Below are 72,089 nucleotides of genomic sequence, written 5' to 3' on the forward strand. Positions count from 1 at the left end.
TCCTCCCTGGGGTAAGGGGAAGTGGAAGATACAAGAAAAGAGAGAAGTGATGGTAAGTGTCCGTGATTTAGCACAGCGAGCCACTATATGCATGTTTTCCAATGCATGGATGTGCATTTTAGATGGACTACATGCAGGAGTAATCGTCTCCACACAAAACAAATATCGCGCAAACACATTTCGCACAATTATGACTTCATACACAAATAGTCGAAGTCTCGCATAAAAAGTTCAGGAGTGCCTTTATGGTGCGTCAGGCATGCTCAAGTCGTTCCTACGGGCCCAAAACATTTTCTTCCGAAAAGGGGAAGAAAGAGCAGTGCGGCGGCGGGGACCAAAAGAGGCTCGTTCTTTCGCAAGTGAAGATACAAAACGTGGCAGTGTGTGAACGAGCAATGCGGATGCGGCTGGTCGGAGATTTGACAGTGGAATAACTATGTATGGCATAGGAGTCATGTTCTCTGGTTGACTTGACAGATTCCTTAAATGGTGTCACGAGAACACACACAGAAAGCCTATATGTAACAAATCAGTCTCACAGAAACTTACTGTACCCCTCCCTGGGCCCCGTCGCAATGCTTGTCACACAGTGAGGGCTGTAAAGTGCCGCAAAGGAAGTTTTCTGTCGCATTATCTCGGAGCGATTTAACAGTGTCAGAGTTCGATACATATCAGATGTTGATTGGAGAAAGTGCGTTTTTTAGAGTGTGATAGCCTTTCACTTGCTTCGTAATATGTTCGTCAACTGGTGTTTCAAATGCTTTAAATGCATGTATTTTTTCTCAATGTATTCTAATGTTGAGAAAAAAATGGATACATAAGGAAGACATTTGGTTTGAACCTTGATTTATAATCAACATTTATAACCTATTGGTCTTGTAACAATTAATAATAATAGTAACTTTATTTGCATCATTGTAGGGCATACATGATACTGGAGTCCCACAGAAATAGCTTTCAGTTCGATATCGGGACATGGCCACGGGACCCCACATCAGCAGATTCAATACGGTTGCGAGTACAATATATACACAATGCAATGAGAAACGCAATCTTCGATAGCTGCGATTAGTTATTTAATGCGGCACGTAAACGTCCATGAAACAACCTCAAGGTACGCACTCAGCGAGCAAAGCGCACCAAAACAATCGAACGGAAAATTAAGAACTTTAAATGCAAGATATGGACTAGGCCGTACTGAAGTGGGCGGGTAATTCTTAAAAGTGATTTTTTTCCGGCTTAATCTTTCTATCATTTAGGAAGTTTATTATAATAATCTTGGTAGCCTGACTTTAAGATCTTTGATCCGTAATATTGCTCTACGTGTTTCTAGCATCGAGGGACTGCATATTTTCCTGTTGTGAGTTACATTATGTCACTTTTAACTTGTCTGATATTGTAAAAAAAAAGATAAGTACCATCCTTCTATTCCTCTTTAAGATACTTGTAACGACAAAAATCAGAAGTTCTGTTTACTGGCATGACTTGGCATTCCAGTGGGAGAACACAAGCCTTCAATTCCTCAGCCCTTACACGTGCCATCCTTCTTTGGAATGATCTTCTCGATAATATTGCATCCATATGCAACCATCAATCATTCCATCATCAGCTGCGCGAATACTTTCAAGTGAAATCGTGACGTTAAACCTTGTCTTGCACATAATATGTCGCGCTTTTTAGCTATTGTGTTCTTGCAAACCCCTGCCTTCTTTTCTTTTTTTTTTCTTTAGTCATGTGTCTGACATTTGTGCTGTATTTATATACATATTCAATTATAACATTGTGCACTTTGTCCTTATGTTTGTTGCTACTTTTTAGTCCTAGCCCTGTGCGATACTTTCCCTTTCGCTTTTTGTCCTGTATATTTTGCATTTTCTTATAATATTCTTGTTCGTCCCCCGTACTCAATGCCCTCTGGGCCCGGTGAGGTATTATAAATAATAAATAAATAAATAAATAAATAAATAAATAAATAAATAAATAAATAAATAAATAAATAAATAAATAAATAAATAAATAAATAAATAAATAAATAAATAAATAAATAAATAAATAAATAAATAAATAATCTTCAGAGTAATGGTGAGAGGGCACATTTCTTATAGCTTCCAAATATCGTTTTTGTAGCATGTGTGTCTCTAAATTAATGTTTTCTTGTATTGTTTAGGCTCAGGCCAACCGATAGTAATTACGTCAAGAATAAAATAAGGCACGATTATAATAAAATCAGAACGTGACGTAGGAGGGCGTGTTTGTTATGATATACGAGACCATGTAGTGGAGACAATTTTGTTATGAGTTGGTCAACGTGCGCATCCCAAGATAGAGAGCCTCGTGGAAAACTACGCCTAGTGTTTTAACTGTGGACATGATTTCAACTGTGCTGAATTGTAATGTTATGGCTATTCTGGTTTGGACCAACACGTCTTTTGGCGCTGGTATTGTGATGGTAAACTGAAGAGCTTAAGAACACCAACTGTTTACCATACGCTTTGTGCAGCAATGTTGCGCTGGTAAGATGACTAGCGTAACCGGCACTGTGGCATGGAAAACCAAGTGGCCGCATTACCAGTATTTTTATCTTTTGTGCAGCTCTTGTCACATTGTGTCCTAATGGCTCCATCATATCGAACCTAACCGGCGTAGTCTATTTTCTGCGATGATCAGGAAAGCAGGTACCCTACAAGCAAGGCGCTGATCGCAATGATATCTGATATGCAACATGCGCCTGAGTCAGTGTAATTCCAACTTTAACGCCTCCGATGCAGCCTATTCAAGTGCACGGAGAAATATCGTCCACATCATGTGAAAAAAAAAAAAGAAAAGAAAAAGAAACGCGTTGTAGATCCCTTTAGCAGTAGGCGGACCAACAAAATTAAACGAACTAACCCACGGCCCAAGGAGAACACAAAAGAGATTCAATTTATCTGGTTGGCAATGTATTGGTAGCCAGAAAACAAAACTTAGAAAGTTCAACGAAAGCGACTATGGCGGAAGAAGAGAGGATTTCTGAACAGGTCTCAGTCGAGAAGACACCCTTGAATGGAACTTCGCAAGACAGCTGTCCCGTTTGCTTTCCGCATCACTGGACACTCAGTCGAAGTCAGCAGAGCGTAAACGCTGCTTGGCAAAGAATATGCGCCGTTCGACTGCGCTTGTTTCTACTGCCGAGAGCCACACGACGGGAGGCAATAGCGAATCGAATGTGAGTTCCCTTCGATATGCGAAGACAAAAAGACACTTAACGTTTAGGAAATCTCTTTTCCTAACGGCGGAAGCAAAACTTCAGGTGCATATATGACACAGCGTGGTTCATAAAAGAAGACAAGATAGTCCAATTTTCTAGATTCTCACGTATTTCAGTGCACTTTTTGGTGTATTTTATACTTATACGTCACCAGCAGAGCGAGAGAGGGTGAAGTCTGAATGCGAGAAAGCTGGTTCACAGTGCAGTGAAGCATTCATATTACAGAGTAGAATTTCCGTCCTCACTGATATTCAAAAGATAGACAATAGGCGGTGGAAAGCACCATTCTCAAAACGAGCACTGAATGAATCTTTGTGTTTGCCTAAGTAGCTATTCCATGAATTGTTGAGGGAAAAGAGGCGAAATATGTATGGAGACGCATGAAGCGAGGGGTCAATAACCACATGCTTGCAAAACAACACGCAGGATGCAAAAAGACAACTCATTCTTGTGCTAGGCTGAGCCTGATACGTGGTGAAGCCGTTATAGCGCAAGTAGAACGAACACAAGAACATTATCCGTTTAGCCATTATGGTGATGCCGAATAGCCACTAAAGAGTTTGCCGTGTCTGGTCTTGTGTCCTTTGTGTTCATTTATTTGCGCTATAATGGCTTCCCTAAGGATGAAGCAGCACTGACGTATCCGCGCAGTGAGTGAGAGAAAAAGAACGGCTGAGAGCTCAGACGGAAATGTTTTCTGGTTTGCTACCCTGTGCGCGAAGGCTGAATTGGGTGAAGATGGGCGAGCCAGAAAACAAAGGCGAGCGCACGAGAACGAACGTCAAGTCGCACCCTGCCGACATCACTAAACGAGGTGGTGGTTGCGTGAAACACGTGTCGTCGAAGCGAGTTTGATCTACGGCTTGAAACATTGCTGCGCTGGGAGTTCGGCGCTGCGACAGGGCACTGACGCCGTGTTGCACGACGGACTTTACTATAGAAACGAGTGCTAGGATTTCAATGTAATGTTGATATTGCTCCGCAAAGCTACTGGTATTGGCTGGAAATTAGATGGGCGGCTTTATTAATCAGTTCAGACTCATCTTTTTCTTACTCCAACACCACGATGGAAGGCAAGGATGTGAGCGCGTAGTAGAGCCGCCTCATCACATTGTGTCCCATGCGCTAATTGCCTAGCGCTATATATCTTAACGCATTCATTCCCTTATGATAACGCAGTGCAGCGCGATAGGACGAGGACAGGGAATAATTCTGACGTACAAGCAGTGCTAACTTTCAACTACAAAGGTGTCTGAGCATGCCTTCAGGGCATTATCGGAAAAGGAGATGTGGTTTCTCGAGTTATCGAGATAGCCGTGCAAAACTGCCGTGCCGTGAAACAGTGCAAGCAAGTTGCGATTAAGCTGTTTGGCCACGTTTCGGTTCCTTGGTCTGTGCCTTTCAATGTTGACATTCTTGTCTTTCTTTTTTTTTTCGATCACCTGTTAACTATATAACCGTGAGCATGCACAAGTAAATATTTGTCACGCTGCACTGTGTCATCGTGAATCCCAACCAACTAGCCCGCCAATGTGCCTTAGCCAATGTCGTTCCCTTAGTTTCATAAATATTCCCTTTTGCAGCTGTGCATTCTCCTCCTTGCAGTATATCTGCAGACCTCTTTCCAGTGCGAATGCCGCAGCTGGCCGAGTTTCTACTGAAATTTGCAAAATGCGTACAAGTATTGCCAACCGACAGCAGTCTGCATGATCGAATTAGAAAAAAGCATTATAGCTGAAAGCGAAAATGAAACAAACTATGCAAATCTCATGAGATTCGCATGTGGGAATTGATGTTGTGCGAAGCATTTTGCAGATAGCTGGCCATCCGGCATCGTTTGGAAGGAAGGAAGGAAAGAGTGGAAGGAAAGGCAGGGAGGTTAACCAGTTCAGCACAACCGGTTTGCTACCCTACACATGGGAGCGGGATGAGGGGGAATGAAAGATGGGGAGGAGAGAGAGAGAGAGCACATAACACAGCACACACATCGTCAGTCACAGTCCGTCACTCTTGTGTGGTACGTGACATCACTGTCATAGCCGCTTGTCCAAGTCCGTTTCCTTTAAAAACCTAAGTAGTCCCTTCGACGCCTTCAGCTGCGATGTCTTCTGTCGACGACACGTGAGAATGGTTTCAATTGACATTGGTCGATTGTCCAGGTGTGCTATAACGGACGCCAGGGACTGTCTCGGAACATTATATTCAGGACAGTCACATAGAATATGTTCTAGCGTCTCCTCGCAAAGACAGGCATTGCAAAAAGCGTTGTCGGCCATTCCAATGAGGAATGAATAAGATTTCGTGAATGCCACCCCTAGCCATAAGCGATAAAGCATAGTGGCCTCTTTTCGGCGGAGTCCATTTGGCATAGATGATGGTTGTCAAGGCAGGTGGATAGCCTAGCGCTTCTAAAAAGCTTATTGCTTAATTAAAGGGATGAGGTGCTTGAAGGCGCATACTTGTTGCAGCGAGGACATTCAATTAGGGTGCGTTGTTTTATTGCACATTTTACTAAAGAACAGAGCCGTTGACCAGCCCATCCATAGCGGTGACGGAGCCCTCTCGTGCAATCGTCACAAGAGGAGGGGGTGGCGGGAGTAGAGAAATGCTATCTTTACGGACCACTCGACCAGATCATCAGAATCTTCAGATGCCCCAAAGGTACGCGACAACACGTGCCAAAAAAGCCCCGCTGTTCGCTTACACGCACAACTCGACGTTACGAAGTGCAACGGTGCAGGGTACGTATACAACGTCCGCATTGTCGCCCATTGCCTATTTTCACTATATCCATGGGGACCATTCCAGCCACGTTCTTAGCCACGCCGGGCCGACTTTCGAACGGTTGGATCTTTCGGATAGGACTGTATATAATAGATTGTATAGGTGCTTATAGGTGCTTTTATTTCATAACATGTGATGTAGTGTCTGTCTAGGGTTGCTTTGTATTAAGGTTCAGTTATTCAGTTAAAAAAGTCGCAGTTTCGCCCGACAGGCGAAGCATCGATTGCGATAGCAAACTAGTGGACAGCTATACGAAGCAAGGATAGTAGTTGTATTGGCCGTATATACTTGTAAACATAGGCATATTAACTAAATTAACAAGCATGGTGTCACACGCGCACAAGCAAACATGAACACATCTCTTTCCATGACCGCGGAAACTCGCTGTCAAAACGATAGAGTGAGGAAGCGCGGCAGCAACAGCGAGCGAATTGATCCTCGTCTCACCGCTCGCATCTACGCGAACTAAACCGCCAATACACAGCGCAGGGAAGAAGTACTCTGCCCCCAGCGCAGATGGCTTTCAAGATACATCGGCCCGGGTGGGCGCGCACGGCGTAGAACCGCCCGGAGTAGAACACGCCCCTCTTCCCTATACCCTCCCCCCGTGCCTTGCCCGCGACGGAAGACGGCGCGCTTCCTCCCAGCTTTCCTCCCTTGCGTGAGCGAGATTGAGTCACGATCGCCGGCTCACCCTCGCGCGCTTTCACTCGCACATGCAGCATACGGCGCACGGCGCCGATTCTGCCGACGGCAGAAATGCGCCTGAGTGTCCGTATAATGGCCATTGAAATAAAAGGTCAGTTTTGTGAGAACGTTGTTAACGAAGGTTTTTTTTTTATTCTGATAATTTCAGTGTTAGCGTTTGACGACGAGCACGCCCGGTACTCGGTTGCGCACGCACCAGGCTTTGCATCGGCGCTTCTGTGTGGGCGATGAAAGACTAAACACAAAACCCCGTGAAAGAGCCAGAGAAAGCTATTTGCTTTAAATGCTGTGGCACAGTTGAATTGGGTCATGGTTCGTTAACTAGGCTTCACACATTAAAGGAATTGCGATAATGGAGTATTCTAGGGCATTGACCTTTGAGTGGCCCAGAACACATGAGAAGGTGACACGGGGGTCCTTCACTTAAATGCAAGCAAAAATTATCAATACTCTTTTTGGCATCTCTAAAACCCCATAAGTGCAAAATCAAAATGAGCTAGAAGCACGATGCGAATTACAACAAACACGCAGGTTCTTCCCTGACGTAAGTGAGACATTATCAGCATATGCGATGGATGTCAGGAGGTATCGGAACAGAGGCAAGGCGGTGCCGAAAGAATGTGCCCTGAAGCTCTTATAAATAACGTGCGGGGCCAACACAACGCGCCCGAAGGTCCACGAATGAAACTACAAGCGCGCCTAATGCAAGACTCTCATTATCAGTAAAGTGCACACCTAAATGCATGGAAGGGAGTGATGAGAAAAGAAGAGCCCTTGGATCGGGAACACTACGAAGTAAGGACATTTGCAATCTACCGTTCATTCACTGTCCTTTGAGAAGCGCAAAATTTAGCATGAGTGAAACTGTACCAACACACAGGACGCACAGTGACTGCCCTCCACTAATCGAGTTTTAATTGCGACACACGTAACAAGCTTCACAAAGTGCACGCCACAGTGCGCTGCCATTGCTCGGCCCGTTCTTGTCGACTGGGTGACCTGATTCCGATCTGATTCCCCGGGGTGTCCTCGCAGCCAACGACACTTCGTTTCGAGCTCGGCCACGCCGGTAATTAGTCGCTGTTGAAGAAAGAGATAAAGCGGAGAAAACCTCTGAGGAGCGAGATTTCCTAGTTTGCGCGATAGATGTGGGTGGAGGTTTACATTAAGGTTTCCGAGAGGACTAACAATTTGTAATACTGGTTGGCGGGAAAAGTCTATGGGAGCCGATAAACGTCTCAGCACAGCCCAAATTACAAAGAATACGAATGATGAGTATTTAGAAAGAATATGTTAATATGAAAGAAGAAAGGCTGGCGTCATTCGCCTAAGTGTTAAGCCCATATCTCTCGTCCATCTTTTGAATTTTCAAAAAACTCGACAGAAGCGTTTTATATTATTATTATTATTATTATTATTATTATTATTATTATTATTATTATTATTATTATTATTATTATTATTATTATTATTATTATTATTATTGCTTATTATATTATTAAGCTACACGATGACATGCTTCATGCTTCCGTGAAAACCCCAAAAGATCAAAGTGGTGTGTAATCTGGACATTTTCTACCAAAACTTTCGTGGACTTCGCACCAAGGCACGTGACTTTTTCGCCATTGTCATTTCGTCGTCTTTTCCTATTTTTGTTATCTCCGAAACTTGGATCTGCAGTGCAATTTCCTCTTCAGATTTTTTTCCACATTACAACCTCTTTCGCAGTGACAGAGGCTTCAATGGAGTTAAACAAAAAGGTGGTGGCCTACTTATTGCTGTTGATAGTTCTCGGAGATGTGTAAGGCGCAACGACATAGTGTTCAGGAATCGATTTGGCTTGAAATCAGCCTAGCGCGCTGTGAAACATTGTTAATCGGAACTTTCTATGTACCACCGAATATTTACCCTGTCTTGTTTCATGATGTCATCTCTTCTATTGAAAATGTCTTATCCACCCATAGCAAGCACAGAGTATTCCTTCTTGGTGATTTTAACACACCAGGAATTGATTGGAACACGCTTACATATTCTCATTATCATTACATAGAGAACCAATGCAGCCTGTTAAACTTTCTGTTCTCTTCAGCAGCACAACTTGATCACCAATTCCTGTGGCAACGTTTTAGACCTTTGCCTCTCGAATGCTCAAGTTATAGATGTCTCCCGTTGTGACATTTCCCTTGTCCGTCCCGATAAGTTTCACTCCTCACTTAACATAACTGTCTCTGTGTCAGCCTTGAGGCAGAGCTCCTTCACTGAAATTAATGAATCTTCTCGCTTTGCTTTCACGCGGGGTGATAATGTTGGCTTGTACGATTTCTTGTCCGCCGCCGATTGGTCACTGGTCACAGATAAAACCAATGTCGGTGACCAAATAGATCAGTTTACTAAGCTTGTTTTCAGCAGTATGCGCAAACACATTCCTTAGTAAAGTACTAAACATTCTAAATATCCCCACTGGTTCTCATCTGAACTTATCACTGCCCTAAAGTATAAAGATCGCGCACACGGTAAATCCGAAAGTCCTGTGCTTAATAAGTATAGAGAAGAATATTTCGAACTCTCTGCAAACGACTCTATAAGCGAGATCATGACTCATATATTGTATTCTTGGAGAAGAGCACCTCCGACCGGCCGGCGGAATTTCGGAAGTATATCCGCAAGCGCTCTAGTAATCGCGGAGATTGTTTTCGTCTGCTCGACTATAGAGGAGTAGAAGTCCAAGCAGTCGCGCATTGTTTTGCTGCCCATTTCTCTTCCTTACATAAACCTTCAGGTTTCAACGCTTGTGTCAGTCAGCAGCTCACAACGGTTCCTACATCTAGTCCTGTGTTGTTTGATGAAAAGCTGATCAGCTAATGCCTTAAGCGCTTGAAGTCTTCCCTATCCTGTGGCCCTGATGGCACCCCCTCCGCAATTGTAAAAGCTAACGGCAGTATATTTGTACCAGTATTGACATCTATATTTAATAGCTCTCTGAATACTTCCAATTTCGCTCGCATGTGGAAAACTGCTCGTGTTTTTCCTGTATTTACGTCTGGCTGTTAAACCAATGTCTCAAATTATCGCCCGATTTCTCTTCTCTGTGCCACGTCTAAGATTTTTGAGCTTGTTCTTCACAACATATTGTATTTTACTGTTCAGAACGCATTGACCCGAAATCAGCATGGGCTCCTCACTGGCCGCTCCACTATCACAAGTCTCACAAGTTTCATGACACCGATCTCGCCGGTATACTCCAAAGGGGGTAAGTTGACACCATTAATTGTGACCTCAGCAAAGTTTTTGATGCGGTCAGCCACTCACTGCTTCTGATCAAGTTTACATACTTTGGTGTTGAATCGTCAATTGTAAATCTTTTGCGCAGTTATCCTATTTATAGATCACGTTATGTATGCCAAACGTCTTCTTCTTACGTGGCAACTAGCGCCATCCCTAAGGGATCAGTATTGGAACCACTCCTTTTGTAGCGAGAGCTACATTGGCCGTATTCTCGCCGTTTCGCTGTGGTAGGTGGCCGCACCGCGAGCTGAGCCGTTGCCTAGCAACCGTCGCAGCTGGCAGCGCCGCTCGCCGCGCCATCTGGCATGGCATCAGAAGAGGAGCCGGCGTTGCATCGTATATATAGAAGTGGCGGCTCGGTTGGATTCCAGATATGGAAAGTGAGTCGGAGAGACCGAAAGCAGCCAGGCTTCGTCGTCGGAACGAATCCAAGAGGACGCAGCGAGCCGAGGAGACGGAGGAAGAACAAGCCGCACGCCTTGAGAAGCGTCGTAAGTACGAAGCGGCCAGGCGAGTGCATTCAGATGAGGATGGTTCGTCGTCTAGTTCGGCATCTCGGGCCAGGGCCACGGATCAACGACGTAATGAAACCAGGAGGAGGCAACGAGCTGCGGGGACAGAAGAATAACGTGCTCGGCGTATCGAACAGAGACGGCAGAGTGATGCAGCTCGGAGAGCGCCGCGCCTAGCCGCCGATACAAAGCAGTTGGACGACGTGAAGGCTCGCCGTGTGACGGACCATGTGATTAGGCTGGCTGAAAGTTCAAGTGTGACGCGCATGTTCCAAACGGACTTTACAGACAATGCGTTTGGATTTGCGTGTGACATTTGCGAAAGACTTTGGCATAAGCGTACCTCTCGCGTACCAGGCATAACTGAGTTAAGTAACATCGTATTTTTTTAACAGCGACGCATTCGATCCCACACCAGAGTCCCAAGGCGAGCGTCGTAACCACTAGGCTATACAGCCACGCTTGCACAACATGCATTTAATTATGCGAACCACATAATTGCGTTCGAGCGTCGTCGTCTTCGTCCACAGCTGGCGCGTTCGTACGCGCTCGCGCCAATGCTCTGCGAGGTGAAGAAGAGGTTTTGCGCGCTATGCTCGGAAGAGAGATATAGAAAATGAGAGCGAGAGAAAGACTCATTCACAAGGCGGGTCTGCTGGAACGCGTTATCGCCATTGCAACGCAGTGGAAAGCGGTGCCGGTGTTGCAAGCTGCGCTATGCAACGCGCAGTCATGGCCGCAAGTCCGAGACGCGCGAAAAGACATTATTATCATCATGCGTAATAAGATGAAAAGTTCGCGCGCATTTCCGGAAAATGCTGGGCTACGATCACCCAGCTTCGCTGTTTCAAGCCTTGCGCGGCCGAGTGCAACGTTAAGCGTGTTTTTTTAATTTTTATTAATGGCGTTCTTTCCACCAGTTAGGCATTCTTCATTCCTTCTATATGCCGATGATATAAACATTTTTAGGGAAATTCACACTGTTGATGACTGTCGCATCTTGCAGTTTGACCTGCTTTCTTTTTCTAAATCGTGCACAGATAATAACATAACCTTGAATGCTGCATGGTGAGACCAAAGTCATGATTTTCACCCGCAAAACAACAAGGATTTGTTTTCTTATTCGGTAGATTCTGTACCATTGTGTAGGGTCCGTGAAATCAATGATCTCGGTGTACTTTTTATACAACCTTACACTTTTCAGCTCACAGTAAACGCATTGCTGTGCGGGGTATGCGCACTCTTGGCTCTGTTTGCAGACTATCGAATGAATTCAATTCTCCTACACCGTTCCGCAAGTTGTACACAACAATGTCTTCCTCAACTCGAATACGCGGTGGTCGTCTGGAGCGGTATCTCTAAATCCAACAGTGACATTATAGATCGGGTCCAGAAAACGTTTCTAAGCGTATATCATCAGCGCTTTGCTAACACGGATGCTATAGCTTGCTCTAGCACTGTCGGGTTATTATTGCGATAGCAATTATATGGACACTTCAACCGGATTTCTGCCGTCGCGTCGCCGTCGCCGTCGCCGTCGCCGTGAGGTTCCCTATAGATAAAATCTTCGCCGCGCGCCGTATGCCCGAGCGGAAGCGTGCGGGGACGCGCGCTATCACGGAGAGCGAACGCACTCAATCTCCCACGCGCAAGCAAGGAAGCGGGAAGCCAGCGCCGGGGGAAGCGGGGGGGGGGGGGGGGGGGGGCGCACTTCTACTTTGCCAACAACCACGCTCGTCGCTCGCCCGCACCGTCTCTTATCTCCACACGGCTCTGACCTTTATGCACCGTGCATTCGCCGCTCAGTTTCCGTTGAAGCGACAGACCACACGTACCTTCGCCGCTGCGGCGTATGCGCTTGCTGCCAGAGTTTTGACAATCGTTGTCTGCAGTCATTCAGTGTGATCTATTCATGTTTGTTTGTGCGCGCTCACACCACGCTTGTTCATTCAGTTAGTAATAGTCGGGCCACATTTTCCAACGCACGCTACACATGCAATGCTGCCCGGATCGGCAGTGCAGCGCTACAGGTGTGTCCCTTCGCACGCGCTGCCCACGGGAAGCGCTTCTCATCAACATCCCCGTTTCACACGCGCCTTCTCGTGGTCATCGAGTCTCTCTTCATGTCGGCCTACTTACGCCGCAGCACACCTGCTTACTTAGTCAACTCATGTTTACTACAATTCATATTGCTACCAAAGCCGCTCACCTTACTTCGTATGACATTGCTGTGTTGCTATCGCATTCATTGCTTCGCCCTTAGGGCGAAACTGTGACATTTTTTCATTGCCCTTAATTCGCTGCCGACGTAATCGTGCTGACCTTCTGTTTCTTTTCAAACTCCTTCGCGGTAGCCTCATGTGCCCCGAGCTCCTTAGTTGCATCATGTATCATGTAGCTCCTTAGTTGTATCATGTATCATCAGAGAACACAGACCTTTCCATGTTGCTGCCTGTCACCACCAACACTCAACCGTCCACAGAATACAGAGTCTTTATAACGGCAATTTTCATGACCTTGATATTTTTCACAATTCGCTCTCATTATTCTTTTCTGAGCTTTGCGTTGTTCTCTTAGTTTCACATATTGTTCAACTTCATTTCTCCTCCTTTTTCTTATTTATTCATTTTGCGCCTTGTGTGTACACTTTTCTTTTCAAGATTGTTATTGTTTATTGAATGTGTGTGTGTGTGTGTGTGTGTGTGTGTGTGTGTGTGTGTGTGTGTGTGTGTGTGTGTGTGTGTGTGTGTGTGTGTGTGTGTGTGTGTGTGTGTGCGTGTGTGTGTGCGTGTGTGTGTGTGTGTGTGTGTGTGTGTGTGTGTGTGTGTGTGTGTGTGTGTGTGTGTGTGTGTGTGTGTGTGTGTGTGTGTGTGTGTGTGTGTGTGTGTGTGTGTGTGTGTGTGTGTGTGTGTGTGTGTGTGTGTGTGTGTGTGTGTGTGTGTGTGTGTGTGTGTGTGTGTGTGTGTGTGTGGTGTGTGTGTGTGTGTGTGTGTGTTTGTTGTTGCTTGTTTGTTTGTTTGCTTGCTTGTATGTACTGATATTCTCCTGCTGTATTTCTTTTTCTATGTATATGTGCGCCAGCACTTAGACCTCATGGCTGTTCCTGGGCACGATAAATACATGATTGATTAGTCGATTATTAACATGTTGCAGCGTAGTTAGTGGCCTGATTTCTTCTTACTTTTAGCTTTCTCCGTATGCCGTACGTGTTGAGGTTGACGAATTACTAAGAACGTCATTAGAGATGAATTGAAATATCTTTGAATTGCCTCTATTTGCAGCGTAAAGCCGATGTTTAACCTAGCGTCCCATCCACAATGCAAGAGTAAAAAGGAGAGCCAGGAAAAAAAATTCAGAGCCCTTCCACTACTGTGAAGGTGGAAGTCAGCGAAGCTGTGACTGGTGGGTCTGCTGTAGTGAATATTGCTATAGCGAATTTATATATTATCATCATTGACTATATTGAGCGTCTTCGGCATGTTAGTCAAAGAGCAAGGACATCGGCGTCTTGTTTTCGCCCGGCGCGATGGCCAAGTAGTGCGCTTGCTGCGCCAAGGCCGCCCGCGATGTGCTCCGCTTCGCGGGCCTGATCTTCTGCCGAGGCGTTGGCGCGACGAGGAATCTCCAGCTCCGGCTCTCGGCGGCTTATACCCACATATCCAACGCGGGTGTGAGCCACACGTGATTTCTTTCTTACCTTCCTGCTTTCTCTCTTTCTTTCTCTGCTTCTCTCCCTCTCTCTTTATTTCCTTCCTTCCTTCCTTTTCCTTCCTTCCTTCCTTCCTTCCGCGCCTTATATATCTAACACTCCTCCGTGTACCCGCGCTCTTGCTCGGGGCGGTGCCGCCGCCTACGAGCAGAAAAGAGAAGTACTGCATTATGACACTAACGCGCACCGACAGTGAACGCTTCGGTGGTCTCAGCACTACGACGCCTCGATGCCAGCATTCGAAGGGACGCTGGCATCAAGAAGCACTACCAACGCTAGGGGGCGTTCACCGTACTCAGCACAGCGGAGCGTGGCCTCCGCAATTAGCTCTGAAAATGTTTCTGAAGTTGATCGCGGAGGCTGCAATTACGACGCGCTGTACGCGCTGATTTGACTCGGTGACGATTCAGTTACGTGCTTTGTCTTGCGCGTTGTATTAGTGTGTCAGTTACGTGCTTCGTCTTTCGCGTTGTGCTAGCGTGTGCAGCGTAGTGCAGCTTCCATATGCACGACGGTTGCTCATGGTCATCGACGTTGGTAGTCGTGATGGAGGAGACGTGCCACCAGGCGTCAGCGTGGGTGCATCAACGCCTTATTCCTTCCTTCCAATTCCTTTCGTTCTTTCTTTTCCCTGGCTCATACCAGCATATCCAATGCGGATATGGGCCACATGTGATTTTATTATCGTTAATCGTGACGTAAGTGACGAGCATGTGATGTTATGGATGTCATGACCTATCAGTGATGTTAGTCATATATATTCGTACCCTTCCGTGCCAATTTTGGTATATACCAAGTGAACAAGACGCCACAAAACAAGACGCCACAAAATTGTTGCCTACTTCCGGTGTACACGGACGCGATCTTCTGGGACCTAGACTATAACAGCTTCGCTTTAAAAAAATTAAAAAAAAGAGTAGCTCACCAAGCACGCCAACAGTTAGCGAAGCCAATTGAATACTCCAAGTCGGTTTTTTGAGAACGGGATAAAGTATATGGCGTGATTTTTGGCAGCGCCAAACACTGATCTGCGGAAAGAAAAGAAAAAGAACGAAGTCTTAGTGAGATAAGGATGACTATGAGCGCTGGTGTGTGTTTCATTTGGATGTTGTTTTAGGTTAGTTTAGCATGAGGAAACACGTGCGGAGCAGCTATGGTAGAAAACTGCGAAACATTAGTCATGAATTCGGCTATAGAGCATAAAAGCGTTCAAAATTAGCGTTCATGTTTCTAGCACTCCCCCCTCCCCCCAAAAAAAGAAAGACAGCAAAAAACAAACAAACAAACAAAAACACGAAGGGCACCACCACCACATCCAACTCCAGGCAGTCCAGAGGGCCCACGACATCGCAACGGGATTTCGCCTCCCGGTGCCATCGTGGGCGGAGCCACCGACTGACCTGAGGGAGCCTTCGGCTCCCCCTGGCCAGTTTCTCAGGACCAATAAAAGTTCTTGTCACTGTCACGAAGGGAACTCACTACGGTGAGGGGGCCTGTCAGAATAGTGTATACACTATTATGATGGGCCCCCTCGCAGTGTGCTTGCTAAAGTGAGGGGGCCCCTTTTTATTCCGTCACCTTCTATGTGCACAGAGTTTCCCTAGTCAGTGGTTGGCCCGCCGCACCGGAGCAAGCAGTAAGTAACAAAGTAAGAACGTGTCATCTTTCATTGGTCTGCGTCCGCTAAAGCGGCATCTACGTAAGGCCTCCACCTCCCTCTCTCTGGGCTACGCTACGAGTTGCATCGCTCCCCTCGGCAGGAGCTCTCCGTGTAAGGCGTAGTAGTAAAGCAGTAGTAAAGTAACGGTCGGCGCCGCCGCTGCTGCGGTGATGATGATGATGATGATTTATTGGCCTCCCCTTTGAAATGGGGCGGTGACAAATAGTCATCTAGCCTGCTTGATTTATTCAGGTGTGCTCTACATGTTTTTTTTTTTCTAGCATCTTTGGATACATTTCATTAATTTTTTTCTCAATACCTACCTTGTACCTCTACCTATCACTGAGAGACCAAATCAGGTCGTATCACTCTCTTCTGTGTTTTTTTTCTCACCAACACTCTAAACGTCTCTTGCTTATCTCGACTGCTGACGGTTGATGCTTCCGTCCAATTTAAACCCAAGCGCTTCTAGAAGGTGTACGTTACCTACTGTTCTCACAGGGTTAATCCCTTCACATTCCATTAGGATGTGTTGAGTGGTCTTCGGATCTTTGCTGCAGCATACACATGTCTCATCTAGTTCCAAGTATTTGCTCCGGTATGTTTTGGTCCTTAGGCAACCAGATCGAGCCTGAAATAGCAAGGCACTGCCCTTTGTGTTATCGTACGGATTTTTCCTTGTAATTTCCTTCTTCTCATTCTTGTAAATAACCATGGTTCTTTTTATTTCCACTCTTTGCATCCAATTCACGGTCTCCATTTCTCTCACTTTCTTTCTGATGACTTGGCTGCCAACTTTCTTGACCTCTTCTTCCATTCTATGTCCACGCTTTTCAGATACAGATACTTGTGCCCTTAACCGCCCATTTATTTTCATCCATGTTCCTGAGTCTTTCTTCAAAACTAATTTTGGTCTGTGCTTCTGTGACTTCAAAAAAGGCCCAACCCATGTCACTTTACACTGCCTCATTCGTGGTTTTACTTTGGGCTCCCAAAGCCAACCGGCCTACTGATATTTGGTTAACTACCGACCCCGACAAGATATCCGATTTTAAGCATAGAATGGCATTTGCGAACGTTAGCGTTGGCGCCATCACTCCTTTCCAGATTCCACGCACCACCTCATGCTTATTGCGGCCCCACTGTGCTCTGTGTTTCATTGTTCCTACAATCCGCTTCCCCTTTGTTTTGAGATTATCTTGGTGGGTTCTCGAGTCTTTCCTTCGTTTATGTATACGTCGAAGTACTTGTATTGCTTGACTGTGGGCATGACTCGTTGAATTGACACCACGTAATTACTCGTCTCATCATTAAGGCTCATAATTCTTGATTTCTCTGTGCTAAACTTAAGAACTAGATTTGTCGCAGCGTTGCCACAGATATTCTTAAGTGTTTGCAAATCTCCTGTATTGTCCGCTAGTAGCACTATGTTGTCCGCATACATCAGTCCAGAGACCTTCTGTTGCCCTATTTGTCCATTACGCATGTAGGATAAATTAAACCCTAATTCGATGTTTTCCAGACGTCTTTCTGTGCCCTTAACATAAAGCGGGAACAACAATGGTGACAGAGGACATCCTTGCTTCAGTCCTTGGTGAATTCTCACCACTTCATTACCGAATGCGTGGAGGCGAGCGCCATCTTGTGGTGCTGCAAAGAACCCAGCGGCGCACGCAGCGCGCACCTTCCGCTGTGATTGGTTGAGTTTTCCTACGATGGAGACGAAGAAATCCCGGGATTCTAGACATATACAGCTTCGCTGTAATAAAAATTGGAGGACGCTTAAGCTTCGGCTTAAGAGTGGAACGTGAAAGCGTTATCGGACCCCCCTTTCGCATCACATTTTTCTTTATGAGTAGGCTTCACTTCAACACACTTTCATTTCATTTCATGTCATTTATTTCTGAAAGTGCCCAAGAACAGCTCTAGGCCTTATATTGGTGCACTTGTGTTATACAAAGAACAGAAAAAAACAACGATAAGCCTGAAAGTACCGTGGTAAAATGCAACAAAAAATTGAATTACATTATTGACAGAAATGAAATAATGAGCAAATGCAAGAGCTGACAATATCAACAGCGTAACGCAAGATATTTTGTTGTGTCACAAGGCGTGTTATAGCATTATATGTGCAAGAGGAGTTAACGTAGAAAATGCTGCGATTAAGCAAATTTGGGCGAGGCCCGCAGAACGTTACAGCCGACAGTAACCGCGCACAGGAAAAGTGGTTATGAATTAGTTTATACAGGAATAATTAATCGCGATATTTTCGCCTTATTTCTAAGGATGTAATATTAAACATGCGCAGCACGCGCTCATAGGCATAAAATGCACGGCGTCCCAGAAATCTATAGTACAGGATACGAATGAAACGTCGCTGAACACATTCAATTCTAGCCACATTGGTCAAATTAATAGAGTTCCATACAATGTAACTAAACTCTAACTTGGTGCGGACAAAATAAGAATACAAGAGAACAACGCAGTTGACCTTAGTAGACTTTTTTTGTCACTGTTGATATCTGACCTAACTTTCTGTAGGATGCATTAACAATGCTTGAAACAAGTAGTTCGAACGTTAGTCGGGAGTCAAGCAATATTCCTAAGTCGCGCGTACAACTCGCTCTTTTCAAAGGAATGTTATCAAGTGAGTATTCGTATGATAAAGTGGTCAATTTACGACTAAAGGAAACAAGAAGTGTCTTAGTTGGGTTAATACGCAAAAAGGTAGAAGCCCACCACTCCGCGACATGTAGAATTCACATCTTCCCGTAATAATTCACAATCCTGCGCTGTTTCTATTTTACGGTAAAGCTTAATATCATCAGCGTACAAAAGGAGACGCGAATGGCGTAACCATTCTTCAAGATTATTAACAAATATATTGAAAAATAACGGCGCTAAGATAGACCCTTGCGGAACACCGGAAGTTTATTCATAAGGCAAAGAGTATTTAGCACCAACGCGAACATAATTTAACCGATTGGACAGGTAGTCTTTAATCAGTGTGCAAAGGCTGGTACTAACGCCCTAACTCAGGAGTTTATGGATAAAAAGGTCATGAGAAACAACATCAAATGCCTTTGACAGGTTGAAGTATACTGTGTCTAACTGCCTCGGATTAGCAGCAGCGGGTCCCGCAGCATGAAGAAACAACATTGTTTCCACAGACCTGCCTTGAACGAATCCATGTTGGCATACACTAATCTTATGTTTAAAGAAAAACGACAGATGTGTAAACATCGCTATTTCAAACACAAATGCCGACGGAGACAAGAGGGACACGGGGCGATAATTTTTGATATCGCTCACGCTGCCACTTATATGAATTGGCACAACTATTGCGTTCTTCCAACACGAAGGAAACGCACTCGCACGCAAAGCAAGATTAAAGATGTGCGTAAGGAGAGGAACAAAAATACAAGAACATCCTTTGATACCAAAACTTAATATTCGGTCATAAGCAAGAGAATGCTTTGGTTTCAACTTGCTTACGGCCGCTGCGATATCGTCTTCTGAAAAACATGAAATGTTGAAATGGTCACTGAAGCTATACTGCCAGTCACCAGTGGTAGGAGCATGCGCTGTGTTAAAGAAAACCGAGGAAAAATGTCCAGCGAAATGAGCGAATGCATTGGTGATATTGTCGCAGTTTCTAAGAATGCCACGAGAAGGATGATTTATGACATGAATGTCGGCCCGCTCAGAATTGCGATCTTTTACATAGGTATAGAAACGTTTGGGATCGCATTTTACGTGCTATTCGACAAAGTTAATGTATGCATCACTGTCTCTACGCATTACGCGTTTCACCTCGCTTCGCAAGGCGCTAAATTTTTCGTACCACCCCGATGATTCTGTTTTTTTAACTTCCTGTGTTACTTTAGCTTTTTACGAAGTAAACCGCGCAATTCCTTAGAACACCACTTAGGATAGCGTGCAGGGCGAAACTCTTTGCAGGGAATGAAGGCTTCCTAAGCACATTTTACATTATCAGTAAGCATGCTAACTACTTTGTTGACACCTGTGGCGCGGTACAATTCAGATCAGTCGGCATCATTCAAATAATGGTAAAGATCTAGGTAGTCACCGGTCGGAAAAACAAATGAGCGAACAGGTTCGCTCGACACATGATTCGCCCCTAGAAAAATTGCGAATTCGAGGGGAACGTGCCAACTAAACCGCCAACAGTAACAAAAAAACTCACCAACACAGAAATTAGCCAGAATCAGATCTTAAACATTTCCAGCGGCATTTGGGACCTTGTTAAACTGCGTTAATCCGAGAAATTCGATAAAGATGAACAGCGCATCACAGCGAGGGGATGATAAAGATACGGATGTCGCGCGTGAGAAATCCCAAACAATAGACGGAACATTGAAATGACCAGCTATCAGAATATTATATTTTGCTACATCAATAACTGCAACTAAGTCATTCATATGCTTAGAAAACTGCACGTTACTTATGTTAGGAGGGAAGTAGGCTGCGCAGAGCAACACATTTTTGCCGCTTTTAACAGGAATTTCAACCCACCCACTTTCTGATCTAATCTCAAAGTCCGCACGCCTTAAAACGCTAAGATCGTTCCGCACGGCAATTAGCACACCGCCGCCGCATTTAACGGGCGCATCATACACGCGGTCACATCTACGAACTGTGTATTCCGGCGGAAAGTAATTCTTAGAAAGTAAGTCGTTGCAAAGCCAAGTTTCCGTTAAGCATATAACATGGTATGAGCAGGCTAGCACGTTCTCATAGAAACTGTAGGATTTCGTGCGTAGACCACGAATATTTTGGTAAAAAACGGAGCACTTCAATATTGAGGTTCGAAAAGAAGCTAGGTTATTTTGTCGCTGGCGTCCCTGTATGCATCATGCCTGTCATAGAAAGGCCTGAACAGGCAACCCTTCGGCCAAATGTTTTCAGAGTTGATTTTTTGGAAGACGTTCTCGTTCACTGTGACCCGGAAAGAAGCGTAGCTCTCGTGCTTCGCTTTGAGCTTTTGGCAGTCGACATCGATGCTATCAACAACATTTTACAGCGTAGCACAGATTTCCTAGCAAGTTGTCGAAGGGGCCAAGTGAAACACGAAAAGCGAACGCCTTCCCGGCACAGCGTGCTGGAAATACTTGCCCCCAGCGACGGCGGCTTCGCCCTCGTCCTGGGCCGGAAAGGAGTTGGCTGTAGGCCTGGACACGCATTTGCTTCCCGCGATGGCCCATCCACAGGAGCCAGTGCAAATGTGACGCTGAGCTGTTGTTCACGTACAGGCGCGAAGCTGGTGGAGAGGACCGGTTGACTTGAGACGTGTGACCAAAGGGACGTCGGTGAAGGCGCCAAAGGAGCCCACTCTTTTTCGTCACCTTGCTGCTGCGCGCATTTGCGCAATAGCTCTGTGTTCCGGGCCAGGTGCAAGCGAAGGTTGTCGTTGTCCTTCTTCAGAGCAAGAACCCCACTTGCAAGTGATGCGATTTTGTCGCACAGGGCCTGCACGACGACACCAAGTTGGCCGCAGGCTCCATCACAGGCGGTGACGTCCTGGTCCAGCGAGGCACTTACAGCCAGCTTTTGAAACCCTATGCTGTCGCACCCGTTGCGTCCAGTACACTGGGAGAATTTGTAAGTGCTCGATCCTGTGGGCATGTATAGCTCGTACTCTTCGTCAACGATGTTCAAAACTTGCAGTGGAACCGGCGGCCACAAGGCCCACAGCAACGAGAAATCGTTGTCGACCGAAGAACGGCTGCGACACGAATCGCACTTGGCCTTTGAACCCGTCATGGCATGTCAGCGGACAGGAAAACTTCCGACACAATCTGGGAAAGCCAGCTTACAAAGAACAAGCTTACACCGATACCCTTAAGGTCGGCTTCGCTTTTGAACTAAAATTCACTGCTGGGAAGACATTTTTCCAGGGGCTATATAAGCCGTCCTATATCAAAATGGGAAGGCCCTAGAACGTTATTACTATTTTAATAATTGTTTGCTGCTGCCTCGAGGCGCGCGTGTCCAAGACGCATTAGCTGGCTGAGTACGTCCCAGTTTGACCTGCCGTAGAGTTACTGTATATGCTCCCGTAGGGAGCATATACAGTAACTCTAACCTGCTGAGGAGTCGAGCGCCATATGAATGGTGTTTTTGCAAGTAATCTACCTGGGCGCGCCACTGTTGTATGGTAGAAATGCTGGAAAATGGGTTTGTGTTTGAGTTTCCTCGTAACAGAATTATGTTTTCTCGCACATTCAAATTACAATCCGACGCTATCATATCTGTAGGTTATCGTTAAGAAGTACTTCACGATTCTTCTGACGTGACGTTTAATTTCTTTGAGAATTTAAATTAGTTAAATAACGCCTCTGCGCCACGCGGAGGGCCTGCGTGGTCGGGGTGGTTCGGGATTATTGTCTCAGTCGCGGACGCCGGCGCCGACGCCGGATTTTCCGCGGCATGGGGCCCTTAACACTTTCGCTTTAAAAGAAGTAGCGAGATACCAATTGCCACACATACAGATGTACTAAGCCTGGCCCACCTGTGCTGACCGGCCTGAAAAGATTATCTCGCTTCATAGGTTCATAACTGTTAAAGACCGTATGAAAGTCGCAAATACGCCGTGAAAGCATGAATGTACTATCTGGCACAGTCAAGCACTTGTACTATACATTGAATATATTTGTTGCCAAGAACGTATTGCATGCGTCAACTTTACCGAAATTTGAAAGGTTGCCCGGTACAATGGATTTAACTTAACATTCAAGAGCTGGAACTCTCTCTGTCCAATAGTGCGCACTTAACTTGTGTGCATTTAAGAAACGCCGATGTATCCTGGGAGCACCACAAACCACTCTATTCCAGCGAACGGAGTAGGTGTAGACCACCATGACCCAAACCACAGATCTGAACTTTTTTAATAGTGGATCTGTGTGCCTGAAACAATACCAAATTGCTCTACGGTACCTACAATTGGTTCAACGCTTGGTTCGGCTTTGCAGAAAAAAGCAATATCGTCTGCATACGCTATTCCTTTAACCTTATGCCCTAGCACGCTGTAGTCATGAATGCTATCAGATTGAAGAATGCTTAAGCACAGCGGCGTTAACTAAAGAGAAAACAGGGGAGGCGACATAGGACTTGCTTAGCAGAAGATTGGATAGATATAGGCTCCGAGTGATGGCCGTTCACAATGAAGCCGGTAGAACAATGTTTGTAACAAAGTTTTAGCAAACTAGAACCAACATTAGCTTGTCGTGGAAGAAAGAACAGAAATGCATGGGGAACATGATCAAATAAATGCTTTCCGAGATCAACTTGAAGTAATGCGAGTGTCTCATAAGAGTTTTAACCATAATCAAGAAGAGTACGAGCGATATGGATGTTGTTTGTACAGAGCGGCCCTTTAGTCCACACGTTTGGTGAGGCGCAATTAGGATTGACATTACAAATTGTGATTATTATACAAAATTTAGTGAAAAGCTTTATAGACAACATTGCATAACGTTATTGTACGATAGCCCTCTGCATGACGTCTGCTGTTAACCCGTCACTATAGTGTTATGGCTATAGTGACGGACCCCCTCACTATAGTCACTTCCGGCCCAATAACGTAGCGACAGCAGATAGAAAGGTAGAGAAACAGACTGACCGAGGGTGAATGGGCGCCGCGGCTAAATCATGTTTTGTCCATATGCGAACATTACATGAGCGCCATTGTCATAAGCATGTATCCTGTTGTGTGTCCCGGTTTAGAAAAAAACATTTCAAAGAGAAGCAAGAGTGTTGTAGCGTGCGAGTTTCTAGAGGCATCATGTGTTTTCCCTATTAATGCAAGTCTCTAAAACTAGCTCATTTTAGCTTTATTTGTACAATTTCCACCTTTTTCCCATTTTACTTTCTCATTTAGATTTATTTTTCTCTCTTTTGTCTACCCACCGGCTTCATGATCAATTCCTAGTAAAGGGTAAGTGCTCTGGTATAAGGAGAGGCACACAAGCAACGCGGTTCGCGCTTTAAAGAAAGCGAAGAAGAAGACAGCGGTTCTCCCCTTGCGAAGCCGTCTGTTCTTGAAGTCACACGGAAACCAGGTTAGTCTACAGAAAGACTTCGGTGCTCTTTTAGTGGAATTCTAATGAGTTGTTAAATATAAAGCTGACTAGTTAAGGAGGTAGCTACAGCTTGAATGCACCGTTCTGCCATGACAGTGACGAGCACACAACTGAGCCAGTCTCGATTAACAAGGTCCGAGGGGGCCAATTTGCATTGCCACCTGTTAATGACGGCACCTAGTGTTACCACCACCATTGTGTAAATTTTCTGGAGGAAGCAGGTTACAAGGGCTGGCTCTTTGTTGCTTAAAGAAAATTGTCCACAACCAGGCAGTGGTTTCTCCTGTACCTGTTCTTACTATATATGTACCTGGTCGCGCTTTATTCACAGACAGCATAGGATAGCAGTCGAATGCTGATCCCTCGCTCTCCAATCATGTTTATGAATATATGTTGGCATCCTTTAACCCGTAATCCCGTTTTCGTGGTCGGCCCTATGTCCGCTGATGCAAAATGCACTGTGCAAAGGGCAACGGAATTGGAGAGAGCGGAGATGCCGCTGCTATGGTTGCGATCGAGTAGCACTGAATGGCATGACACTCCTCGGGGTTGATCTTGCACACATACACAAGCACCCTAAATTTGGACGTGGAAACATCCACCATAGTCGCATAGTTGGTAGTGCATACGCACACGTAACGCGGAGGTTGTGGGTTCGGCTCCCACCGGCTACAAGTCGCTAATACCTTCCCCTATGCTTTCCTTGGCTTTATTATCTGTTGGCTTCAAATGGTTACCGTCAAACTAAGTATGCCGCATGTACGTCAAACGTTTTCTTCAATATATCATCACGTTCTGAACGTAGTTATATTGGGCAAACAAGCGGGTGCTTCAACGATACAGCAGGACAGCGCAATAATGATGTCAGCAAAAGTTAGGATAGTGACTTGGCTCAGTAATATATGCGAAGAAAGCTAATAGTTTAATCATCATTTTTAATAATGGTGCGTGATCAGTACGTTAAGTGCCCGTCTTTGGCATTACATAATGAAGTGGTTGCTTATATTGCAAAGTATTTGCAGAAGCACGTATGCGCTTGAAGTTTGCAATCTTGTGCGCGCTTGATAGGTGGTCTGTATTCAATAGTGGCTCGTTCGAAATAAACACTTTTTAGAAGTTCAGCCTGTCATCCGTCCCCTTTTCGTCTTTTGCGCTGCTAGAATGCTGTCTATCTGCAAGATGAGCCGAACTCACCGCGATCGGAACACTTAACCAGCATAGGACTCTCGAACTCAGTGCATCAGCGAGAGGATGCCAGTAGGCCAGTGCAACCGGTCCTCGCGCCACTCGTCCCGCCAAGGGTGCCGCCGCGGCGGCTGTTCGCGAGGACCAGCCGTCTCTACGCAGGAGGCTGGTGTACACGCTGGCGTTCCTGATCAACTCGGTCGCTCTGGCCGCGCTGCTGTGGGCGCTAGCCACGCGCCAGCAGCCGCCCGCCCGTGAGGAATACACGAAGGTTAGAGGTGCCTTCCAGTACAATAAGACGGTCTGAGAAGCGTGCTCCCGATGACAAGACGCGTTGTAGGGCGATTTGGTGCTTCGATGCGTGGGTGGAGCCGGTGCAGAGATTGCGGACACGTACACAAATGCACAGGCACGAATACAGACACGTTTGTTCGTGTTTGGATTCTTTGTGCCGGCTATGCCATCAGGCCCCGCGTGCGCTCGACAAGTGTAAATGGTCCCTCAAGACTGCTCGGAGCGTATACGCACCGATCTTTATATTGCGCGCTTACGATGACCAAGGAAGTGAACGGGAGAAGGTGAAGTAACTGTGCGCAGTGCTCATCACTGGCTGGAGTTAATTCCGCAGTTCACGAAATGTCCATTATCATTTGAGAATTTTTCTGCACACACTCAACAGACAACTTCCATAAAGGGTCTATAAATCATAGACAGCTTACTGACTAAGGTCACGTGTTAGCACATGTCGACAGGATATCGATGCTCAATCTGTGTAATAGAGACCTAAATTTTCGAGCAAACCACTAGAACGCTGGTGGTTTATTCGTCGAAAAAAAAGTTGAAAATAATATAGCCTATAAAATGTCCGCATAGGGGTGTGTTACCAATAAACGTATTCTATAGCACGCGAGAACTTGTCACCTGACCGGCTGACACCAGACATGTGTTGAATGCTACTATACGTAGTGGTAGCGAGGGAAAAGCTCGGCGCTCCACTGGGAAGAATGCCCAAGCGTTTGAAGTTGCGTGTTCCCACATGCACGTCCTTCTTCGTTCTTCGCGGTCCAAGGCACTCGACAGGTCCGACCACTCGGGACCATCGGGTGACGACGATGGTCGCCACAGGCGCGCCGCTCATCCCCCGCCGAGGTCGGCCACGGAGCCCTTTGTGGACGAGAAGGAAGAACCATCAAGGCCTCTGGGGTGAGTCACCGACACGCCTTCACACTCTCATTTCCCAGTTGCTGGTGTCGTATTTGGTTTAAGTACAAGCACGCACGCACACACGAGGCCAGAAAGCTATGTAGAGAACGTTTCCGTTAACCTTATGCCTCTCGTTTTGTTTGCGATATCATATCTAGTACCTGGCATATAGGGGCATTTGCAGTCAACCAAGACATGAAATTTTCAGATGATTGCCACAACCTGCATTCATGAGTAAGGTCAACAAGACATAGACGACACTGCTTTGCGAGGTTATTTCCGGTACTTAATGTAGCTTTTTTCTATGTCTTGCTTTTGATTAAGTGAGTGTGACGCCTGCGTTCATCACAGGGCTCGACTTCACGAGCGGGGGCTGACTACATTGTTGCAGTGTCGTATACCGCTTTGTACAGAATCTAAGCTTCTTCTTCGATTTTGATGAAAAGCTAGGTATCCCTGTCTTCTGAGTGTAGTATGTGAAAATAACTCTGTTAGCCTTCAAAAATTTCGAGAATCCAACTTACAATAAACAAAGTCAATCAATGATTTACAAACCAGCGTCCTGCAGTGAAGGGTCTGCAATCTCATCGACGATGGATATTCGAAACTCTGAAAAGCTAAAAATCATTTATGAAGCCACATCCCCTCAATTATAAAAATAAAAATAAACAATATTTTGCAAGTTTCTAGCTCTTTTGGAAGGGGAGTTGTGTGAAAGTGTCATAAAGCCATGGCCATTTTTATATGCGGGAAGTAATTTAGGCGTCCGTTTTGAGTCGTTTCTGGGGCTGGTTCTCGCGTGCCATTTCGAGAATAAATTTGTCATGAAATGAAGTGTTTTTGGTATTGTCTATCATTCGCCTTTAACCAGCGGCCCTAAGCTATAGAAGAACATGTATTTCGACACATTGAAGACACACTTACCTGTACCGACAAGTCTGTTCGGGTGAATCCTTCGCGTGAACATAGGTATATCATAACAAGGCCGGTGCACATTCCCTGAGCGAGACTATCTTCTTGAAACACACGTTGTTTGACAATTGTCTCCAGTTAGTAAAAATCGGAGACATTAGGCATAACTTTATTATAAACTGCGTAAAATTTGTAGCAGTGGTGTATGTCAGAAATCGTCGTAATTTACAATAATTACTTTATTTGGTGCATTGTAACTTCACAATAACGTCGTCTGATTCTATGATGGTATGATATATATAACCGAAATGGCATGGTCTGCTTCAAGAGCGACAAGTAAAGAGCTAGGTCAGTTGCTTTGGAGTATAAAACATTGAAATACGAAACGAAGTTAGGACTAAACAATCAATAAGGCAAAGTCCGCCCGTGTAGCAAAAAAGAAAGCCAGCAATATTAAACGTCTCCAAGCGTTAAGTTGTTTTGCTCCATTATATGTTTGCCCATTTTATTTAAGAAGTCGCCCAACGCTCATTATGATCAGAACCTTTGCTTTAAATCCAACTTATATGCCCGCCAATCGGTTGAGTAGTCACCCATTGAGACGACTGCTGTTTTTCACATTCATTTGAATGGCTATGCAAGACTTGACGCGCAGCCAAGGCTTCCTCTTATGGTTGTAATTACTCCTTTAGGAATTTAGCTTTCACCCCGTCATGAAATTTTATCGCTGCTAGCATTGCAATGACCCTCAAGCGGCGATAGCGAGCGGGCCGCCTGCCATTGCCGTAACGCTGCGTGCAGTTTAACATCCGATACTTTCGTTTGCGGACAGCAGCGGTCGCCTCCGCGCTGTGCAGAAGGCAACTTTTAGCAGCGGAGCTGTTTAAGCCGGCTGCAAGTCCCAAACGCGCCGGAAAAAAACATCGCTGAGCGATGAGTCACCTGGGTTGCCTAACAACCACCTCGCGGAGCGGCGTGTGCTCCGCCTCCACTCCGTGCCTTGCACATGTTGCCTTGACATAGGACGGTAAAGAGAGGGAAGGAGTGCATGCGCGCGGCGCGCGCTATGCTTGGGAGAGAGCAAGAGAAAATGAGAGCGAGAAAGAGAGAGAGAGAGAGAAAGACATTGTAGCAGCACCAGCGAGGCAACGCGCAGAGCTGCTGCCGACGCCGTCCGCGTTTCCCTGTTTCCCCGCTAAGGAAAACACCCGTCAATCAGGTTTAGGTGCACGTTTAAGAACCCCAGGTGGTCAAACTTTTCCGGAGTCCCCCACTACGGCGTGCCTCATAATGAGATCGTGGTTTTGGCACGTAAAACCCCATAATTTAATTTAAAGTTTTACTTCGACGCTGCTTTCGAGTATTCAGTGTTATGACTACCATGACAGCACCATTTCAACAGCTTTGTAATTGTTTTATTGTAAGACGAAATCACTTGAGTTATTTCTTGTTGGGCAAGTTTGTGAAACGCGGCAAAGGTAACGTAAGGGAAAGGATAGGGCAGTGGTTAAATTTTCTTGGTGGCCCTGTTGTTCCAGACAAGGTTGCGTCGAATTTGAAGAGTGGTAGTTTAGTCAGGAACCGAGAATTCGGATTCATGAGTTTCTGGCGAAAACTTAACGCATGCATTTGCATTAAAAAGTATATATAACTACTGTTTTGATTAAAACGACATCAGTCATACGAGTCCTAGCAAGTGAAATAGTCTTCACACGTGCTCGAGAGCGCAACCCTGCCTCACTGCGTACCGGTTACTAAAAACTTTGTACCGTGAATTACCAGGTACAAATAGCGGCCAGCATGGAAGTGCGCATAGATGTTCTAGTTCATTGCGTCAGATTCCTAAATTATTGGTTTATCGCCCTGAAAGTGTACATTGCATTATGAGGGATGCTTTAGTGGAGGTACCTGATTATGTCTGTATGACGAAAGGGAAAAATTGTCGTTCACCGGAATGTAGCACGAAGCTACAAAGGAAACCCTCACGGGTTTCTCAGACAAGGAAGAATTTTTCTTCAACTGCGAAACGTTGTTTCTGTGAAACCCGTATGGGTTTCCTTTGTAGCCTCGTGCTACATTCGGGTGCATGACAATTTTTCCCTTTCATGATACTCCCTCCACCTTGCGGGATTTCGCAGAACTAATTTGCCATATGTCTGTATACCTTGGCTTCTTTGAAGTGAACCCAACGCACCGTAACAACGTGCTCGTTCGAGTTGGTTCGTACATCTTGTGAAACAGCAGTCTTTGAATAGTGCGAAACATTATAATAAAGTGCTACCTATAAAACGAAGGCTTTATTTACAAAAAAATGCGTGAAAAGCCATGAGTGTAATGTCATCCGGGGAGTTAGTTCATTTGTTTTTTAGATAGGGAGAGAGACGGAGAGCTGACGCATGCATCCCCGTGTGTCAGGATGCTAAAAGTTCAAAAATCTCGTGCGCACGCTATTTGGGGTATTTTTTTAACTATTCTGCGCTTATCAAAGGTCAGGGTGCAACCATACCTTCGACAATGGCTGGCCAGATGACTCTACTGGGAGCCCTTAAATGAATCCGCATGTTCACGTAGGCCATCGTTGATACACTTTCACGTTTGCCCAATGTAACAGCGATTGCAAGCGAACGGGATTTGATATCGACCAGCGTCCGACACTCCCGACCCCGCTTGGGCCATAGTTTTGGCTCGCAGTAATTTTAATACAATTTGTAATTATATTTGTAATATAAAAATAAATACCAAGAATTTGAAAGACCACTCGTCTTTGATTCTCCGAACTTGAAAAAAGTATCGTGTTAAAGATTTGTAGTGCTTCACTTTTAGGATTTAGTAGAAGACTTTCTTGGGCGAATTTGTTCGTAATTGAGAAGAAAAAAAATCGGGGTAGCTTGCACTAGTGGCGCAAGGCAAAAGACACAGCGCAGCTGATCGGTTTCTAGCTGGTCATGGCTATACGAAGTGATGCTAAGTAATGCGAGGTAATGCCAAGTGATGCTAAGTTATACGAAGTGTATAAGCATTTCCTCGTGGTCCGTGGCATCGGGCTCACAGTCCGAGCTCACGTAGGGTAAGTGGGGCGAAAACTATGAACAGTGTACGGGCGGCGCGCAGCAGACGAAACGCCGGGATGACGTCACGGCGCTTGCGCAGTAGCGCGCAGCTGGTGTTTCTCTTCTCTCTCTCGCTCTCATTTTCTCTTTCTCTCTCCAGAGCATACCGCGCGAAGCGCGCACTCTCTCTCTCTCCCTCATTTTCTCTTTCTCTCTCCCGAGCATACCACGCGACGCTCCGCGAGGTGGTTGCTATGCAGTGCAGTGGCAGGCAGCTGCAGCGTCGCTGGTTGCCATGGCTACAGCGCGGCTGGCTTTTCGTGAAACGCGCACGTTTTACGGCTGGCCTTAACAGCTTCGCTGTTAAAACAGCAGCCCGGAAGAAACAAGGACAAGACGCGTACACAGGACTGGCGCTTTTATGAGCAGCTCGAAATATCTGTAGTTGTGCGCTCTAATACTCTAGCTACAAGTGAAGTTTTGTGAAAAGGAGACAGCGTTTTCTTTCAACACGCACCTATCTTATGTTCCGTTTATACGCGCTGATGACGGGCATTTTCACCCCCCCCCTCCCCCCCCCTTTTTTTTTTTTGCTAAATACAACGCAGACACACAGAACAGGTGAACATACCAGACGCAAAGTCATACAAGTTTTTAATAGGAAGGGTATAACGTCTTTACTAGTTGGTAGGGCACAGTAGAAGATAATGTGACTAAAAGAACGGACTGTTTGTGAAAATTTGGCTATATGCTATTCCCCTCTACTCATTTGGCCGATATATTGTATATACAGGCGCCGTGCTCAGAACCGATCTGTTCTCTTTTTCTTTCTTTTTTTTTTTTGCTTAGCGTTTTCTTTGTGTGTTCTATGTGTCAGCGTTGGATCACTCGCAAAAAAAAAAAAAAAAAAAAAAACTAAAATCATACAGATTACTTCATCACCATGTTCAGCAGAGTACTCGTATATTCGTGACAACTACATCATACTTAAAATTGTCTTCGGTTTTGTTTCAGTCAAGATCCTAAGGCCCCCAAGCACCCAGTTCACAGAGCCAGAACTACTCATAGATATAGAGCCATGACCTCCACTCAAGAAGAAGATGCAAACCAGATGACGACTACTTCCTTGGGAACCTCGACAGAACAGACACGAGATGAACCGAATTTCGAGTCAACGCTTCCAACAGCCAAAGAGGCAACGGTATATACAAGCACGAATTCTGTCTCCGAGGGCGCAACAACTAGCAATACAAGTAGCACAGTTCAAATAAAGACGAGCGCTGCAATGACAAATTTTAGCATGGAGGCCGCCGACCAAACAACGTCATACACGGGAACTACTACAGAAGAGACATTCAGCTTTGATGTTGACAGCAGCCCGTCTTACAACGTCGTCTGCTACTTCAACCACACAAGTTACAAGCGAGACGAACCTATGTCGTTTCATACGGGACACATTCCCGTACCTTATTGCAGCCACATAATTTACGCTTCGGTCGGAGTCAGCGACGATTTCGAGCTCGTAGCGAAAGATCCCCTGTTTGACGTCGAGCGAGGTGGCTTCGCTAAGTTTGCGAGGCTGAAGAGCCGCTACCGACATGTCACCGTGATGGCGGCGATCGGCGAAGACATTAGCGACTCGAATGCCTTCCACCGGATGTCGAAGCACAAGCCGGACGTCGTGACCTTTGCACGGCACGTGGCGTCATGGCTCCGCCAGTACGAATATGACGGCGTCGTCCTGCAGTGGAAGATGCCCGTGCAGCGCCAAGACGACAATAGCGGCAGGGCCTCGTGGTTCAGGAAGAAGGTGCTTGTCGTCGCTACCGCCCTTCGCGACTCCTTGGGCGCCAAGGCGGAGCTGTTCGTCGCCGTTCCCAACAACGAAGAGCTTCGTCAGGCGTACTTCAACGTAGCCCAACTGGCCCGTCATGTCGATCGGTTCCTCGCCGTCAGCAACTGGGTCTTGCGTGACGTAGAGAACACGAGAAACCAAAGTGGAGCCGACAGAACAGCCAAGGTGACGTCATTTCCGGACCCGCTCAACGACGTGCTCCAGACGCGCCACTCTCTGGTCGGAGCGGGCAACGTGCTGTTGTTCCGGAAGTTCTGCTTCGTCTTTTCGGTCGGCGCCAGGAGCTACACGCTGCTCAGATCGGGTCACCACGACATCCACGCTGCCGCGTCGGGGCCTGGGAAGCCCGGACCGTACACCCGTCAGCCGGGTGTGCTGGCCTACTACGAGTTCTGCAACCAGACGTGGCCCACCGCGGTGAAAGGCACGTTCGCCTCGTACGTGGCACGCGACGACCAGTGGGTGGGCTACCTGGACGTGAGCAACGTTCAGCGCCTGCTGCGCATGGCGCTCTACAAGCACCGAGCAGCCTGTCTTGGCATCTGGGATGTGTCACTGGACGACTTTCGCGGGGTCTGCGGCGATGCGTTCCCCTACGTCAAGGCCATCTCGGGATGGCACGACAGAGAATGGAAGCGTCGTCATCGTGAATTAGGCTCCCTCCCTAATAAATGATGCCCAGCTATGCATATCTGACGCTAATTCTGTGCAAGGGTGCAAGGAAGTCTCGAGATGCAATGGATGAAAATGGCAGCTTAAGGAGAAGCCTAAGCTCGTTGGCTCTTCCTAAGTACATGGTAACGGGGAAATCGTTGTCTTGGCAATCACTACAGCGAATTCGATGGCGTTTATCACACTTAAAAAAAGCAAATTATAGGGGCTGTATCAAATGTATTTCTGACTTATTCCGTTGGTCTTTTACATTTTGCAAAAATTGTTGAATATCGCAAAACTGAAACAAAACGAGCTCATGTATCAAGCTTACAAATCGGTGTCTCAGGAATACGTCTAAAATAGAAAGTATTGAAATATACACCGCTGGGAAGTATATCATTACTCGTGACTACAACTTTTGCAAACCCTTCGTAAACTATGTATAATTTCGCATAAGCTGTACATTTATATAGAAAATTTGACGGCCTTAGATTCCCTAAACACGCAGTTTCCTTAACTGCGATATCTCGATTTCAGTTTATTAGTATTCTTATCCAGTAAGGTTTGGGCCAGATGTTAACCGATTTAAAAACCACCTGTTTCGATTGCTGCAACTTACTAGTTGTCGAGAATTTGTAAAAAAAAGTTTCTGTGGCTTAGCTCGGCTATGCCAGGATATACGTAGCGTTAGCAAAGGTTCAGCTGATTATTCTTAGCTTTCCTGGTTGTCTAGATTGTCAAGGATTAGCTTGATTGTCATGCTTACTGCTGCTCCAATGACACACACGCGGTATACGTATTATGTGGCACATGTATATTGCCTTCTTCTGTTCATTCCTCCTACGCTCAACCGCTAATTGCCAGGAAACTACTTCGGGATCGGATGAGTCAAGCTTCTCCGTTCTTCTGCGCTGTTGAGCAGCATTTGCGCTCTCCTTCTCCATGGCTATACCACACTGGCAAACGCCAGTCAGAAGCGCAGCGGCTCCAGCGCAGTGTCAGACGGCGACTGCACAGCGAGCGCGCGCCGGCGCCACTGCGTCTACCACGGCTACGACGTCACTCCTCTGGAATGCGCAGACCGGCGGCGGTGAGTCGCGCCCGGCGGCGGCGGAGTGCGCGAGAGGTGCCGGCTCCGGTGGCTCCGGTGCGCAAGCCGCGTGACATCACTGATCCTTGCGCATGCGCAGCACGGCTCTTGATGTGCCGCGCGAAGCGGGCTTGGCTAGGCCAGTGTAGCTAACGCTACAAAAAAGTGGCTAGCTTGCACCAGTGATGCAAGGCTGGAGCAAGCAGTGGAGCTGGTGATCGACCTAGCTTCTTCCAGGTTTTACTAGGCTTAGCTAAGTTTTATTGCGATAGCAATTATATGGACACTCAAAAGCAGATTTCTGCCGTCGGCGTCGCAGTCGCCGTCGCCGTCGCCGTGAGGTTCCGTATGACGTCATTTGGAGAAGAAATTGTCGCCGCGCGCCGAACGCTGTATGTGCGAGTGAAAGGGCGCGAGGGGCGCGTCTTTCACGGGGAGTGAACGCACGGCGGATGATAAGTGGTTCTTGAGGGAAAAGGAAAGGTTGGCGCTATCTTCTGCAGCCCTTGAGGGAGCACGGCTCAGCGCCAGACGGCGGAGAACAAACGCGCGTTCTGCGCCGTGCTCGCTAAGGGCTGCAGAAGTAGGCGTCTCTGTTCTCCTTCACAATCACCATGTATGTAGAGCAAACGCGCCTTCTTCCGACGAGCGAGAGGCCGTGGGGAAGGGGAGGGAAGGGAGGCGACGTTTAGCTGCGGCACCAAGTGCCTATTTATATCACAGGCTCCGGCAACAGTCACCAACGCCGCACGCATTTTGAGCGAACGCGGGCAAAACGCCGATGGCGTCGACAACAGTTCTGCGTGTTGGCGATGCTGCTGCATGTCCAAGTTTATACAGCTGATAAAGCTAATATCATTACTCCGTATAGCTCTCTACAAGTTTGCTATCGCAATTGACGCTTCGCCTTTCAGGTGAAACTGCGACAACTTTTTCTAGGAAATGCTAAGTGGTGCTAGGCACGATATTCCGAATCGGCTCCCCGCCGACGCGCAGATTCTCGCTTCGCCGCGCGACGCGCTTCAACATGAGCGGCTTCTTCGGGTGTCCGGATCTTTGCTGGTCCGATGTCAAGCTTACATGTACCTGCCACATAGTCTACGAGAGTTCTGCCGCCGACGCGGCGGCTCCGAGCTTTCTCTCCCCGGTGAGGGCACAGACAAGCTGCGCCTCCACACTTGCCGGGGCGTGGCTGGTCGAAACCTGCCGAGCCGCCGCCAGGGGCGACTGCTGCAGTCACGGAAACCGCGCGCGTTCGGCGCGAACGCGCGGAAACAGGGAAACGCGGACGGCGTCGGCAGCAGCTCTGCGCGTTGCCTCGTTGGTGCTGCTACAATTTCTTTCTCGCTCTTTCTAGCTCCCGAGCATAGGGCGCGCCGCGTGCACGCTATTCCTCCATCTTCTTAACGCCCACGTCAAGGCAAGATGTGCACGGCACGGAGAGGAAGCGAAGCACACGCCGCTCCGTGATGTGGTTTGCTAGGCAACGCGCGGTGACATCATCGTTAAGCGAGGTTTTTGCACACGCTCCACGGACTGACTGTCGGCTGAAACATATCCGCTGTTAAAATATTCAGGCTTCAAATCAAAATTGTGCTTCAATGTCTCGCTAGAATTTGGCTGTTTCTGTCAAATGCAGCAAATTCCATTCAAATCGTTCCCTTAGTGCTTCCTTTTAAAATGGTCACTAAGCTAATAACGCGGCGAAGTCGTAAAGATGTCGGTGTATCAGATTAGGTAAACCGGTAGAAGGTAGAAAAAGGTAGAAGACTGCCCCTACAGAAAGAACTGCGTCTTTCCAAGTCTAACTGCGTCCGGTCCATATTCGGTGCTGCGAGTAGATGCATTCCTACGTTCTCGAGTAGAAAAGTGCATAAATCATCACACTATGAGAATATTTACTGAAGTTTCGATGTCAGTTTTCCAATAATTTTGAATGCGCCATTCTCAAATACATCCTCACGTACTGCCCTTGCAAATGGCGAAAAAAGTGCTGCAAAAATGCGGTGACGTAAATGCGGCAGCAAGATTTTCTTGCTATGGCAAATCAGTTTGCAGCTTAGTCGGGAAGAGTTCAGAGCAATGTGAAATACTGAGCGTTATGCTATAGGACAACAGAATGCTGTAGTATAACTTTAAAGCAGTGGTAGCAAATAAAATATTTTCAGGCATCTTCGAGGACGCTTGTTTCGTGTGCCAATCGTGGACTCTGGCAGCAGCGGCGACGGCGGGAGGACGACTAGTAATCAGCTCTTCTGCTATTTTGCTGTGTCCGGCGCTGGCTCTATTTCACTGCTGACGTGATGACGTTGATGATTTATTGGCATTCCCTTTGAAACGGAGCGGTGACAACGCTGAGCGTGCCATATATCCGTGCCTTTTGCAAGCTTCAACCTGTGGTTGCTGCTATTTCCTATATCTTGAGGGGCGGTACCTTCTGCTTCGCTGTTTTTCGCTCTGGCAGCAGCGGCGACGGCGGGAGGACGACTACTAATCAGCTCTTCTGCTATTTTGCAGGTTGGTTGCAATACTTCATTTATACAAGAGTGCGCACTACTGGGAGTCGACCCGCCGTGGTGGCTTAGCGACTATGTTGGGCTCAAATCCCAGCCGCGGCAGCCGCATTTCGAGGGAGGCCAAATGCAAAAACGCCCGTGTTTCGTGTATTGGCGGCACGTTAAAGATCCCCTGGTAGTCAAAATTAATCCGGAGTCCCCCACTACGGCGTGCCTCGTAATGAAATCGTAGTTCTGGCACGCAGAACCCCAGATTTAATCAATTCAGTTGGGGTCGTTGCGGTTGCTCCTAAGAGTGCCGTTTTATTGCGATAGCAATTATATGGACACTTCAACCGGATTTCTGCCGTCGGCGTCGCCGTCGCCGTGAGGTTCCCTATAGATAAAATCTTCGCCGCGCGCCGTATGCCCGAGCGGAAGCGTGCGGGGACGCGCGCTATCACGGAAAGCGAACGCACTCAATCACCCACGCGCAAGCAAGGAAGCGGGAAGCCAGCGCCGGAGAGAGCGCGGGGGGGGGGGGGGGGGGCGCACTTCTACTCTGCCAACAACCGCGCTCGTCACTCGCTCGCCCGCACAGTCTCTTATCTCCACACGGCTCTGACCTTAATGCGCCGTGCATTCGCCGCTCAGTTTCCGTTGAAGCGATAGACCGCACGTACCTTCGCCCGCTGCGCGGCGTATGCGCTCGCTGCCAGCGTTTTGACAGTCGTTGGCTGCAGTCATGCAGTGTGATCTATTCATGTTTGTTTGTGCGCGCTCACACCACGCTTGTTCATTCAGTTAGTAATAGTCGGGCCACATTTTCCAACGCACGCTACACATGCAATGCTGCCCAGATCGGCAGTGCAGCGCTACAGGTGTGTCCCTTCGCACGCGCTGCCCACGGGAAGCGCTTCTCATCAACACCACCGTTTCACACGCGCCTTCTCGTGGTCATCGAGTCTCTCTTCATGTCGGTATACTTACGCCGCAGCACACCTGCTTACTTAATCAGCTCATGTTTACTACAATTCATATTGCTACCAAAGCCGCTCACCTTACTTCGTATGACATTGCTGTGTTGCTATCGCATTCATTGCTTCGCCCTTAGGGCGAAACTGTGACATTTTTTAGTGTTAATCTTTTTTCGCAGAGTAATTGCCATTTCTGTTGAACCATGGTCATGACTATGACTTCTACCATAATTCTTTAGTGTTTCCATCACTTAGTACCGACGTCCGAACCTATTTCAGTGGTTTTTGAGTGTTAATCGTTTCTCGCTGGGTCACTGACATTTTAGGCGGCGGTTTCATAACCAACATGACACCCACGTCATGACATTCATGTCATGACCTTTTATTTATGTTCGTCATACACTCTTGTCATACTATGCCGAATTTGGTATACCTACCAAGTTAACAAAACGACCATGAGAGCACCAAGATGTAGGTGGCTGTTTCATGACCTACATGACAGGCATATCATGATATTCATGTCATGACCTTTAATTTATGTTTGTCATACACTCTTGTCATACTATGCCAATTTTGGTACATACCAAGTTAACGAAACGACCATGAGAGCACCAAGACGCAGGCGGATAGATACACAGATGCTGTCAAAGTGGCAAATGTTCGCAAAGAAATGCTTCGTATTTAATATATGAATAATAAGATCATACCCCTAAATTTTGTTTAAAATACACGTTGGAAGGAACACATGCTTAACATAAATACTGCGCACGTTATGATTTGTATGTTTCTCTTGTTCTTAGTGGTTGCTTTAACGCGACAGTGTTAAGCGCCCCGTGTCGCAGAAAATCAGGCGTCGGCGTCGTTGTCGGGGTCGCCGCTGGCGTAAGCATCGGCATACGTGCGAACAAATTCGGCCAGAACCACCCCGACCACACAGGCCCTCCGCGTGGCGCAAGGCGTTAGTGAACAAAAATTGAATTTCTAAAAGTAAAATCCGTCAGCACAATCGTAATGTATGACTTATCTACAACCTACAGACATGATAGCGTCGGAGTGTAATTTGAATGTACGAGAAAACATAATTCTGTGATAAGGAAACTCAAACACAAACATTTTTTTCCAGCATTTGTACCATAACAACAATGGCGCGCTCTGGTAGGTTACTTGCGAAAACCACATCCAGATGGCGCTCGCCTACTCAGCAGCGCAAAATGGTAGCGGCGCGCAGAGGCGAAGGTGAAGAAAAATAAAAGCTGCAGTTGCCGGGAAGCCTGACAAGCATTGAGGGATCTTTGAATGCTAAAGCGTCCTCCAGATTTTGGACACGCGCGTACCTCGGGGCAACAACAAACAATTAATAAAATAATAAAAAAGGACCTAGGGCCTTCACATTTTGACACAAGACGGCTTATATTGCCCCTGTAAAGATGTCTTCCCAGTACTGCATTTGTATTTAAAAGTGAAGCCGGCTTTAAGGGGATCGGTGTAAGCTTGGTCTTTGTAAGCAGGCTTTCCCACGCTCTCTGTTGCAGTGAAGCCTACTCATAAAGAAGAATGCGATGCGAACGGTCCCCGATAACGCTATCGGGTTCCACTCTTAAAGGCGAAGCTTAAGCGTCCTCTAATTTTTTTACGTTTTTTTACGGTTCCAGATGTGCTTAAACCACGCCCGTGTTTTTGCAACTTTATTCAAAGGTTGGATTATATTTTGCTATTTTGCAAAGGTTGGATTATATTTTGTTATTGACTCTAACCTAAAGTTCCGTGACCATATCTTGTCTGTTATTAGAAAAACCGCACCAGGACTTCGGGCACTAATTCGCGCTCGAGCTTTTTTTGATATCACAACACTTGTCACTTTATATTATGCATTTATTCACAGTCATATCAATTATTGTATTGAGTCCTGGGGCAGCACTTATAATATCCATCTATCACCTCTCCTAACCCTTCAAAAGCAAGCTATTCGTATTATTTCTTTGCACCTCGACAATCTCACTCACTCACGTTCTTTCTTAACAATCGCGTACTACCTTATCCCATATCCTATTACTATAATCTTGGTCTATTATTTTACAAAGTGTTTCAATGCGCTATCATCTAGCCTCAATATATTCATTCATCTGTATTAGGGTGTCGTTAATTCTAACTGCACCCCGTTTTTTACGGCAATCTACTTTTGTAACGGCAATCTACTTTTGCCTAAGGTACGCACTAACTATGGAAAACAAACTATTCTTTTTTCTGCTATATCCCTCGGAACTCCCTGCCTACTGACTTAAAACAATGTAACTCCCTTTCCAAATTTAAATCTGACTTAAAGGACTACCTATTTGATAAAAAAATAACTGTTCTAATTAACATGCTACTGCCTTTTAATGTATTGGTCACTTTTTCAAATTTATTGTGCTGACATGTTATACCATGGTATTATTATCTTTTCTTTTTTTGTTGTTATGTTGTTGCCGGTTTTCTTTTGTATTTTTGTACAGCTTTCATTTTGTAACTTGGTTTTTTTAGTATATGATTATGCATGATATTACTGTAATTATATTGTCTTTAATGTGCTTGTTAATTTTTCACCTATGCAGTGTTAGTTTCGTTTCATTACTCGATATTTAATTCATCGTAAGGGGTCCCGCCTGCAGTTTTTACTTTGGGACCCCTTCCTGTATACTAGTCTATGTACTAATTTACTTATCAATAAAAATGAATTGAATTGAATTGTCTGTGCATACATGCATGTATGTGTATGTGCATTCATTCATAAGTGCCGTGTGCCGAAGTCTGAGGGGTGTTAAGCAGTTACTCTGTACACCGCTTGCTCTTTGTATGCATGTGGGCTTTAATATGGTTTGCTTTTACTGGTCAATGTTAACGAACTTTTGCTTAAAGAAGTTTGTTTTGCATGTATTCATGACCAGTCTCTATTAACCTCAATATCAGTGCGATGTATATATCAGCCCGGCGACACTAAATTCACTTGTAGTATAGACCGGTGCGATCAACCTTTAATATTTATGCATATAAACACGCAACCAGCCTGCTAATGGAAACTTCGCACCGTACTGATGCATATGTTATGCAGATTGAGGAATATAATTTCATTAGTGTTAACAGGGAGAAAAGAAGAGGAGGTGGCGTCTGCCTATACGTTAAGGATGGGATCAGTTACGAGTGTCTCACCGATTGGTCACATGTTCAACGGACATCGAAATGTAGACCAGGTCTTTCAATACCAAGCACGTTACTTTATCAAAAAGAATTAATCCTAAAACATATGCACGCAAAAAGAATAACTTTAGGAATATACGTATATTTTTCCAAGGCCTTCGGTACACCGAACCATGGAAAGTTATTGCAAAAAATTAAATTGCTAAGGAATTCATGGTCTTGTGTTAGAATTAATTGAAAGTTACTTGACCGGTCGATACGAAAGTGTGTCTATAAAGAAAGAACTGTCAGAGCTAGAAAAAATTAGATATGGCGTACCTCAGGGCAGCATACTCGGTCCACTTCTGTTTATAATGCTTAGAAATTATAGTGTAAGGACAATACATTGTAAGGAGAATTATATTGTCAGTGCAATACGTAATTTATGCAGACGATACGAGCTTATTTTTTCAGGAATGAACGTTGATACGATCATAGCATCGGAAAATGACACATTAAACAGACTACACACTTGGAAAGTAAATAATCCACTATTATAAACAAAACTAAACTTTGCTAAAGCAAAAGCTGTGCTTTTCTGGGCCAAATCAGCATCATGTAGTATGTTTAACTCCTTATGTTTAAATACTGTCACAATAGAAGATTCGTCGTCTGCAAAGACGCTGGGTGCTGTGTTTCACGAGTACATGTCCTAGGAATGCCATACAGACCACATAACAATTAAACTTAGCAATACTTAGCAAACTACTAGCCTTACTTCGTATAGTTGTCTACTAATCTGCTATCGCAATCGATGCTTCGCCTTTCGGGTGAAACTGCGCCTTTTTTCTTCTTTTCTCGGACTGCTCACGACTCACGGACCGCTGGTGTTCAAAGAGGTCAGGCAACCTCTCTATCTGCCTTTTGAACGTCGCTATTGGAAATGACAAATAAAACTTCAGCGTACTAGAAGTTATAGCTTGAGTGATAATGTGAACAAACATTAGGAAGGACTCGGAAGCAATATTTTTTCTAACTTGTTTGGGAAGTACCTAGCCTATGCAGTGTGGTCCTGTACAAAGGGTTGGGTGCCAGAGACCGCATTTCATCTCTTTTGACTGGTTGCCCGCATGATCTCGTTTTGTTCTCGCAACAATGCGCGGAGGTTCTCGTTTGAGCGCCCGGATGATCTCGCTTGTGTGCGCGGATGTTCTCGTTTGAGTGCCCGGTTGGCTCAAGGTCACTTGAAGGTCGCCGACATCGGGAGCCAAAAGCATTTCATGCTTCACAGTGTGCTACGGACCCTTCACTCCCGCGATGGCTGAACGAGTGCACGCAGCGTCATATTTCTGTGCAGTTAACTAGCACAAAACCTTATGCTCGCACCGTTCACTTGAACTTCATGTGGATGCCTGTCTGCAGTCTGTACTGGTGGATGGCGCCCACCGTTTAAATCATAGGCTTAGCTTCGCGCCATTGGTGCCGTTCATTTCGAGAGATGTAAGCGAGGGAGAGCACGCGACGCTGTCTTGTGTCGTTTCGCGCCGCTGGCGCCGTTCACAGGCGCACACCTTGTCAGCGCGCCATGAGGTGCTTCCATTAGTTGAAGCGTGTGCTTCCACTAATTAAAGAGGACAGTTTGGTCACGGTGACACGAAGCTCGGTTCTCTTGAACATGACTAGATGGTATTTCCCTCCGCGCATTACGGGAGGAGAAAGAAAGTTCCCCATAATGGGTGTGAGCCATTCATAAAGGCAAACCCACCAACAAACTAACTGATTGTGACCACAGTATCGTGAGAGAAAGAAACAATTTATTTTGATGGGGCACGGGGACGGCTGGTGGGTGGAGCCCTCAGTCCAGGGCCCCAACGGGGGTGGCAGCACTGCGGGCTCTGGCGATCAGCTTTCTCTGATCCTCCAATACCAAGCTGGCCAGCACCATCTCCTACTGCTCGTGCGTTCCGTTTTGGTTGGGGGGAGGGGCGTTGTAGTAAACAACTTTATTGAGGTCCTGAGAAGCTAGTTATTAGGGATTTCTTCGGCCCGCGATTCACGTCGGACTGCGCGATGGCTAAACGCGAAACGCACCCGCAGCCATCACAAAATTATCAGTAAATTTTTTTGTTCTGATTCACAACACTGAGCAACATGCTGTAAACGACTTACCGCTGCGCTGGCGCTCTACGAACAAAGAAATCAATTTTGCCGTCAAAATTTGATTTTTCGAACTGTTCATATAATTGCAGATTTTGCAGCCTTCTCCGTGTCCACAAAATTACTCGGCGATTGTAAATCAGTTCGTAATAGACCCCCAGTGGTTGCGCTACCTTGCGTACGTAGCAGTTTGAGCACCGTCTGAGGTTTCAATGAACCCTTAAAAGCCATAAGCCTGCCTCGTCAGGACCGCATCGAGCAAGACATTCGAAAAAAAAAAACAAGAAAACGTGTGATCCTTACATGAGTAAAAACGGCACATGGAATATCAGATATGAGTGTATACAAATTGCAAACTTCCGATGATAATATGACACGTTGTATAATTTTGAATTTATGTCAGCTAAAATTCGCATGTCCTTCGGGCACCTTTGATGCAAATTTCTGCAATGTAGAGTAATTTAGATCTCCTTGCTCCTGCTTTGATTTTCGCCTCAGGCATGGGCTTCATCTTGCCGCGCATCTCTGTGCCTGCGTCATTGAATGCAACGCTAGTAACTGCTGACGATCAACTCGCGTAGTACGTGTATCGGTTCCTCTTTCTCGGATGTGGCTTAACGCAGTCGTGGTTGCTAATATTGGAAGCAATCATCGGCTTTTCCAGGCTGTTGTATACTGCCTCGCGGCGATTTCCAGCGCCAACGTTTTTTTTTTTTTTTTTTTTTTGCCTGCATGGCGGCTTTATCGTTGCGAGAAATCTCTGCACAAGCTTTTCAATTTTCTTTTCTTCTTTTTTTTTGTTAACCAATATACTGTACTCAGCCGATTATGCTTTTCATATTCTTTTCAAGTCAGTCGATTTGTGCTAGTGGCTCCCCCCGTAGCCGCTACTGAAAAGTCTGGCGGGAGAGTTGCAGCCTTTAGTGGAGGAACTTTATCTCTAATGTGGGCCTTGCTGGAACTCGTTTGAATTAATTAATATATGGAAGACAATAATCAAGGGAGCCACATAGTTTGATGCACGATGAGAGCTACGTTGTTTTCCTTCAAGCGTGTTGGTACGTATATCCAGCTGTCTCTGATGTTTCTTCTTGCTTTCCGTGTGAAATGATGGCAGTATTTACAGCCATGGCTTTCGTACTTAGCCGCAATGGAATAGTATTCCACGCCAAGTCAAACATCTATTTTTCAACCGGGAAGTCACGGTTTATTATAAGGTCTCAGGAGTGGAAGTTCGTGCAGTAGTATAACAGCTAGCCTTAGCACATGGTGGTAAGAGTGGTGAAAACTTTGAAGATAAAGCCTTTCGAACTCTCAGACCCTTTCGAGAACACAGTAAAGGTCACAAAACATTAAGTCAAATATATTTCCACAAAAACAAAGTATATGACACTGCCTCATTAAAATCAGTCGTAAAATGCGCGCGAAGCAAGTGCGTGGACAAAAAATATAGGCGGGAAGCAGTGCTTTAGAAAACCAAAGAAAATTGGGAGTATTCTGTTGAGGCTGACAGAGGGTGAGGCTGTCAGTAGACCTATAAGCCCTGCCATAAAAGCGAATGGCACCAATCTAGCCGGGGCCCCTTTTAGTCCCGCATGTAGCTCGTGAACGATGTGCACCGGGCACAGAGGCAGTGGGAGCATGTCACGTACGCGCAAGACAATGGCCGTAATGTGCGTCACCGCTGCAGAGTTGAGACTAGGAAGCAAACTGTAATGTTCGTTTCACAAAAATCCTGAGACTGTAGCACGATCTTCGAGATCTAAGTCTCAGTCTACACATGTGCTAAAAAGCTCATTGGCATTCATATCATTTCAAATTACGCTATTTCAACATTACAATCTGAAGAATGTAGCTTCTGATGGCCGTGCACTAAAGGTTTCGAGTTTCCCAAAAGTCTTAGCGTAGCAGTTCGGGGCGTTATTAATATGCGACGCATCTTTTAGCAGATTTCGCATATCTCTTGTAGCAGATATTGGGGACAGATTTCTCTGCAATAATGCTATATTTGCTTGGTTGGTCATTTCTTAGCGAAACGGCACAATACACTCTGCGGAATCGGCCATGAATAGGAGATGATAGCAGCTTTATCAGCTGTATAAACTTGGACATGCAGCAGCACCGGCAACACGCAGAATCGACGCCGTCGGCGTTTTGCCCGCGTTCGCTCAAAATGCGTGCGGCGTTGGTGACTGTTAGCCTCTGATATAAATAGGCACTTGGTGCCGCAGCTAAACGTCGCCTCCCTTCCCTCCGCCTCCCCCCCCCCCCCCCCCCCACGGCCTTTCGTGCGTCGGAAGAAACGCTTGCTCTACATATATGGTGATTGTAGAGGAGGAAAGAGACGCCTACTTCTGCAGCCCTTAAGGGAGCACAGAGCAGAACGTGCGTTTGTTCTCCGCCGTGCGTTCACTCCCCGTGAAAGCGCGCGTTCGCGCCCTTTCACTCGCACATACAGCGTTCGGCGCGCGGCGACGATTTCATCTCCATTGACGTCATTTTGCTTTTGAGTGTCCATATAATTGCTATCGCAATAAAATAATTTGGCAAAATTTCATTTTGTAGCAATACTAAAACAAAACTGAAATTCATCCGAATGTCCCAGGCCTAAAGCAAATGGGAGACATTGAAGGGTGATGGATGTTTAATTTAACGCGATATTTCTGAATTGTCTTGAACTTCCGTAAATTTGTCATCGCGCCTTTTCTTGCATGGGACCCTTTTGTACTTGATAACTTTTGTTTCCAACAACAATGCGTGATCAGTTTCTAAAGCTCTATTGTGTTTTTATTGCGATAGCAATTATATGGACACTCAAAAGCAGATTTCTGCCGTCGGCGTCGCCGTCGCCGTCGCCGTGAGGTTCCGTATGACGTCAATGGAGTTGAAATCGTCGCCGCGCGCCGAACGATGTATGTGCGAGTGAAAGGGCGCGAGGGGCGCGCGCTTTCACGGGGAGTGAACGCACGGCGGAGAACAAACGCGCGTTCTGCGCCGCGCTCGCTTAAGGGCTGCAGAAGTAGGCGTCTCTTTCCTCCTTTACAATCACCATATATGTAGAGCAAACGCGCCTTCTTCCTACGCGTGAGAGGCCGTGGGGGAGGGCAGGGGGAGGGAAGGGAGGCGACGTTTAGCTGCGGCACCAAGTGCCTATTTATATCAGAGGCTCCGGCAACAGTCACCAACGCCGCACGCATTTTGAGCGAACGCGGGCAAAACGCCGACGGCGTCGACAACAGTTCTGCGTGTTGCCGGTGCTGCTGCATGTCCAAGTTTATACAGCTGATAAAGCTAATATCATTTACTCCGTATAGCTCTCTACAAATTTGCTATCGCAATTGATGCTTCGTCTTTCAGGTGAAACTGCGACAACTTTTTGGAATATTCTATTACAGAGGGCATTCTAATTGTATATTAACTGCTTTTCAGACCATTACAATGTGGTTATCCCCGTCAACGTAATTGTTTTTAACAGATTCGCTGTTAAAAACAATTACGATATGAGCCATTGCTCCTAGCCCTGCACTGCCGCCAGGATTGGCCCACCTGTATTTTCTGTCGACGTGACGGACGCGAAAAATCCCGGGATCTTAGCCATAGACAACTTCGCTGTAATATTTGTTGCTGCTACTTCGGTGAGCCCACTTACTTCGTCAATGTGCTCTCTATAGCCCTTGAACGTTCTTCAACTGGTGTTTACTATACAGTTTAAGAAATGTAGCACCATGCTTCCCAACTTTTTTTACCTCGAGCAGTTTGAACTACCTGATAATGAATTTTAACATCTGATCGTGTCATCAGTGCAAAGCAAACAAGAAACAAAGGTGCCTTTCCGAATGACGACGTTACTAAGCGATGCCACAACCACTTCGCGGATTAAGACTTCTGCGATCATTTTACATCTCTACCACGGATGCTAATCCGGCTGGCTCGAACTGCTTAGCATGCTGCCAGCGTCAAATGTGATTGGCAGCACCCTAACCAGAGAGAGAGAGAGAGAGCAAATAAACTTTATGCAAAAGAGCACACGAGCCTAGGTAGCTCTCCGCTCTGCAGTGGGTGGTCCCCTCAGTCCAGTAGTCCAGCGGCCTTAGCTGCCCTTCTCGGTCGGTTGACCAGGTTGAGCTGTTCCGTCGAGTCGTAGCTGGACAGCGCTGCCTCCCATTGCCGTGTGGTGGGGTGTGTTATGGGTGTGAGCTGTGGTGTGCTTGCGCAAGACCACACCATGTGGTAAAGAGTTGCGCATTGATCGCAGTGTGGCCATTTATAGGAAGACGGCGCAAGGTGTATGGCGTGGTTGAGACTCAAATTTGGATATGTGTTTGTCTGGAGTTTTCGACATATTACGGCTTCCTCTCGCGTCAGAGCACTATTCTTCGTGAAGGGCGACAGTGTTGTAGGATGTGCGTGTAGGATAATGGTAAGGGCTTGGGATGGAACTGCTCGGTGCGGCCCTCTCGCGGCTCCCTGTGTGCATGCGCTCAGGCGTAGGCGTGTGCCTGCTGATTGCCGTGTAAAGACTCACGCCCCGGAGTCCACGCGGATGTGTATGTATACGGTGGCAGCTGGTGCACTGCACTCAAAATGCAATGCGCGGACCTGCAAATTTTGGCCCTGGTTAAATTCGTGCATGCCGTCTGAGAGTCCGTGAGAACTATGAGGCACTCCCAGAGCGGTCTCGTCGTGATGGCTAACGCTGTTGCTAGTTCCTCTGCCTCCGCAGCGCTCGCTCTTGAAACTGACGACGCATTTATTTCGCTTTCTTGAGTGTCGACTACGCTGGTGACAACGTTTCCAGCAAAAGCGCAGTCGCGATTGGCAGAAACGAACGAGCGAGGATGAAATAAGCGTACACTTCAACTTAAAACCATAGCTTCGTAGTAGAGACCAATGGGAATATAGGATATATATATTTCCTTCAATCATAGCAGTGCTGGCAGGCGTGCGGTGATATTTGAGCTCGCCAGCTTCTTTTTGCCCCTTTTTTCTTTATTTTCTTTATTTTATTTTTGTAAAGCATGTTTCCCATGGCTCTTATCAGCTTGCAAAGGATTCTTTGTCGGTGCTGCAACATTTTTTTTTACTAGTCATATTGGATCTTCTGCAGAGCGAAATATGCTGCTCGCACCCTCGGGCACTGAAGATGGAACTAGGCTCTCAGCGGCGAGGCGCCACCCCTCGCGTCGTTTACTTTCCTCTGTACTTTCGTGCGTGTGTGTCTGTGCGAGTGTGTGCCTAAGCGCGCGTGAATGACACCTTTGTGCACATTGTGCGTATGCGTCTGGGTATAGTTGCGTCCTACTTTCGCTCTTCTGCCAACATTCTGATAGCGCAGAAGGACCGCCTTTACAACGTATAGCCCTATCGTCCCAGCCGTTGGCTCGAGTTGCTCAGCGTGCAGCTGAAAAGCCGCGCTTCTCATCACCGCCATCCTCACTCCTTTTTAGATGCCTTTATATCTTGTTTCAGCCGAAAGCAAAATACATGAAACACCGCTTGCTTTCTTCTGCTCGCATGCAGTGGAAGATGCACGTTGCGAAAGTGCAAATAAAGCAATATTAATCGAAATTACCTCCGCGTAGGCCATAATCGTTCGTGGCTTCAATGTCACGCTTTGTTCATTATGTTTAAACCATGTAGTCTTCCTGGGTTTTTTTCTTTTTTTTTTCGTTCCATGCCGATTCGTAATTGCATTTTCTTGCTCATTGCCTGGCAGCACCAATGGCTTGTATTTATTTATTTATTTATTTATTTATTTATTTATTTATTTATTTATTTATTTATTTATTTATTTATTTATTTATTTATTTATTTATTTATTTATTTATTTCATTGTGGAAAAGGAGAGGTGTTGCGAAGGGGCGGATTACTACAACAGCCGCTTAATGAGCGTGCAATAAAGCGTTTGTACATTTGCCGCAGAGGAGCCGTTCAAATAAAAAAGGCGATTCACGCATATACTTCCATACATGCACAACACAGAGCGACTTATTGACATAAAAAAAAAAAAAAAAACTACAGATCTCACGCACTGTGCGAGTCTTTTATGCGAGGCATTTTGCAGGTACCTGGCTATCCATCGTTGTTTGGGGTTCCACGAAAGAATGTCAGATGGACCAACCTGTTTCTGCTAATTGAGTAGTGTGTGTCGCGAGCATACATGTGGCGACGGCGGTGTGACAACAACCACGTTGTAGACGATCGTAGGACATTCTACGACGATCTTTTGACGTGAGCCTACGACATGACGATTGTTGGGTTCTACATAGGTAGCGGACGAACGTAATCGAGAGAAACACGGATTGTGACGTCATCAGTGACTACGTGTTACACAATCGTACGTATACATATGGCTCTTTCATGTGGTATATATTGAAACAACGATGGCATTTGTACTTCGGTGCAAAAATGTTAACTTGATTACCTTGGGCGCTCATGAAGTCCGTACAAGGTCGTGCAGTTTGTACGTATACCGTAAGCTGCTACGAGGAAATTACTGGGCAAAGCGGACCGGTCCCGGCGATTGTCCAGTCTACACGGCGCCTCAAAGCGCGCCAGGTCACAAAGACGACGACGAAGTGGCACGAGTTGCAGGCACCTAGTGTTTCAAAGAGCTGGCTGGGTCTGCTTTTGAACGCGAGAAGCATGCGTGCGATCGTGGCCTAATGGTTAGAGAACCCGGCTGCTGTGCTCGCCGGCAGAGGTTCGATTCCCACATAGGCGACACATTATTTCATTTTTCTAAAAGCGAGGCGAGACGGGAACCTACTTACCGCTTTCGCCCGCTTTCGGCGGGAGTTTCTCGAGCGGCACTTTGGCTTCGGCTACGACGAAACGTCCACGTTGAAATCGCGAAGTGGAACGCAAGCGCCAATGACGGGCGGATGCTGCTAGCCTGCTAACCACGATGCCGAGCTAACTAGAGATATCAAACGCATGCGACAACGGCGTGCCAGGGAGGCGGCGTTGCGGGCAGAGCAGGCGCGCGTGCTTAGATACCACGCAGAGAACGTCGTCAGTAATGGCGCTGCCAATGGCGCGCGCGCTTGGGTGCGACGTAGAGAACGACGTAACTGACGGCGCAGCCTATGGAGACGTTTAGCAAAATATGGGACGAACGGTTTTTCTTTTCGCCTAGCCATATACAGCTTTCGCTGTAAAAAATTCTCATAGGCCTTATGCGGTATGTGCGAGTGAAAGCGCGCGAGGGACGCGCGCTTTCACGGGGAGCGAATCGCACGGCGTAGAGCAAATGCCACTTCCGTCGCGCGAAAAGCCGTGGGGGGACGGGAGCGAGCGAGCGAGGGAGGGGAGGCGACGTTTAGCTGTGGCACTAAATGCGTATCTTGCGACCGGGCGTAAGGGGAACTGGTGACTCAATCTCCCACGCGAAAGGAGGACAGCGGAGGACAGCGGGAAGGCAGCGCGGGAGGGAGGGGTTGCCGCTTCTGCTCGGCGAGCAACTTGTACTTCGCGCGGCGCCGAGCGGTCGCGCGCACCGTATTTTGAAAGCGATCTGCAACACGGCTCCTACCTGTGTATGCGCTGTGCTTTCGCCGCTAAGTTTCCGTTGAAGCGATAGGCCGCATGAACCTTCGCTCGCTGCTGCTGGTGCGCTTGCTCACGCCAGCGTTTTGACAGCAGTTGTGTGCGGTCACACAAACAACGCGCAGAACTGTTGTCGACGGCGGCGTTGGTGACCTGTTTATGAAGAACGTGCCAACCTTTGCCGTACACCTTATGGCGGTGTACCGTAGCGACCATAAGGCCATGGTGTCTGTGGTCACTAAATAAATGAAAACCATCGGATCATATACATTTCTCATTCTTTAATAGTTCAAATAACCAATTACACCATCACATCTTAACAGTCATAATTGGAAATACATAATTCCCACCATAGTACAGCTTCGCTGGTCTTCCATCTCCACCCCAGTGGAAGGGCTGACAGTTTTTATTTATTTATTTTGGTTAGTGCCCGCTCCTTATGTAATACCCGTCAGATAGGGTCATTACGGAAATAAAGCGAGGTGAAGTGAAATCCTTGGCTTGTAAACGAAAGATTTCTTAGTCGATTTTTGGTGGGGCATCTTTTTCTTTTACGTCATTTTGTAACGTGTTTTATAGTGAAATCATGACCAGCGAATGAACACGATTGGTGCGTTTCATAGATCACTACAAATGTTTGGAGCAACATTAATCGGTTATTTGTAAAATCTGGCAAGCGCCTGCCTGGAAGCGGACAAAACGCAGTTTCATGCATTTTTAAAAGTCAGAACTAAATAGCGGTTTTTGGGCATTAACGATAAAATTAAAGATTTAGACTACGGAAATAAATACTGTGATTTCATTGATGAAGCATTAAAGGGAGCATGGATGTTTTGTGTCATTACTGATTTCAGGTAATTCATTAAATATTGCGCGCGGATGTAAGTTGGTGGCAGAATTACTGATGACTTAGATGTGGACACCGTGCCTGACAAAGACGAACACGGAACGAGGACAAGTGCACGTGGTTCCTTTTTCGTCTTTGTCTGTCAGATGCACATCATAATTGAATACCAACTAGGCCAGTCTGAAACCTTGGCTCAGCTGATGATTGAGGAGCGATATACATGTATAGATGTTCGTCGGTTTATATATGCCGCGCCCCATAAACATTATCTGACGACTACCAACTCGTTAAGCGTCGATACAGATAAAACCCATTTACTAAAATAATAATAAAGCACTACCACACCGGTAAATATGCAGCTGTGGTCAATGTCTATAGAAGGTAGGCCAGTGCCTTCGCCACAGACGCGCAAATGTATTCTCTCATCAAGGGCACCATTAATTGTCCGCTATCCTTAAGATGGCGTGTTTCCCTTAAGAGGGGCGTATTTTCCCTCCAAAATAAACTGAGTTGCGAGTCAGCGCCTGTCTGTCACCTTCACCTTTTTGTCCTCGTTTCTCGTGTGCGCGCTGCAGTTACAAGATGGCGTGTAGTCTAAAAAAAAAAAAAAAGAGGCAAGATCTCGAATAATCGATGCAAGCGTTATAACTTTCGCACGGCGATGTTTCCTGTTCCAACGCAATTACTTTGCACACATTGCCTGAACGCGAAAAATTGTGCGGGACGTAGTAGTATAGAGATAAAAGGAAACAATAAAGATCGACGAATGTCACAGGAAGGGGCACTTCTTGTCGGCGCCCAGCAGGTCGATGGTGCGGCACGAGAAGGCCTCGGAGAACTCCCGCATGTTGAGCACCGGCATGTGGCAGCGAAAGCGGGGCCACAGGTCGCCCACCTCCTCCCGGCTCGTGCACGTGAGCAGGCAGAGCCGCATGAAGAAGACGCGGTCGTGCTGCAGTCGCTCACGGCCGCGCGTAATCCGGGCCTTGTACTTGAGCCGGTACCTGCGTGCAGCCAGGTGCGCTCGCGTACTCGAAACTGCACCGCGGCTGCGGGAAGACGACGCAACCGCTGGCCGCCAACTCAATTGATTAAATAGAAATAAATTCTGGGGTTTTACGTTCGAGAACCGCGATGTGATTATGAGGCACGCCGTAGTGAGGGACTCCGGATTGACCTCTGACAGCCTGACTTTCCTTGCCTGAAGAAAAGTACTCGAATTGCAGTTAGAAAGCCTTGAGTGCAAGATAAGAACGCCCAGAATTCCCCTCACATCACTTGTTACCCCGGTATTAAATTTGTAGACTTGTTTAAAGAAAAAAAGTTGCGTAGCTTGCACTGGAGGCGCAATGCTAAAGAGACAGCGGCGCTGATGGGCACCTAGCTAGACCTGGCTTTTGGGCTAGGCTAAGCACTACCAAGTCATCCCCAGCATTTTCCGGAATGTATTGATTATTGATCGATTATCGATTAGCTATTGATTGGCTATTGATTGGCTATCGCAAGGTATTGGCCACGTATTTGGGCTACGCTGAAGACTTCCAAGTCCTCATCATTTTCCGGAATTTATTGATTATTTATCGATTCTTGATTAGCGATTGATCGGCTATCGATGATTGACTAAGCTTAAGTAGTCCCAGCCATGCTTCGCTAGACTGAGCCAGGCTCAGCTTCGCTAGTTCACAGCGGTATGTGGCATTGCGCTTGGACCCTTTCTGCACAACCGCCAGGATCGGCCCACATTTTAGGTTAGCACGTTACGGACTGAAGCTCGGCTTAAACAGCTCAGCTGTTAAAACTGAAACGGGCATCTAGCACAAAACAATGCCTTTATAGTATAGGAAGACGTGTGGTCGATGATCTACCGCATATTTATTTCTCCGTCGGTCGAGCACAGACGAAATCACCGAACGCCGCTGGCCCGATCGTTCCTCGCTCGAGCGCGCGGAGCTGCGTGCCTAATTGGGGCGACTTCGTTGTCGTCGGTTAAACACCGATGGCTCGCCATAATAGCATTCGCATGTTTTCGCACTGAAAAAACTTGCACATGGCAGGTGAACCGTCTTGCGTCTTATGGCAGTCTATAACGTAGTCGGTATCGCAGAGTTAACGAGTTCACTTTATGCATCTCAATGGTTGCAGCCGCACCTATTTTTTGGAGTGCTCACTCTCGTTTGAAGCACCATGCGGAAAGCGTTTTCCGAGTCAGAGATAGGTACACACGGACGTTCGATTGCTGGATAACTCCACATAACATCAAAAGCGGAATTTATCTCCCCTAAACTTCCGATTTATGAGCTCAGATTCGGTACGTCGCGAAATCGCGACAACAGACTAGAAGAGGTTAATTTTGACCGCCAGGGGGATCTTTAACGTGCCCCCAAGGCAAGAGACACGGGCGTTTTCCACTTCGCCCCCATCGACATGCGGCCGCCGCGGTCGGGAGTTGCTCCCGCGACCTCGTGCTTAGCAGCTCAACACCACAGCCGCTAAGCCACCACGGCGGGTTCAACTCAATGATTATTGGGATATAAATCGCGCGTGTAAGGGCAGGAAAAATTTCGCGCCAGGAAAATGACAATGCACGGATGTGTTTGAAAGCCAGATAGCGGAATATAAAGATCATACATCATGGTTAAAATATGATGTCAGAAGGCTGTGATACACGTTCTCATACTTGAAGGAAGCTTAGGAAGCTTACGCAGGTTCACGTGACACCGAATTACGATGTTACGATGCCTGGGACCATGCTAAGACGATGCGAGTTAAGAGAAAGCTTTAGCTCGGGATCGACGCCGACGCTGCCTATTCAAATACTCGTACATGTAAAATACAAAAAAAAAATGCTTTTATGAGGTTACCCCTGGGTGATTTCAATGAAATTTGCCGAAATTGACAGAAAAGGTCAAATACTATTGCGGGGAAAAGGAGAATTTCGATTAAGTTCTTGAATTTTGTTTTTTGCAAGCACTCCCAAAATTTCGTACATTGAAATTGGAGCACCAAGTTTACAAATCCCTACCGCAGCACCAAAAACAGATATGGCACTTCTGTAAACTGCGTCCCGTAGAGCATCTAAAGCGGACAACGTTAATTTATGACCTGCCGCGGTGGCTTATCGTCTATGGTGTTGCGCTGCTAAGCACGACGTCGCGGGACCAAATACCGACCACGGCGGCCGCATTTCGATGGGGGCGAATTCCAAAAACGCCCGTGTTCCATGCACTGGGGGCACGTTAAAGAACCCTTGGTGGTCAAAATTAGTCCCCCATTACGGCGTGCCTCATTATCAAATCGTGGTTTCGAGACGTAAAACCTGAGTATTCAACTTTATTTATGAATTGGGAGTGTACATAAAATTACAATGTTTACAAGAGCTTTGCAAAAGTCCTACCCACAATGCAGTTGTATAAGTGAGAGCGGCGTATATTACATCAGTCCGGTCCACTTTAGATATATAGGCACAACTTAAACACTTGTGATATTGCTTTTCATTTCTGAGTTACCGAGTTGTAAAGTTGATAGTTATAAGTTTCTGGGAATTGTACACTTTTGAAGAATGTTCTGACAACCTAAATAAATACTCCCACTAGAATTTCACTTTTTTGTTTAAATGCAACAATTTTCATCGAAACCAGTGCAGTGGTTGCGGAGAAAAACGAGTTCTCCGTTCCCATGTATTTTGACTGGGAGCTCCCGAGCTAAAGCTAACCGCCGTAGCAGATTGTTTCCGGATTCCAGCAATCCGCGTCTTTTAGGTTTCTGTTGAGCTTCAATAAATTGGCTCTATTTGGACAGTGCATGTGGGTCCGTTATACATGTTTTTGCATTAGAAGTGGTACTCCATAAGCCGAGCCGGCTGGTTTTCAGTGACGACATGAACAGTGTCGAGTTACACGCAAGGAAGGAGCGAGGCGTGCGGCAGGTGAGCCAGCGGCTTCCGTTGTGCGCATAGTTTACCGCTTCTGCACTGTCGTCGTAAACATTTTACAGGGGGCTATTTATGCGGGAAGCCTGAAATCTCTCGCTGTTTGTGATTACACCAAGGAAAAATGAAACACGCGGTGTTGGTCGCGCGTAGTATTTGTGGCGAAAAATGCAAATACTAATTCACTGAGATTTTCGTTCGTGCTTCTGCTGCTGGCTAGCCGCATTTTTATCATATTGTCAGGCGGACAGAAAGTAGGTGGCAAACTATTTCGACAATGATATCACAGAGCTAGGCCTAATGCAGCCTAAGGTGGACGGCACCAGAAATCAGTCTTCAGTTTGGCAACCGTTGACAACGTCCTCGAGTGTCGCGTTTCAGTACAGCTTCATTATCGTGGCTCTTCATTGCCTGCGTTCGGTAACCGTTTTGAAATACGAACTTTTCGAGCCCAGAATTACATAGTGTACTAAAATGAAATTCTTGCCTAGCTGTCGAATATACTGTAATTATTGCTTGGACTGGAGCCTGACGAAACACCGGCTGGTCTGGAAAAATCATGAAAACAATGCTCGCGTTTTTGGCAATCCCTTCACCGTGGTCGGCGTTCGTACTATTTAATTCATGATCATCGGACCTGTGGGAATGAGTCTTACGTGAAAAATAGTACAGGAAGCGGAGAATGTAGCCTCGTTCGAAGTTCCGAATAGTCTTTCAATATTGCGCAGCATGTCCGTGTACAGCTAGCATGTTGTGCGTACGAAGGAGAATGGCAAGGCGACCTGACGACGATGGCATGACGACTGATTTACACCGATGAATAAATGCGATAACATGTTGCGTGACAACCTGTGTTGATTCCGCAGGTGGTCCAAATCGTTGAAGTATGATATGTGGCGCACGCGCCAATTTAGTAGTCTCAAAGCGCTTGATTTCACGAGAGTGGCGAGGTTGTCCAAACGGGTCGAGCAACAGGCGTTCAGAGGCCGTTGTTCCCATCTCGCCAACGGACACATCTGTATTTTTATTGAGGAAGCACACATGAAACTGGAACCTCCCGTAAAGTGCCTGGTAAGAAAAAAGGAATCCTCCACACTAAAAATTACGGCGTATCCAACGCCCTGGTTGGAACCAACTTTAGGCGAAGCTTTTGAAAAAAACGTTTCAAATGAATGATAAGCAGTGAGACATGCGTGGAATCTTATTTTATGTCCAAGTACAGAAAAGGAATTGCTCAAGTTGTTCTCCCATCGCAGAGGTGTTGTGCCCCTTGGCGTTGTCGGATAACACGAATGCAACTATACATCTTCCGCACCGTGTTTTGCAGCATGGCGAATGCGTGTATGCTCACCATACAATCAACGTGATCCACAGGACGGCGGATTACAACGTCTCCCGCATCGGCCCACTTTGCTGTTGCGTTGTGTCGACACTTAGCGCGATACCGACCGAGCATACATACGCGACTAACCCCCGTGACGATGACACATGGAGCTTCGGTTTTAATAAAGTTATTATGCTCTTGTAGCTGTCATATTCTTTGCAGTGATGAGATTTAAGTGCTGTTTGTTGTTTCATTGTGTAATTACGTAGAGAACAGAAACAGTCACCGGTACGGGGAAGTACAGACAACTATGTAGGCGTATTATTTACATGCTTGCCGCACTTTGGATCGGCCGGTTGTGAACGGTTTATACATATATAAATGCATAATCGAGCGAAAGCCATCGCCACATAATCGCCCGGCAGCAGAATACTTGACCACATGCAGCCACGATGCGCGCACATTCATCACTGGTGGGCATGGTCTTTCTTGCGTGGGCGTCGCTTTCCCAATCTGTTCCTGGTACCATTGCAGCAAGATAATCTCGTTGAAGACCGTATACAAATAACTTTTAATTGTCTTGTTTCTAGATGGATTGTGCAGCTTAACGTCCCGAAAGTGCACATGCGTGCACGGCTTATGAAGGACCCTGTAGTGGAGAGCGTGGAATAAACTTAGACCACCCAGGATTGCCGAAGATGCAACCCGCAGCACTGTACACGAGCGTTTTCGCATTCCACCCTCATCGGAATCCGGCCGCCGCAACCAGAATCGAACCCACGACCTGGTGCTCCGCCATAGCCACTGAGTCACCGCAGTGGGTATGATGGGCAGCACCGAGCTATAGTCGCTCGCGGGAAACATGAACCGTGCGGGCTGCTCGATCCTCGTTGCGTCGCCTGCACAAGGCTTGGTGCGTCGCCGTCAGCACGTCGCGCCGGGGTCGACACGACAGCGACTACACCACCATCTCACTTGTTTCAAAATATGCAGGAACTCTTTATTGTCAATAGAGAGAGCGGACAAAACAAGACTAAACGCTACGTACAACTGAATGAAAATGTTACAGTTTCGCCCTAAGGGCGAAGCAATGAATGCGATAGCAACACAGCAATGTCATACGAAGTAAGGTGAGCGGCTTTGGTAGCAATATGAATTGTAGTAAACATGAGCTGATTAAGTAAGCAGGTGTGCTGCGGCGTAAGTAGACCGACATGAAGAGAGACTCGATGACCACGAGAAGGCGCGTGTGAAACGGTGGTGTTGATGAGAAGCGCTGCCTGTGGGCAGCGCGTGCGAAGGGACACACCTGTAGCGCTGCACTGCCGATCCGGGCAGCATTGCATGTGTAGCGTGCGTTATAAAATGTGGCCCGACTATTACTAACTGAATGAACAAGCGTGGTGTGAGCGCGCACAAACAAACACGAATAGATCACACTGAATGACTGCAGACAACGACTGTCAAAACGCTGGCAGCAAGCGCATATATACGCCGCAGCGGCGAAGGTACGTGCGGTCTATCGCTTCAACAGAAACTGAGCGGCGAATGCACGGCGCATAAAGGTCAGAGCCGTGGGGAGATAAGAGACCGTGCGGGCGAGACGAGCGCGGTTGTTGGTAGAGTACAAGTGCGCCCCCCCCCCCCCCCTCCCGCTCCCTCCGGCGCTGGCTTCCCGCTTCCTTGCTTGCGCTTGGGAGAGATAAGAGACGGTGCGGGCGAGCGACGAGCGCGGTTGTTGGCAGAGTATAAGTGCCCCCCCCCCCCCCCCCCCCGCTCCCTCCGGCGCTGGCTTCCGGCTTCCTTGCTTGCGCGTGGGAGATTGAGTGCGTTCGCTTTCCGTGATAGCGCGCGTCCCCGCACGCTTCCGCTCGGGCATACGGCACGCGGCGAAGATTTTATCTATAGGGAACCTCACGGCGACGGCGACGGCGACGACAACGGCGACGCCGACGGCAGAAATCCGGTTGAAGTGTCCATATAATTGCTATCGCAATAAAATCTTAACGCTGGTTGCGTGTTATCAGCTCTCAGTTGATGTTAGTGCAGCAGCCTGTTTACCTGTCGAATGCGATACGCGCCGCCCGTGTCCAGAGGAACACTTGGTCCCTCTGCTCGTCCAAGAAGGAAGCCGTGGAGTTGCTCAGGCGCCGGTATTGCTCCTCGTAGCAGCGAGCCGCCTCGTTGTAGTTCTGCAGAGTCTGGTCCGTCCACCAGTTCTCCTCAATGCCCGCTGCCGACAGACGCGCCCCCTTGCGGCCAACGGCGTTGCTCAGAGCCATGGCTACCAGCACTCCGAGGGTGCCATAGTTGAAAGGCTCGCCGGCCTCCGGATAGAACAGCGGCGGCTCCGACAGCAGCGTTGGTAGGAACAGCTCGGCACCGCTCCGAAGGCTCCACAGCTTCAAGTACGCTACGTCACCCGCCAGCTGGAGTCTGTCGATAACCGCGGGTGGAGCTCTTAATTTACGCCTCGCTGTTCAATCCGTACTGCCCTTTCTCAGCCATGCGAGGTTTAAGAGAGAAAGAGCAGGAATGTGCAATCCGTTCCTGTTCTCTCTTGGTGTGCGCTGTTCATTTTCGTGCGCAACACAGGTCTTCACGAGATGTAAAGCTGCCCGAAACAGACGATAACCAGTAGAGATATTTCGTCTTCATTTATTTTGCCCTACTTGGCATGTCACGGTCAAATCTGAATCAACTACTCTAACAATGCTTTGTTGCCCAGACATCTGTTTTTCCCACGCCGGTTGCCTTTCTGAAGTTAATCGGAAACATTATTTGTTCTAACCCTGGTTTCCTCTACAGCAAAGAGCTTCAATAGTCTAGTGAGTGTAGGCAGATTTTTTTTTTATTTATGCAGTCAATCTTTCGCTGTTAAACTTGCAAAAATGTTTTAATTTGAATAACGTATGACGATTCTATAAACTGCACCTATTAAGGCATGTAAAGCAGACAAATATTGCTGAATTACAAAGATACCACTAACTTGTTATTAGGTCTTTTGCAAACCTCGTATGCATTCTAACAATTTCATGCAAGATATCAACTCATATATCCAGTTGGCTGTTTTAGATGCTCCAACAGACGCAGTTTATAGAACGGCGATATCTGGTTTTAGTGCAGAGTTACGGATTTGTAAACCTTCCTTCAACTTTTTTTTCAACTTAGCTATTTCTTGCCAGGATATATAAAAACTATGAGGTTCGTCTTGAATCACAGTTCGACTTCTTGCAGTTGTTAAAACTTTAACTGTCTCTATCGGATGGAAATTCATTCACATTGAACCAGCATCATGGGAGCATTTCTACGTATCAAATGTATTTGAATAAACAAATTGGAGTTGGCCACGAGATAGTTTCCTTCATATTCGAGATCAAATATGCTAATCGACAGAAGGGGTCTGGACTGACGCCACCTGCTGAATAATCCGCAGAACAATAAACTTTTCTCGCTCTGTAAACAAGACGTGCATCCCAATGTCACTGCGGTGGCGACGATTTAAGACGCGTCCACGCTAGCGACAAACATGCCCTGGCGGCAAACTGGCCTCCAGCGTCGTAAGAAGCGTCCAAAGTAGACGGCCTGTGCCGTCAGTCGTCTTCGTCAGCATAACTTTTGTCAGCCAAGCGCATGATAAAGGCGCCTCCCAGCAATTTCCAATTACCTCTATCTTGCGTTAGCCGACTACACCATCATCAAGGTAAAGGGTGAGGATGTTAGAAGGGTGCGTTCAACTACTCCATCAAAGTGGCCAGTTACTGTTCCGGCAAAGGGGTGTCTTTCCGTTGCTAAGTGGGCATTCCGAACGTGGTTGCACCTGGGCTGGTAATATATATATGCCTATTGGCTCCCTACACTGGTCTTGCTGTCATGTTCAGACACCGCTTTCAGCCGGAAAAACTGTTGTAGCTTGAAAGGTCATTGGAACCGATTACATTAAGCCAGAAATCCAGCACGCCTGCTGTATTCAACCCCGATACGTGATGCCACGCGGACAGCAAACATATTTTTTCGTTGTACTCGTCCTCACTGCGATGGTCTTGCTCTACCTGCAAGCTTCTTGCAATACCTTGCAGCACTTGAACACACAAAAAAGAGCGACCTAAAGATGAATGCAGCACTGAATCAATATGGTAATTTGCAATATGTACTTGCAGCGCAGTATTTTCGTTCTATTAAGAATATTTGTCATTTCCTGACGGTCCATGATCATGAAATTCGGTATCCAGCAGCAGTTTATATTTTGCAAACGGCTCTTCAGCTTCCTGACGTGCGCTATCCTCAAATTTGTGACATGCATAGTTGACCAGTGTAACAGCCTAAACTTTCGTGTTATTTTATTTCCTTTCGTGTAGTATGGCACAAGAACTTGCTTGCATATCCTTACTGACCGTACTCTCTTAAGGCTTTGACAATGAATTAAGAGCATTTGAAATGACTGAAAGGCGGAACAACAATGTGTGCTTGGCTGCCGTCAAACTGACTGAAATATACGTTAGGTGTTGAATCGTGTGTCCGGAGGAAGAACGTGCCGCCATTGCAATGCCACACGGAAAAGGCATGTCTTAATCTGAGCGCATGACGCTGGCTGCATGCTTCTTCGAGGCTGCTTACCTGCCGTAGAAGCCGAACTCTTCGTTGCCAACCTCTCTGCGCAGCTGCGTGTCCAGTTGGGCCGCCTCGATGTAGCTGTTGACGAAGTCCGTGGGCGGTCTGCTCAGCTTCGTGTAGTTCACCTGGCGGCTCAAGGTCACGGACCGGTCCGAGATGTTCGGGTTGATTGTGATCAGACGAATGTTTCTCACCTGTAAACGTGCCCGTATGTGACTGATAACGCAAGCTAAACATAGGATATTCAACTTGCCAAATACGCGATGTGAACCATCAACATTTTATATTGTTTCTCGGTGCAAAAGTATGTAATGACATACGTATAAGGCTAAGACAACTTCCAGACATTGTGTCATCACTAGAACATCACTTTATAAAGCGCATGAAAACGATTATTGCTGCCCTGGATTGCAGTTTCTGTTCATTTTCGATATTTATCCAGAACTACAGCTTTGTGTGCTAAATATGCAAATCATATGCCCGAACCTATTGTGGTCTACTGCGCCGAAATAACCTCTTCTTTTTTTAGTCAATGGGGTCCACGCACCATCCAAATTTTATCATGTTAAATTAAGACACAACAATTAAATTAAATTAAATTAAATTAAATTAATTTTATTAAATCCGCCCCCGGCCCAGACGACATCACGAACCAGACGCTGCGTAATCTAGACGACGATTCTTTCACCATCCTCACCAAAGAAATCAATCGTATTTGGGAGTCGGGGGTTTTCCCCGAGCACTGGAAAATGGCGTCAGTCATTCTCATCCCCAAACCAGGCCGTAGTCCCAGTCTTAACAATTTGAGACCGATTTCTCTCACGTCTTGTATAGGCAAGGTCGCCGAGCACGTCATCAACGATCGCATATCAAAACACATTGAGGAAACAAACCTCTTCCCTATCAACATGATAGGTTTCAGACCACACCTATCGACTCAGGACGTCAGGAAAATGTTGAAACATAATATTATAGATCAGGAGACAAAGGACGTTAGGGTCATTCTCGGCCTCGATCTAGAGAAGGCCTTTGACAGTGTTTCACACTCCCACATACTCTAATCCATCTCTCGCCTCAACCTAGGAACCAACTTTCACAAGTTCGCCAGCTCGTTCCTTAGGGATAGAAGAGCCACTATCAAGCTAGGGGACCTCAAATCTGAGCCCTACGATCTGGGTTCCTTCGGCACTCCTCAGGGCTCAGTCGTCTCCCCGCTGCTGTTTAACATTGCCATGTGCGGGCTTGCTGCCGAGCTCTCAAGCCTGGACGGCATCAAGTACTCCCTTTACGCGGACGATATTACCATATGGAGTGTCGGTGGCTCGGAGGGCTGCGTGGAGAGCTCCCTTCAGTAGGCCGTCGACTGTGTTGAAGTGTACATCAAGGAAATGGGTCTCAAGCTCTCGCCGTCAAAGTCCGAACTTCTTTTATATCGGCCCACGAGAAGGGGTCCTAAACCCAAAAACTGGAAACCACTGGCCGACGTCGACATTAGGCTGCACACGGCTGCGGGGAAGCGAATCCCGAGGGTGGATTTCATACGTGTTCTGGGCATGATCATCGAAGCCAACGGACAGAACGGCCGTACGATCGACCTTCCAAGGCGGAAGGGGTCATCCGATTAATCGTTAGGATCTCCAACAATCGGGGTGGTCTTCGGGAGGACAACCTCCTCAGACTGTTCCATGCCTTTTTGATGAGCCACATAAACTATGTCGCATCCATGCACAAGTGGCAACGCCACGAGAGGACTAAATTAAACACTCTCATTCGAAAAAGCAGCAAGAGAGTCCTAAGTCTTCCGATGCGCACGAGCACAGAGAAACTGATGGACCTTGGAATCCACAATACGCTTGAAGAAGTCATCGAGGCTCAGCAAACGGCACAGGTTGCCAGGCTTTCAATTACATCAGCAGGGAGAAAGATCCTGATTGACACGGGACACAACCCCCTCACGCTCGAAGTGTAAAACACACATCTCTCTGATCGCATGAGATCTTGCATCAAGGTCTCTCCCCTTCCACGAAACATGCACACACAATACAACGTGGGCAGGCGTGTCGCTCGAGCCTCCTCTCTTTTAGCCCACGCTCACGCCCACTCTCCGCTATAGCATGCTTTGTCGATGCCGCCCAGTACGGCGCTTCCGCTCCCTTTGCAGTAGTATCCACAGATACTAAGGGTCGGATTCTATCCTCAGCATCGGTTCGAACCTCTTCTTCTCACAAAGCAGAGCAGATGGCCATCGCACTCGCTCTCTTTGATCCGCAAAGAACTGATATTTACACTGACTCTAGATCCGCTGCTAGGGCCTTTGCTTCCGAGACCGTCTGCAAGGAAGTTTTTAGAACTCTCGCTCACAAGGAACTCACACACCACACCATCACTTGGTTCCCTGCTCATCTTGGCTCGAGGGTCGGGGGCCTTTCCAATGTCAACGAGCTAGCTCACTCCCAGGCGCGAGGTCTCACTTGCCGCGCCGGGACTTGCGCGGCTCAGGCGGAGGAACCAGCCCCAGGCGGAGGAAAAAGGTGGCTTTTGAGAGACAAAAAAAAAAAAATCGCTTTCGTAAGTGAACTCTCCGCAGTCGCGGAGTGTTCACCACTCGGAGAATCAACTAGAAAGGTTTTTAATTTGCTCTGATTCCACCACTTGCTGAAATCACCACTCCGACATATCGATCGACCAGTTCCCCTCGCCTGTCCTGCTCACCAGTGCCTGAACGCTATTCATTTCTGTCGATCACTGGTCGCACCTCGCACCCAGAGCAGCTCTCGGAGGTGTCGCTGCATTGACAACTCAGATCAGAAATTCCCTGTTGGCCTCTCCTGCCAGACGCCACTGAATTGATACGCTCATTACTGAAGTACCTGTTACAGCTCTAATACAATGAGGTATCCAGCTATTCGTATTGAGCACCGGCATCGTGCTCGTGTGGCGCTTCACAGCTGCCGACTCACCTACCGTATGACTTGACAAAGGGAGCAGAACTGCCATAGTCTGGATGTGTATACTGCTCACGTTTCCGGTCCCCCTGCGTGAGCTCTCTTCGATGTCACCGACCACAGCCCTCACAATCTGGCTCTTGGCATTGACTGTTTAAAGCACTGCAATCTGTCCTTATCGATGGTTCGATGGGCTTTCTGCGCCTGGAGCTACCCCAATACACCAGTGACGATGGAACGGACGATCGCACGACAATATATAAACCTGTACTGAAACAAAAAAAAAAAGTTCTATACTCGAAAATTAGCATTTAGTTTGCTTAAAATTTCTCCGCCGAACTGTGTCCGCGGTAATGTCTGCCAGAAAAAAATAAACACCGCGACGATTTTTGCATGCCCAATGAGCAATGTTCCGATACCGCACCCCACTCGCTTGTCTACAGGAAGCTGTGTCCTCTGGTGTGGCTCAACGTCTTGCGGAGGCGCCGCTAGCTCGAGACGTACCGCTTCCGTTGCCTCGGAGCCCGCGCTATGGTGTCGCCAGGCTCTCGTTATTCGACGTCTTACTTTTCATAATTTTATGTGGATCAGTTGTCCCACTCTTGTGTCAGGGAATCCGAGCAACCGCTACATAGCCACATGGTCCTTTGCCGCCATGCATATGTTCTTCGGGCAATGCGACAGTCGGCAAGTCGAGATGGCTGATTTGACAACGCGTGCTCCGAAACGGTGTCTCGAACCAGCGGTGCCCTACTGACGCACGTCGGAGCACAAAGTGTGCGCTCCCTGTCGGAGCACGTATGCAGCAACTTCACCGCTCACGCACTCTATTAACAATGGATGCGTGTGCTATCGCCAGCCACCCCGCTTGTGGGCAATGACAGTCCGTGCTTCGTTCCGCCCTCAGACGCACCTTCCTGGTGGCTTCAAGACGCGAGGGCAGCTCGAGCCAATGGGCGCGGTTCATGTGGTCGACGACCCCGTCCAGGATATCGTCGAACAGCTTGCGGCTCGCCTCGACAACCGTGTTGTTGATGGTCAGGTTGGCCACCAGGGTGGGCCACGTGTAGAACAGGAACTGGCGCGTCGTGTTCAGGCACATTATGACCACGTCGCGCGCGTGCTGCTGCTCGTAGCGCCGGAAGAAGTCATAACGCAGAACCTCCATCACCACTTGCACGGTGATGTAGGCGGTCGCGTTGCGAAGCCCTCCGCCCATCACGATGTCCATGACGGTCCTGCGAAAAATGCCGTACAGTATTTCGATTTATCTTGACGGGAAATGTGTTTTCAACGTGTTGTACAGTCCAACACTAGACAAGGATCGACGTACGCAGGCGTGAACTTGCAGTTTACTGAAGGGAAAGGCACAATTATATAAACAAAAGAACGGGATAGCAAGTAAAAATGTAAGCAAATTACAGAAAAAGGAAGCAAACGATGATATGACAATCAGATCGTACACACGTCAGCACTATACTGGATGACCAAGCCATCATGCACCGACTTTTAAAAACAAGGATTATTCTACATGAATGAGATAAAGTACATTTTGTTTGAGAAACCTCCAGAAATTTCTTATTGCGATAGCAATTATATTGACACTCCAAGCACATTTCTTCCGTCACCGTCGTCGTCACCGTCGTCGTCATCGCCGTCGTCGTCGCCGCCTTGATGTTCCGAGTAAAGTCCACAGACGAAAACATCGTCGCCGCATGCCGTAGGCTGTATGTGCGAGTGAAAGCTTGCGAGGGTCAGCCGGCGATCGCAGCTCAATATCGCGCGCGCGAGGCTCCAGGGGGGCTGCTGCTGCTGCTTATGGTACGGCCGCGCGCCGTATCTTGACAGCGATTTGCGACATGCACAAAATGCGCGCCCGCGTGGGCCTCATCTTCAAAGCGATCGCCGATGTGGACAAAGTACGCACACGTAGCTCCGTATGCGCTGTGCATTCGACGTTTAGATCGCGTTGAAGCGAGCAACAGCCCGAAGGTCAATTCACTCGCTCCTGCTGCCGCGCTTCCTGACTGCAGCGTGTTGACAGCGAGTTGCCGCGGCCATCGAGCCAGATGTGTTCATGTTTACATGTGCGCGCGTGACACCATGCTTGTTAATTTAGTTAGTAAGCGAACGTTTCCGAGTTATATGCGGTCGATAAAATAAATATCCTTACTTCTTATAGCTGTCCACTAATTTGCTATCGCAATCGATGCTTCGTCTTTCGGGTAAAACTGCGACCTTATTTAGTCCCTGACATTCGATATTTCATTAAAAGTAATCATCTAACGTTTATTTGTTCGAATTGTCAATATGTCAATTAGGCGGTGCTAGAGAATTGTAAGACACGTAAAAGTGAAGCATTTCCAGCGAGGTACACACTGTGTGTAAAATTTTTTTCCGTAAAATAGAGAAAACCTGCGGAATATGAAAAATGCCATGTGAATGCGCACCCGTGCGTTCGGGATAGCAGCACTATCAAACTATGTGCTTGGCGAAGCAAGCTTTTCATGTGTTACAGGGCCGAACAGTGGTTATAACAGCACGCGTGCTCTTTCCAAAACGCGCAAATAGCTCCCAGCGATTACAGCGTATCAATATCAAAGAAATGGATTACATGCGCACAGGTACACAATAGCATGGTATTTTTCATATTTCGCGGGGTTTCTCTATTTGCCGGAAAAAGTTAACACGATGTCTACATTACTGAAAACACCTCATTTTGACGTGTTTTACTACTCGCTACAACCACCTAATTGACAACTTGACTGTTAGAAGAACATTTGAAAGGTTAGGTAATTCCTTTTAATTATAACTTGATGTGAGGGTATAAAAAATTAGTGGCGGTTTCATAACATGACTCTAAACAACATGCACTTGGTCTTACTTCCGTAAAATGTTTTTTTAGACGTTGCGGCATGATAACTGGGACAGCACCGATAGATTGCACGACGCGTGTGTATTGTTTCCATAGGATGAATACTTCTTTTCTGTAAGTTAATTGACGAAACACTTACATAACGCTCATGTGTTCTTCGAATTTCTTCGCAGAAGGACAGAAAGATGGGGTGAGCTCGAGTGGTTTTATAGATAGTTTCGAAGTGAGACAACACTGAGGACAAAGAAAATGGATTGACAAGATATGCGCTGTTTATGAATCGTTCAATTTCGTCCCCCTTCATAAGGCCACCAAAATTGTGCCTTCACAAAACTCTGCTTCCATTGCACTTTGGAACTGTGTTGTCTCCGTGACGTCCTTTGAAGCAAAATTAACCAAGAACTTGAATTCAGGGTCACTCCCCTTAACTTAATTGGAACTTGGCTTTCTGCAGGCTTGGAAAAGAGCATTAATTGCTTGAGAAAAAGTGGTCTTCGATAGTGATTAGTATGTTTTGCACAAAAATAACTCTTAAGGAAGTGGAGCACCTGGGTGTCTTCGTTGTCGCCTTGCTTGCGTCACTTCCACGCTGCAATTATATATATATATATATATATATATATATATATATATATATATATATATATGGTGTTATCGCATTTCGCCCTTATCGAAATGCGGCCGCCGTGGACGTGGTTTGATCCCGAGACCTATGGTCGCGACTATGAGCCACCGTAAGTAACCACGGCGGTTTCCAATGATATTCATGCCTGAGTAAGTATACTAACACGAACAACTATCAACACCGTTGAATTTGTGTACAGCCTAGTTGCTTTATATCGGACAATATGAACGTTGCATCGGCAGTATAAGCGACAACAAACGACCACGTTTTTAGTGTTTACTACGATGAGCTTTTCCACTTAGAGTGAGCATTATCACTTCACCCATGATCGATCCTGCACTCTTTTTTTTTTTTTCTTGGTTTTTTTTTGATTGGGGGCTCCTGTATTGGAAAAGAGTTACTTTAACATTCTGATCCTGTGAAGCTGTGCTGTACCCTTTGCGAGTGTGGCACGAACTGCGAATGTGATGGGCAGAAACGCTCAAGATATCTGTACGCCCCGTTTGTCAGAGCCCCGTGCTCCTTTGGCAGAGGCTCTCACTTGATCTGGTCGAAGCCTGTGACGAGGATCTCGGAATCTTCCTTCTGCCAGTGGCGCTGCAGCACGTCGCGGTTGATGCGTTCCAGCCAGGTATGCGCGGACGCCCTATGGTCCAGCGTGCCAAGTTCGGAAAAGTTGGCCGATTTTGTGCGTGACGGCTTCGCGAAGTTGGCCTCCACGCTGCGGTCTATGGCGTCCACGTAGCTAAAGCTGCCTTCCAGGTGCGACTTGTAGCCGATCACCTGCGCTCAAGAAAAAAAAAAACGAAAAAAAAAACGCCGTAGCTGCAGCTCTCGCACGCAGAGCTTCGAGAGGCTCACAAAGCGCACTAACACCAAATTCAGCTTAAAGTGGTCAACTATTATTTCGGGACATTTATCAATCGCATGTTCATGTTGCTCTACAAGTTCATGTTGGCTACCAGAAGACGAAATGAAAGCCAACGTTTCTAATTTTGAATTCCAATAATTTCGATGGGGCAGAGTGCAAAATGTCTGGACTGAGAAACGACCATACTATCGTGGACAAATGAAACGCGAACCGCAAAGTGCTAAGTAAGACACCTCTCTCGAGAAATAGTTCGAGAGTGTGATTTTGCAGTCTCATATGCAGTCGCCGAAGATGACAGAGGTCCTAAACCAAGCACCTGCGAAAATCATGGCGACGTCACACAAAGCAGCACAAGCGGAAACAATGAAAGCGTTCGAGTTCGCCGTCGTGTCTTATTTGTCCGCGATGTATGTATCGCAGATGGTCAGAATTAATCTGGAGCCCTCCTCTACGGCGTCTCTCATAGCCGTATGTTGAGTTGGGGAGCTAAAACCAATCCCCCAGTCACAACAAATAAGCACAAATAAACCTTTAGCCGTGCGTTTAAAAGCATGTATATCAGCGAAGCGTTAGAAGTCGCAATAAGGCAGTGAGAACGAGGAACCCGCGCACGGATGAAAATAGTACACCAGGATTGAATCGCGTCCGTGTCAAGTGGCATCAAATGTACTCTCTGCGCAGAAAGTGGAGCGGGAGCAGTAAAGAAGTGACTTACCTGGAGCACTTCCTTAATGTAGTCGTGGTAGATACGTTCGTTCGTCACTGGCGTCGCTTTATACCGCAGGGAGCTGCCCTTGCTAATGTGCAGGAGATCTGAGTCGCCAACCTGTTGACCAGCCAATTGACAAATGAATGAATCGTGTCAAATAAATTGGATGGGTGGATGGTTCGAAAAGACTATGGGCAGAGTCCACGAAGCTGTTCGTTCGTAAGTGTTTATTACCATTGGTCGCATGCCACCTTCGCTAATGATATGCTCCGCATCAGAATTGGCTCTAATTTGCTCGAGCGAAGAAGCCTAGCGTGACAACTTTTAATTTCTTTTTTTAAATCTGTGATTGAATATGTCTCTTTCTAAAATCATTCTGTTCTTCGGGCAGATTGAAGTCAAGCGTTGCCCCGATTCTATTCGAAATTACCTTCGCAAGTATCTTGTGCAACACCTAAAGATACCAAACTGGCCTACAATTCAATATTTTTTTTCTTCTCCCTAATTATGGACGATTATACTGATATTCTTCCGAGACTCTGGAGCGCTCCTATGTGAGTGCGCGTTGCGTATAAAGGTGTAGAAAGTTTTTCGGATAAAATATGTCCTATATATATTATAAGATCAACTGTTATTCCATCTTCTGCGGGTTTCCCCATGCAAATATACTGTAAAGCCCTTCTAACCCTATTTCTAGTTAGACACGTAACTTGAATTTGTTCTCTGAAGCTTATCTAATCGTGATGTGGCTGATTTGGGTACACAGAATACCGCTGCATAAAAAAAATTATTTTGCTGCCTTTATTATATTGTCAAAATTGCTGAGTATATTTCCCTCTTATTCCTTATTCACGTCACTGCTAAGAGTTCTTTCAATCACTGCAATAACCGCAGTGGCGCCACATTCACGAATGGAGCTCAGTTGCTCAGGCGTACCTTAGTGAACTTCAGCTCGAAGACCGTGATAATTCCGCGGCTCAGTGCCAGGTGTATCATCTGCCTGACGAGTTCAGCGTAGCTGGCTCCCGTGACCCAGCGGGCCGCGTTCGTTTTCTCGAAAACCGAGCGCACCCGGTCCGGCACCGGCCTCCGAGTGGTCATGAAGTTGTAGCAGCTGCTGTAGAGCGCGTACATCAGGTGCATGCCGCTATCGCTAGGGGGCGGGGGCTTCGTAGCGCTTAGCAGGGTCAGGTTCAAGCGGCTCCAGAACGAGTCTGCGTGGAATACAAGCGCAGTGCCACTTTCGACGTCCGGGTGCCAATGACCGTAAAGTGGCGCTCAAGTTGCATGGGCAGGTTACGTTGTGGCTTTGGCTAGCTTGAAGCTCGCCACCAGCATGCATGCATACATCCAAGCATGCATACATGCACCGCCACCACCACCAGCATGCATACATGCATGCATCCATGCATACGGGGTATGCATACATGCATACATATTATTTTCAGAAATATACTGATGGGAGCCCTTGGTTCAGAACTGATGCAAAAAGCCTGTCTAGGCAATACGCGAACTGGGTAAAGTACATACTCGGAACCATGGTAAGTCGCGTTTGTGGTTAGCAAAAAGGGACTCAGAAGGACGGGACACATGGCTGCATATAGGGATCTTCAATAGAAGGAAACATGAATGACGACGGTCTGCGCGCCGGATGCTGATCGCATTCGCGACACTATGCTTCACCTACTGAGCTACAAAATAAAAGTTTGGCCTTTGGTGGCACTCTTTACAAATATTTCCTCGCCGAACAAGTGCAAGGAGGGCTTCAAGAGAGCAGTCTACCGTGCAGGCAATACTAATTTAAATAAATACTGAAATAAAATTTTTGCTTTTATTTTTTAATGAGGGTCTGCGACTTCGGAACTCGAGAAAGACAAAGCAAGCCTCGGAGCTTCCCGAATAATTTACTATAAGAGGTATTCTACGAACCCGTTCGAGCTTCGTTTCCCAAGAGGTGTATGCGTCGTGGCGTCACGTGGCATCGCGACGTATGGCTGTCGCTTAAAGGGTCCGTCACCGGGTTTGGACATTGCGAATAGGCACGCAAGGTGCGTATATCACGCGTAACGTAAACGTGCCGTGGTCCCTTGGATTCGGCGTGGAAGATGAGAGCGAAAGAATGGCGCTCCCGAAGCTATTCGCTGGAAATGGAGACTGTCTCTCATTTTATCGGTGAAGTTCGCCTCCTGGTAGCATGGCGAAGCGACATTTCAATTTATGCTGTCTTCGCTAATGACAAAGCAATTGGAAAACTTATTGAGATAAAACGCCTTCTAGGTGGCGCTTTACAACTTCCAGAGTATATAACCAGAACTTCCCAAGGGGCTTCTAGAGGGTCCCTTCAGCTCTGACTACTGCTGGCGTTGCGCGTTTTGGGCCTCACATTAACGTCGTCGGCACTACGCAAACTTCAGGCCAAGTGGTGAGCAAAAAACAGCACTTTGCGTGAACCCCCCCTCCCTCCGGTCACTCTTTTTTTTTTCCGGGTCGCGGAAAAAGAAACATACAGGTCGCAAAAAATTTCGGGTCGCGGAAAATAATGAATACAGAACAAGGTGGTGCGCGTGACTGCAATGCGTTCAAACACGCCTGTCTTTAAGGAAATTAATTTTGTGAAGACTTGCAAGATGGAGGCAGTTTGATTAAACTAAACATCCAGCAGAAAGCAGGTTGAATGGAGACCCTTTTTTCAAAACCTCTTGCTACTTCCTCTTTTAAACACCTGTGAAAGCATTGATTGCGGAGAACGTAAACCTGTATCGATGCTAAGAAACCCCTCCTTACGTTTACCTGACTACTGTGGCGAAGACAAGTGCACTTATCAATGCTTTGAAATTGAACTAAAGTTACTCTTATTCTCATTTAGTTTCTTTATTTCCCCTTACCCTACCTTGGCTAACTATGTGTTGTTTGCCTTTTGAGTTCTTAAGAATCATGTTTCAGTGGACTCCAAGTTGTAATCGTGGGTTTTCCGAAGTCACAGTCGACAAATTACGAGGCTAACCATCAACCTTCCTCTCACCCTTGAGGTCTTCGATGAAGGACTGTGCGAAGGCTCGGTGGTG

At 46.8% G+C, this 72,089-nt stretch overlaps 2 protein-coding genes across 2 annotated transcripts in view; one reads left to right on the forward strand and one right to left on the reverse strand.

Moving 5' to 3' along the window:
• Positions 1–4,313: 4,313 nt before the first annotated feature.
• LOC119465013 (endochitinase) lies at positions 4,314–32,887 on the forward strand. Its single transcript, XM_037725856.2, has 5 exons — positions 4,314–4,328; positions 21,393–21,527; positions 25,308–25,463; positions 26,262–26,395; positions 31,372–32,887. The coding sequence occupies exons 1-5, from the start codon at positions 4,314–4,316 to the stop codon at positions 32,885–32,887; spliced, it is 1,956 nt and encodes a 651-aa protein (XP_037581784.2).
• Positions 32,888–51,902: 19,015 nt separating this feature from the next.
• Positions 51,903–72,089, reverse strand: part of LOC119463923 (neprilysin-1-like) — a 22,115-nt gene continuing 1,928 nt past the window's right edge. The window contains exons 2-9 of the mRNA XM_037724745.2: positions 72,047–72,089; positions 69,961–70,238; positions 69,031–69,141; positions 67,986–68,227; positions 64,858–65,182; positions 61,003–61,193; positions 58,447–58,821; positions 51,903–52,137 (exon numbers count right to left, since the gene is read on the reverse strand). The exon at positions 72,047–72,089 is cut by the window's right edge and continues 118 nt beyond it. Coding sequence (XP_037580673.2) covers positions 51,903–52,137; positions 58,447–58,821; positions 61,003–61,193; positions 64,858–65,182; positions 67,986–68,227; positions 69,031–69,141; positions 69,961–70,238; positions 72,047–72,089 — 1,800 coding nt within the window. The remainder of the gene's footprint in view (positions 52,138–58,446; positions 58,822–61,002; positions 61,194–64,857; positions 65,183–67,985; positions 68,228–69,030; positions 69,142–69,960; positions 70,239–72,046) is intronic.

The sequence above is a fragment of the Dermacentor silvarum genome, chromosome 9 (genome assembly GCF_013339745.2).
Source record: "Dermacentor silvarum isolate Dsil-2018 chromosome 9, BIME_Dsil_1.4, whole genome shotgun sequence".
In the NCBI taxonomy this organism is placed as follows: Eukaryota; Metazoa; Arthropoda; class Arachnida; order Ixodida; family Ixodidae; genus Dermacentor; species Dermacentor silvarum.

Coding starts and splice junctions, on each gene's coding strand:
- LOC119465013 (XM_037725856.2), top strand. Junction 21,528..25,307: donor CCAGTACACTGGGAGAATTT/GTAAGTGCTCGA, acceptor CGTCCCGCCAAG/GGTGCCGCCGCGGCGGCTGT. Junction 26,396..31,371: donor GAACCATCAAGGCCTCTGGG/GTGAGTCACCGA, acceptor GTTTTGTTTCAG/TCAAGATCCTAAGGCCCCCA.